General features: G+C 35.8%; 3 protein-coding genes across 3 annotated transcripts in view; 2 read left to right on the forward strand and 1 right to left on the reverse strand.

Annotated features, from left to right (window-relative positions):
- Window positions 1-66, forward strand: part of LOC140144159 (alpha-N-acetylgalactosamine-specific lectin-like) — a 6472-nt gene extending 6406 nt beyond the window's left edge. Inside the window, exon 2 of the mRNA XM_072165985.1 lies at window positions 1-66. This exon is cut by the window's left edge and continues 3037 nt beyond it. The gene's annotated coding sequence lies outside the window, so the exon portion shown is untranslated.
- Window positions 67-9597: 9531 nt separating this feature from the next.
- On the reverse strand, window positions 9598-33338 carry LOC140144160 (UDP-glucuronosyltransferase 2C1-like). The gene is given in 4 exon segments (XM_072165986.1): window positions 9598-9898; window positions 30016-30238; window positions 30447-30669; window positions 32466-33338. Coding segments are annotated over 4 exon segments (1620 nt in total).
- Window positions 33339-61895: 28557 nt separating this feature from the next.
- On the forward strand, window positions 61896-66263 carry LOC140144158 (echinoidin-like). Its single transcript, XM_072165984.1, has 2 exons — window positions 61896-62310; window positions 63273-66263. Exons 1-2 carry the CDS (start codon window positions 61993-61995, stop codon window positions 63483-63485), a joined length of 531 nt encoding a protein of 176 aa, XP_072022085.1. The 5' UTR covers window positions 61896-61992; the 3' UTR covers window positions 63486-66263.
- The last annotated feature ends 5826 nt before the right edge of the window (window positions 66264-72089 follow it).

Below are 72089 nucleotides of genomic sequence, written 5' to 3' on the forward strand. Positions count from 1 at the left end.
AATTGTTGGCTTTGAATACCGTGTACCTGTATGATGAGAAATAAACCTTAAGGTTTTGAGCACTAACTATCATGTTATGTTTATCATAATTACGGTGTACACTTAGATCTCATGTTCTAATATCCACCTTGCATCCTTAAATTATATTGGTCGTCGTGTCCATTTCTTTTTCTTTCTTTTTTTTCAATACAAAATTGGCATTGCAACCGGACATTGCTAGTAGTAGTAGTTGTAATCTTTTTTTCGACGCATTCTTGGACGGTATGCTTCGACTATATCTATAAATACGTACATGATGCACTTATGGTCCACGGCAAGCCCGATTTGACCTTTTTGGCATTAAACCCAGTTAACAGGAAATTAATCCAGTAAATCGATTCAGTAAAGCAAATAGAGGCCTTGCATGTGACGGACTACTCAAATGCATTCAACAAAAGCATGATTGCAATCTACCGTGACAGTTCGTCCCACACACATAACCCTGCACTACAATCAAATAGGTTGATGACAACATTTGATTGAATGGACTGCACTCCGCCATAACTACGGTGAAGGACACCGGTACAAATCCTTTGTTTGGAGCCAATCGATAATTTCATGCAGGGCCTCTATAAGCTCATGCATTCGATCACTAACGGCAATCGATTACCCCAGCTGCAGCGTGTGAAAACTCTAATTTGCATAGAGGCTCTACGTGAAATTATTGACTGGCTCCAAACAAAGGATTTGAACCGGTGCACCGTAATCATGGCGCAGTGCAGTCCATTCAATCAAATGTTGTCATCAACCTATTTGATCGCAGTGCATTGTTATGTGTGTGAGACGAACTGTCGCGGTTGATTTGCAATCAAACAAACGATGTCATATGTATTACTTTGTTCCGTGATGAAAATCGTGATGTTTTATTTAATCACTCTCGAAAAATGTATTTCTTTTGTAGGCCTATTACTTTGTTTTGTGATGAAAATCGTGATGTTTTATTTCATCACGCTCTAAAACAAACGATTTCTTATGTATTACTTTGTTTCGTGATGAAAATCGTGATGTTTTATTTCATCACTCACGAAAAATTGATTTCTTATGTATTACTTTGTTTCGTGATGAAAACCGTGATGTTTTATTTCATCATCACGCTCTAAAACAAACGATTTCTTATGCATTATATTTGTTTTGTGATGAAAATCGTGATGTTTTATTTCATCACGCTCTAAACAATAATTATAGTTACATGCATTTTAAGAAAAAAATCTTATTAAAACAGTATGTTGTTTAGAAAAAAATGTAGAAAGTGATGATGATGATGATGATGATGATGATGATGATGATGATGATGATGATGATGATGATGATGATGATGATGATGAAGATGATGATGATGATGATGATGATGATGTCTCCAAAAGTGTCCCGGTTTTTTTTCTTGCCCTAAATCGTGCGTAGCTATTAATAAGGCACTTCAATAATCAATAATCAGTCCCGCGACGGCCTCCAGGAACTAGCTACTAACTTGGGTTATGGGCGCTGTTTTTCATGTTCACTGTCACTTACTCATCAGCGAAATACGACCCTTTGTTAATCACCTACAGTACCCAATTCCGGCATACTATATAAGAAACTCATCATGATGATCGAACAGAGAGTACTTTAAATGTAGCTTGTACCGTTTTCGTGTGGCATTCTTCAGAAGTGAGCGGTCCGTTTACCAAAATTTTCGGTCAAATCTCCATTCAATTAACACGGGAGTTGGCTAGCTATGCCTTGCCCTCACTCACTATTTTACCAAAGTACCAAATTTCTGAACATCTAACCTAGCTGTAATTTTAGGTCATGTTAGAGAAATATATTTGCTAGAAGTTTTTGAGAGTACTTTAATATTGGCCGGTTATTTTTCACACATTGACGTTAACTAGGCAAATGCCTATACTTCTAACATGGCACGATTTGTACAGGTTACAGCTCAATGGTGAGAGCACTGTGTATTGTATTTAGGAAAACGGACAGTAACTGCAGTATGATTTATAAATACGCACGTGCATGGCCCATGTGTACGACATACCAAGACCAGCAAGCGTGATCAAATCCTCATGCATTGGCCACTATACAGAAAAGGATGGAACTCTGTAGATAAATATCATCAAATTTAAGTATTATTTGATTAGCAAAATTTTTACACATGGGAGGGGGGATTCCGAATTTGTAACATGTTATAAAAAACAACATTTTGAAAGTATTTGACGACGGAAAAAATTTAATGACGGAAACGTTTACAATAAATTATAATCACAAAGTTGAACAAAGTAGACAATTTTCCTGCACAGTAGTCATGTTGTTCCGCCTTTGCATTCATATGTATAGGAAGACCACCCGCTATGTAGAAGGTCACTTCTAGACTTACTGTCTACACGCTGTTATGGCAGCGCGGAGGTGGTCACTTGCGTATTTATAAAAACGTATTTATAAATATAATGGAAGCATACTGTTGGAAGACGACGAGGGACTTGGTGGTGATTGAGAGAGAAACCTACAAAGCATCTTTCGTATGAGCTTTAAAAAAATAATAATAATAAAAACATTTGAAAATTTAAGAACACATGGATCAACTCCAAAAACAAATATTCGGGTGGGGACGAGAACCAAAATTATAATTTTATACGGCCTTATATCATGGAACCAAATAAGGTCAGTTTATAGTCCCAAGATTTGCATTCATTTTTCTTTTGCGACAAGCAAGGTGTCTTCCACCCCCTGCTAATTTTTCTTCGATGCGATTTCCCGCTCAACGTATAGGCAGAGAGTTGATATTCTTGAGAGGGCACTCTATTCACGTGGTTTCTTTTCCAACGCTAAAAGATCACGAATTTTGGTGGTTTGCAAATGAAAAGTGTCCGCACTATCGATTGATTACGTAACTGTTATGAATAATTTATTAGGTTTTTCAATGCAATCGCCTCGACCCATTAATACATATTATCTGTATTATCAAAGTACTTGGAATAGCAATCCGGTGAGTTCACTGAACTACGCCCTAATACTGATGGAGTTTTAATGGCGTTTAATGGCGTTAATCCTCTCCATACACAGATGAAGAAATACAATAGATGAAGGTCAACACGTATGACCTCCTATGTGACATGTTATATGTGACCCCTCAGCACAACTGAGCCCGGATGTCGCCAGTGCCACTATTGAGATATGCTCCATCGAACTTAACAATAAACAATAGGAAACAAAGGATTTATTGACTGTTTTATTGATTTTTCACTACTGTCAAGTACTATAGACATGATATACATCATTTTAAAGCTAATTTCAAGCAAAATATTTTGGTTGAATATCTCAAAAATGATGATTGGCGACTTCCGGGCTCAGTTGTGCCGAGGGGTCACATATGTGATGTACAAAAACCTGAATATCATAAAGATCAGTATTCGATTGTGCATATGAACTGCACATTTACGTTGCTAAATATTACTCATCATATATAATTACAAATATTGGTAAATTATGACAATACGGTATATACATTGTATATAAAAACGACTATTAGATCCTACTATCATGGCGCCAGGTCAATGTTCATCATATCCCGTATGTTTCTTAAAATTCATTCATATATTTGAGACAAATTGCTGTGCCCATTTTATAGGTGCACAGGTAGATCCGTGTTTTTTTAATTTTCATTTCCTTTTAATGAAAGAATTAAGGTTTTCCACTGCACGGGGCCACAAGGGTGATACTAATTTTAATGCTATATTTTCAAAACGAATACGTGTTCCCGATTGGCTCTATAGCGATTTCACAAAAAAGGTATTTCTAGTACAATGCAGCGTCGGACTCTAGCTGAGAGCGTAGCCTAAGCCATTATAGACTCCAAAAAGGGCTCTCCATACACAAATGAACAAACACCAAGGAGGGTAGTCTCCTCCGTGACCAGCTTGATTTCGATGGAGCGGAACCAAATTGGCTGCAGAGGAGACAGGTCATTTTGCTATGCAAATTATTCAGTGTCGATGGCCTGGTATAGGCCTATTGCCTTTATTCCCACCTTTGTCCTTCTCCCTGTATTTTGTCGCAGCTTCATAGGCGAGAAAGCGCTAAATCAACATTGCCACAACATACGTTATTATACGTTTCAGCTACGGTGACACGGTTACGTCACGCTGGAAAAGTTCCATTCACTGTCAGGCGAGGTTTGTGTATGTGAATGCAATGAAGCAAATGAATCTACAATCAATGCAGAATTGATTCGCTAAGAATTGAACAGGGTACCTGTTTCATCAAAGCATTCTAACACCTATTTGAAAGTGACAGCTAAGCAAGCAGAACAATGTTCTTGAAACGTACATTCAAAACGTTTTATTAGCATATAAATGTCGCGTATATATAAAGATCACGAATACGTTTTTAAAACGTTATTTGAAAATATTTCCATTTCTAAAATGGTTTATGACTGTTATTAAAACGTGTTTATACCCTTTATATAACCCGACATTTAAACCTTTTCAATAAAACGCTGTGTGTTTACTGGACAAGGTTTCATCGAAGCTGGAACAGGTAATAGTCATGTTAGTAGACATCATTACGTATATTACACATTTCACTCTGGACAAACTTACGTGGCGGGTATTCGTCTGATACCGTTTGTTGAAATTGATCACTTCTCATCTACAGCTGCCACAACCCCGATAATTTATTAAAATCAGGGTTTCAAAATAAGAGTTTTGCACGATAGGATATCTCATATTGAATCCCTTGTGTATCGATGAGTTTTGACCGGTAACGTCATCACCTTCACTACTTCTGATCTAGTCCGGTATCTACCCGGTTTTAATGTGCACCCCCAGGACTCTACCAAACCAACTTTTGTAGTTTCCTTTTATGGTCCTATAACACATTCAAGATGTTAACCAAAAATATTTCCGGCACTCGGTCATATTCAAGGTTAAAGGTCAACACAGTGGTCAAATTTCAAAGCATCTGGTTTACAAGCACACCAAATTATTCCTCTCATTGCAAGGATTGAGAAAAAGTATAGTTTGATCTACCTGCGACATACCGTTTTTGAGTTATAAGCAAAAAGGTCAAATTTTGGGCGGTGGTCAGTTTTTTGGGCCACACAGGGGCCAAAAATTTAAAATGCTCAGATTTGAACGAAATTGGTCTCAAATTGCTTGTTATGTAAAAATAAGTCAAATTAGGATTAGGAATACTCGTAACCATGTAGGATGTTTTGTTACCCAGGAAACATATAATAGGGATTGACCTGTAATGGCCAATTTTGTCAATAACGAAGCATTTTAGACAGTGCAAACGATTCCTTTTTTGACTTGCTTTTGCATGACGAGCAGTTTGAGGCCATCTGCGTTGAAATCGGAGCATTTTTAATTTAATTTAAAACTGACCACCGCCCAAAAGTTGACCTTTTTGCTTATAACCCAAGAACGATATGTCGCAGGTAGGTTAAACTATACTTTTTCTCAATCCTTGCAATGAGAGGAATAATTTGGTGTGCTTGTAAACCAGATGCTTTGAAATTTGACCACTGTGTTGACCTTTAACCTTGAATATGACCGGAGTGCCGGGAAATATTTTTTGGTTAACATCTTGAATGTGTTATAGGACCATAAAAGGAAACTACAAAAGTTGGTTTGGTAGAGTCCTGGGGGTGCACATTAAAACCGGGTAGATACCGGACTAGATCAGAAGTAGTGAAGGTGATGACGTTACCGGTCAAAACTCATCGATACACAAGGGATTCAATATGAGAATTTGACTGTGTTGACCTTAACCTTGAATATGGTCGGAGTGCCGGGAAATATTTTTTGTTAACATCTTGAAAGTGTTGTAGGACCATAAAAGGAAACTAAAACAGTTGGTTTGGTAGAGTCCTGGGGGATGCACATTAAAACCTGGTAGATACCGGACTAATCACCGCATCCTGACACAGTCTTACTTAAAGGAGGATTTCGTGATCCTAGCATCCTCTTTTTATGACGTTTTTCAGTAGATATCCATGAAAAAAGCTTATTCCCAAAATTTCAGTTGATTCCGATTTTTCGTTCGCGTTCGCATGACTATGTGTATTACACTGCTCCATAGGCCACTGTTATAATATATACCAGAACGAAATTCAAATTTGACGATAATTTTGCTAAACGAATTAATCTGCATGAAATTTGTTGGTACATAAACACTATGTAGCCAGAAGTTTCCATTGATATTTAAATCTCAACATTTAAAAAAAAAGAAAAGTGGGGGGATGAGGCTGTGGATCACGAAATGCCCTTTTAATTTATCATACCCATACGAACGCCATCAAATCTTGGCTCCAAATGAAACCTTGTGGGCCAACTCCTGCTATCATTTTCAGTCCAGATGGCTTGAATATGAAACGCATCTCGGACATTATATATTGAAATCCATACCCTCTTATACGGCAGACCAGTCACCTTCGCTGATGATCGTGTGCATAATGCACTTTAGTCCAAGTTAGAACGCGAATCGAAGTGGACAAAAAATATGGCCCGCAATGGTATCCGGACTAGCAATTCAATTGTTGGTGAGGCTATTGAGATGCAACCTTCTAAAAGACCATTCAAAGCATTCTCAAAAACAATCGCACGGACTATTGGAGAGACTATGTTCGTCCCTAATGCTTGAGGTTATATGTGCTGAACAATCTGATCTTAACTGGCGTTCTATAATTTATGATCTTCCCAAAGGGGTCTTGTCATTTGCTGTCCGCTCCTCCATCGACTTCTTGCCTACCCTTTCCAACCTAAAAACTTGGGGCAAGCGGAGTAATGCTCGGTGTCCGCTCTTGGATTCGATCCTGAACTACATTGTTCGTGTTTGATCTCGAATGCCTCAAATTGAACATTGTTTAATCATGTTTGTTGGCTCTTTTAAATGATTTTTATGCATTTCTTGTATGTAATTGTTTGTTTTTGCTTCGTTTCCCTGCATTGGTCGATGCTGTTGTTTTGCACTGGCATGTTGGCCATGTCCTGGGTTTTGTGTGTGCTTTTTAACCTTGTTTGTTTAATAAAGTAATATGATGAATTCGATTCAATGGATACCCCAACATGCTATATGCTATATGCATATAAATAGATGTGTACAGATCACTTGAATATCTATTCTTTTTGAAATTTCAAGAGCAAATATTTCGATGGACTATACTTTTTTCACAGGCAAATAAGCTTAGGCTTATTGGATTTTATAAACCACCCTTTTATATGTACATGTTCGATTTCTCTGTTCGTGAATATTGCACTGCGAAATTTCATCATTTGCTTTGTGTACTAACCAAGCCATTTAATAAAAAAGAAATAAAATTGTGTCTTTTACTGTAAAATTTTGGATTTTTACAGACCTGAACGTCGCCTCGTGAGCTTTTTGTTTTGGGTTTTTAGCGTTTCAAACTAATATAGTTCGCTGAAGAAACAATTCCCCAACTCTATAAGGCACATCGGTGGGTCTATATATTATAGATTTATCAGAATATCCGTTTTGATTTCACCATTTTTTAGACTGCAAAAATGTCCAACTTATGTTCTGTATACTTTCCTGATGGCCACTAAGCTAACCCAAGATATCACCTTTACATATAGTTGGATGTTTTTTCTAGTGTTATTGGTTAAATGTAAGTACATTTATTGAACTGTTGCAAATAGCAACTTTTGCATTCTACTGCACATACGATAGAGTGAGTAAACATGGTAAAGTAAAAATAACTACAGGGTGTCCCAAAAAAAAAGAGAACCCTCATTGCGCCCTCTTTTTCTCCCATTTCTGAAAAGTTGATCAAATATATTTTGGTATGTAAAAAACCGTCAATCGTTAGCTTTAATAAACCAAAACAATTAAATCAATCGGCTCACAGCTTTTTTAAGATATGCCCTTTTAAAGGAAATTACCCGTTTTTCCCACGGATAGCAAACAGAGTTGTTGAGATGGGTCGTGCTATGGAGTGGCCTGCAAGATCACCAGACCTCACACCACTTGATTTCTTCGTTTGAGATAAAATCAAACGTCTATGAGCGAGGATCACCAGCTAGCCTCCAAAATCTCCGCAAACGTATTACTGCTGCATTCGTGTATCCGGCGCACAAGGTTGGTACGCAACGCAATTGATTCAATGAGGACCAGGGTTGAAACCCTTATTTGTCAAGGAGGCAACCAGGTAGAGGGCAGAGCAGCACAGTAAACTCACTTCAGACGAAACAAAAACAAACCAAAAACAAACCAAACAGCCCTTCTCAGGGCTACCTTTTATCCCAAGAAGAGTATGATATGAATAAAAAGAAAGCAAGAAACAACAAAGTATGAAAGTAAGAAACATAATAAAACAAAAAGGCATAAATAACCAAGAAAAAAAAGTAATTACAAGTATACAAAAAGAAGTCCCATCCCACATCCATTTTACCCACACATTATTGACACTTGACAAAATCCATAGCCCATAATCCCACCGGTAAAGGTCATTCCCTAGATAAAGTTATTTTATAAAGTTACCATTAAGGAATGTTTGATATTATGGTATATACGTGTACTCTTTGTTAATCTTGAAGTAGTCAATCTTCAAAAATTGTGAGCCGATTGCATTTTTTTTCGATTTATTAAAGCTATGGATTTAAGGTTTCTTTACATACCAATTATATATTTGATCAACTTTTCTGAAATAGGAGAAAAAGAGGGCGCCACGAGGATTCTCATTTTTGGTACACCCTGTATACTATTGGTCTTAAAATGCCTTAACTCAGGAACCGCAAGACCTATGGAAATATAAACGTAATTATTGGTTTCCTTGACTCATTTCCTATGAAATAAATTCATAAAGGCTTGAAAATAATGCTATGTCTCAAAGCCGCCACGCGCGTTCGTTTTCTTACCGCGTCCATGTCAGCTAAAACGGCAAATTCATTTTCTTATTTTATTTTTTTCCCTGTAAAATCATGCAATTCTGAGACATATATTGAATAAATTTACTTTATTCGATACTCACATTGTTTAGGTATAAAAACAATTAATATTTGTACTTCAAATGTGTAAATCAACCACAATTTTATGCTGTGTACATTTGAACACTCAAAAATGACATCTTAATTCTAAATTAAGTTTAAAAAAAAACTTTAAAAAAAATTAAAAATCTTAAAAAAAAACGCATTCCGCATTCGTTTTTGAAACTGCAATGGGCTTTGAGACATAGCATTAGTTTTTAGCCTTAGTAAGATACCGGCAGTTGTGAAGTAGGTACTAAGAAGTAACTTACTAAACTAGTATAAGTTACGCGGATTTGGTACAGCCAGCGGTGCGCGTTTAAAAAAAGGAATTTTCAAATATTATTAAAAGATTATTTTTGCTCTATCAAATCTTTCACGGTTGATTTCCATCAAAAATATTGTTGTTAATTGTTAGCTTTATGAAGCATTAGTTTTCAATAAAAATGCATATTCATTCAAGAGAATCATTGCAACCCAAATATTTGTGCCCTTCTTCAACAGTTCAATCTTATAACTTGAAAATGAAGAAAATCCCGCGGTAAAAATTAATGCACCATTTCATCCTGGTACCTTCAGTTTACTTTTCTGATATTCAGTCATTTTTAGAATGCTGAGATAGAGTATTTCTTTTGAAGCTTCTCTTACCATGCTTACATACACTACAACAAAGTCCACACATATATCGCATTGTATATATTAACATAGCTGCTAATAGTATCAAAAACACCCATACATCAATCAGGTAATACTGTATGAGATTCAGTTCAAACACGTAGGCACGTAGATGTTCGTCTCCAAATTTCATCACATGTTCAATCCAGAAGATAGCTCGCTCTTTTGCTGGTGGTAGGTCACGAAGAATCGCAGAGTAGTGGGATACTTTCTCCTGGTACCTAAAATGAGGGGGAAATACCAGCCGTGTACAGGAGGACTGTGGTCACTGGTCAGCCGTGGGATTTGAATGATTTTAAAAACATCCCACCTATCTAGATACCTTATGTAGGTCCCAAAAGAGCAAAAAAGTCTTGGTGGACACTTTTGAGGTGTGGCAGAGGGCAGCCATCTTGATTTTCAAAATGGCCGCAGTTTTGATATTTATTTTTTACTATAATCTGAGTTGCGAATATCCTATGAGGATAATTGTGGTGGCAATACCCACCTTTCCAATACCAACGAGTCCAAAAAGGCATGGTGCCAGATTGCTAGGAACAATAAGACTGACAGCCTTCTTGATTTTGAAAATGGCGACCATTTATGGTCTATTTAATGACTGACTCTGAATGTCGTATATAGGTTAAAAACCACTAATAGGCCTGGGCGATACATTGAAATACGACGAGGAACTATTTGTTTTCATGGCATTCGAAAAGACTGCATTAAAATCGCTGAAATTGCTCAAGTTATATAGCCAAACAAGCACTTTTTAGAGTTTGATGCTTCAAAATGGTACATTTTCTCTCATTATATGACATTTTTGATGTAATAGTACCAAAATTCATACGCACGGCTTCGGTTTTTAGTAAATAGTCGCCCTATCATATTGTAACTTTAAGCTTCGAGGGCGCACTGTAATTTTAAGGTGTTTACGGTTCAGTGCGTTAAAACAAGAAAAGTCTCAGGTCAAGTTATGTTGAATTTTTGATCATTTGGCATCTAAATCATATAGTTTCACCTGATATTGGTGACATTGAACTGTGAGAGTTCTGAATATGAGAAAATTCCACCCGAAATTAGGCATTTTCCCATTGAAACACGTGTAATACATAATTAGTGGTATTTAACCTAAAGCGCTTCAACTTTCATGAGAAATGCTCACTTGTAAATCACATTAAACTTTCAGTCATTTGACAAAGTTACTCGCACTTGTACACTCGCTAATACCGAACTTGCTTTATAAGACATCAAGGAGTACGTCTGTCAAAAAGGTAACTAGCTCCATTCATATATATACACATTATAGTTCATTATCACTATCATCCTCATCATCTGATAGGGACACATTTTTCAGTATTCTCATATTCATCTGACTCAATAGAACAGCCATAACGTTCAGCACACTGCAATTCATTCCTACGGCATTTGCAGCAGCGATTGTTATCATATGGTGACTCGACACATCCATCATGTCCATGCTTCACCAAATGGATCACTGCAGCTGGAGCGGGAGGCAAAGTTGTCATTACTGCTAGAGCGGGAGGCAAATTAGGCCTGACATTAGGCCTACTAGTAGAAATTTTCCATCGAGCATCCCAGCCATAATGATGTAGTCGTCGAAACTCTGGATTTAGAATAACATTTTTGTTCCAGATCATCCCCTGATAGTGCGATCTCATGATAGCTGGTACAAGTGAAGCTTTAGTTGGCGACAAACCTCTAATTGTGCCTATCTCTTCTTCGAGAGCCACCGCCTAACACCTGCTACATTTGTAAAATCTGTATGTAGCAAATATAACTAAATGCTTATCAGATGGCCTTTCTGCTACACTAAGCTGTGAAGGTACTCATCATCTGAATCAAGCTCTTTCAGCGCCTGCCACAAAATCAGCTTTGCCTTGCCAGCAAATCCGGTGACGTCTGCCCACGATAGTGAGTGAAATCCAGAAAGAGACGGGGCCTTCTCAGCGCCCAAGGAATTGTAGATGGGTGCAAGCTTACGTGATTACCTTACGTTTCTCTGCAATTTCTATCACAAAAGACGTATCTTTACAGAGGTTTGGGTAACATCTACTGGCTAGGACGAGGACATCTGTATCTGGGAATAAATCTTGCCAGACATGGCACCAATATTGCTATGACATTAACACAATAAAGAATTATCTTTGTGTCTGCTTTATCTTGGGAGCTTAAGGGATCTAAAATGACCGTTTATTGCGTTTCGACAGTATATTTTGTGGGACATAAGAGCACCTCAGACCTATCGAATTGCATTCTGAATACGAAGCATGTCTTTCTGATATCAAATAATTTTCATTTTTTGAAAATCACAATATAATACAAATTTTATGACAAATTATAAAAATTTGATATTTTTCAAATTTTTGATATATAACAGTCCTCGAAGTAAATTATATAAATCTATTGATATATTCTTAAAGTGTGTGTAGCAGGGAGGAAAAGCCGACGGTCAATTGAAAATTTTGACCTTTCATATTGAAGATATGGATTTTTTTTTCCAAAAAAGACCTAATTTTTGTTGGTGTTTGGGGGAAAAAAATCCATATCTTCAATACGAAAGGTCAAAATTTTCAATTGATCGTCGGTTTTTCATCCCACCTACATACACTTTAAGTATAAATCATCAGATTTATAAAGTTTACTTCAAGTACTGTTAAATATCAAAAATATCAATTTTAATGATTTGCCATAAAATGTGTATTAAATTGCGAATTTCAAAAAATCTAAATTATCTGATATCAGAATGACATTCTTCGTATTCAGAATGCAATTCGATGTGTTCTAATGTCCCAGAATAAATACTGTCCAAACGTTCATACCCCAGCCCTTAATTGGGTTCGTTAAAATTCAACAACTACAGAAGTCAAGCCTTGTTAATCGGTGATGAATCCACAGTACACTAGCGTATAAGTTAATTTAGGGGTGGGCACTGACCCAAAATTTTTTCAGGAAGCAGTTTTTCTATGGCCAAATTTCATCAGGAAAAAGAATCTGTCAAAAAAAAAATTCACCAGATGAAGTCTTAGTTCGGGTTTTGACGAAAATTCAAAATGGCCGCCAAAATAGGTGTTTTTTAGGGATTTTACCACTATTAGTATAGTTTTAGGCCAAAAGCACCAAGTAATATGTCTTTCTATATGTTTTTGAGGCTGCTGATTAAATATTTGCCATTAATATAATGGCCATATGAATATCTAGATGTCTAAAATTCAAAATGGCCGCCAAAATAGGTGTTTTTCAAGATTTTGCCACTTTTTGTATAGGTTTAGGCCAGAAGCACCAAGTAATATGTCTTCCTATATGTTTTTGAGGCTGCTAATTCTAAATCTACCATTTCTATAATGGCTTAATGAATATTAAGGTTAGATAATGGTAAAAATTCAAAATGGCCACCAAAATCACCTTTAAAAAAAAAGACTTTCTGCGGACAGTGAGCCATTTATATTGATATATTGATTCATAACAGCTCACCATATAACAGCGGAAAAGCAAATATGAATCCATACTATCGCTAAAGTGTTGCTGGATCACCGGGTAGCTAGTTCAGCTCTACAGCGAGGAATGCATGGTTAAGTCTTTCGCTAATCTAAGAAATGGATCCTTTGGGATCGGTAGAATGATATTTCAGTGTCCAAGGACTAAGGGGAACAATATAAGCAAATGGTGCCAGCCAAATTGAGGCATGTGAAATGACAGAGGACTGGATCAAGAAGAGTGTCTGATGACAGCATAATCTCTGGGCAAAAGAATCCTCGCTGACTATGACCAATTCAAATCTCTACTAAAAAATGTGAAGATTGGTTCGATAAAGTCAGGCAATTCAATTGGGATATGAACGAAAATACTTAGGACATACACTGACATATACGTGCAAAAAAAAAGATACCTACTAAAAGAAACAGAAGCAGAATTTGATGTCAAAAATGACTATAGAGGACGAAATCTACATGGACAATTGCATCGGGGAATACGTTTTACAAAGCTACTTTCAATGCTACTGTTTCCAACTCATGGATCCGAAAGAATAAACAAGGAGCATCCAAAACCGAATCGGCTGAAAGGGCTAGAGAAAATGCGAGAATCCGAAGAGAGAGAGAGAGAGAGAGAGAGAGAGAGAGATAGAGAGAGAGAGAGAGAGAGAGGATAGAGAGAGAGAGAGAGAGAGAGACAGAGAGAGAGAGAGAGAGAGAGAGAGAGAGAGAGAGAGAGAGAGAGAGAGAGAGAGAGAGAGAGAGAGAGAGAGAGAGAGAGAGAGAGAGAGAGAGAGAGAGAGAGAGAGAGATGTGTTGCTAAGAGACTGCAGATGTAAGCCTTGAATTTTCGACATAGCCATTAGCCAATGGTCATTGTATTTCTTGCTACGCTAGGTCTAGACCCATCGACTATGTGGTCACTTACCTATCATGTCATTGAGCTTGTGACCAGCAGCTTTTGTGTATCGTTAAGTTCTGCGGTGACAACATTGTCTTCTCTATCGAGCGAGTGTTGGAGATTGAGATAATGTCATCCAAGTAGCGGTTCATGGCTCAGCGACTTGAAAATACATATGTGTTAGGTCTCCATTTGACCTCCATTGTTTGGAAGTGGAAGCAATATCAGCTCTGTTTGGCTCAGGCTCTGCATCATCACTGTCAATAAAGTGTCACTTGGAAAATCAACATTTTCTTGTTCCTCCTGACCAAAGACAATGTGTGAAATATGATGCTAGTGCTAGATCACCCAGACTGACTTCATACTCTGGTAGGCATGACCATCTATCTGGATTTGATTTACCAAAGCTTAACAGAGCTCGGAGTACTTAATGGCATGTTTCTTGTAGTCTAATTGCTAGTGTATAGGCATTCAAAGTGCTCAACTCTGACAAAATATTGAAGTCAGGGTATACCAACTTGTTTATTGGATTCAAGGCATGCATCCTGCATCTGCCGGCTCTTAGCAACACTTTCTTCTTGAATCAGTCCTCTGTTAGTTCACTTGTCACAATTTGGCTGACATTGATTATTTGCGAATATTGGCTACTGTCTCTTTGACATGAAATATCATTCTACCGATCACAATTCAAGCATCCATTTCTTAAATTAGCGATAGACTTGAACTTGCATTCCTCATTGTAGGGCTGATCTACCCGCTAACCCAGCGAGACTTAAATAGCGATATTGTGTCTTCATGTTTGCCTTTGAGCTGCTATGGTGAACCTGAAAGTACACAATTGACATACAGTTGTGCGTACTAAAAACCTTGGTGCAGTACATTTGTCATAATGGTGCCTCTTGTACCATTATGAATATATTATCAGATATTGCCACAATGATTAATCAAATTTGATTATTATCGAGTAGAGATTCATAGTCTGCGACATGAAAACACCTAAAAAGACAAATTTTTATTACTCAATATAAATGGGTCCCTGTCAGCAAATTCTTTAAAAAAGTTGATCTTGGCGGCCATTTTAAATTTTTGCCATATTTTGATCTACAACCATGGCCAAAATGTGTTGGGACACTTATGGAAAACGTACACTATATTATGACCTTATTTCCGTTATTATTAACCTGATAAAGTGGAGGTTTCTTTGGTGTCAAGCCTAATCCCTTTCCTAACACCCCAACCCTCCCCCTTCCCCACCAATCAATGTTGGGTGCCACAAGGCTTGTGTGACCAAAAAAGTCGGATTCAACATTGATCGGGGGAATGGGGGCTTATTTACATTACCCTATCAAACCGTCCCAACACTTATGGCCAGCATTGTCTCTAAGGTACAAAAATCAAATTTTAAAATGTGTGTTTTGGCCCATATCTCCTCAACCATGGCTTGGATTTTCATCAAATTTTACATGAAAACGGAGAAACTATTTATCTTTTCACTTATATAAAAAATATTGCATTTTCCTTACGTGATTTAGGGATACGGTCACATTTTATACGCAATATCATGTATTTTACAGTGCGTTCTGAACATTATTAGCCTATGCGAACTACGTATTTTGCTTAAAATGATGTTTTATTTTGAAAGAGTAGTGATTTAATCGCCAGAAATACATGATATTTGTTGACAGGAATTGATTGAAGTCTTTTAAAAGAGTGATTTTGGGAAAAAAAATACTTAAAATTAAAAAAAAAGCTAATTTTTAGAGAAAAAACAAACAAACTTTCATCATTTTCATCGTTTGCATCAAAAACGTATGTGGTATTTGCAACGAGTAAATCGTGTAAATATAATCATAGTCGGCAGGAGTGGGCCTAAATTACATTTTATGACTGAAATTTATTAAAGCGCTTTCAAAGAAACTTGCGTATAAAAAATAACATAGCACATAAAAAAGTAATTATCATAATATTACACATAATTTCTAAATCAGAATTTCATCATCTTCAGAAGATAGCAAACATCATTGACTATTCACCTTCATATCCTATTAGACTATAGTCGACTTTCTGCTGAGTAATAGAAGTCTTAGGTGCGTTTTTTAAAGTTAAAACGGTCTCTATGTTTTTAAAGTCAATTGGGGTAGCTGAATCAACAAACGTGGATACCATAAACAATTATAATGTTTTGACATTATAATTTGAATAAAACAAAATAACCGCCAAAATCATCAAATTAGTATTTAAAACTCTGATAACTTTGGTAGTCAATTTGTTTGATGCAAATTAGCAGGTCAAAGCATATAAATTATTTTTGGTATCCGTGATTCATGAACTTAGCATACCCAAACTGACTTAAAAGTCATAGATACCACTTTAAACAAAAAATGCGCCTTGATGGCTTATGCCCCTTTCCAAGAAATTTGACTAGTCTATTACAGGCATATATAGGCACACCTTTTGGATCCAATGATGATGATGATGATGATGATGATGATGATGATGATGATGATGATGATGATGATGATGATGATGATGATGATGACCATCATCATCATCATCATCATCATCATCATCATCATCATCATCATCATCATCATCATCATCAGCTTCAGTATCATCAAGACCTATAATTATATTTCCTTATTAAACATATTTATAACTCGCGTATACCATTATGCGCAAAGCTGAAACCCTAATGCACGGCATAGGTCATTTAGATAATACAATGCCTCAGTGAACCGTTCAATAATTCGATTCATCATTGACATTTGTACACGGAAGGTGATTTCGGGTCACGGTATGCAGGCTATAATAAAAGAGAATCACTACCAACTCTTTATTTAGATTACGAGTGCATACCGTGGGTTTCAGACTTTCTTACACTTTAAGAATATATTTTCTTCAAAAAGGCCTTGAATACCGTTCTTCTATAGCCAATAAGACAATTTTCATGTCCTAAAAGTAGCGGGTTAGTTTAAACACTTTTATTAACTTCGCAATAGCTTTTATGCCCCAAAATACTTCGTAATGTTACTTGAAACTATTAGCTCAGTTGATAAGGCGTCTGCCTTATGCTCAAAAAAGTCTGAGTTCGATTCCTAACGATTAAATTTTTTTTTTTTTTTTGCTTTCTTATTAAAATTACCAATTTCTCACTTTTCTGTTAAAATGAAAATATGTAGGATTCTTATTTTCATAAATAATATTATCAGAGTATCAACTGAGCTAACACACAGTACTTTTTCCATCCATTATTGTATGTAATCGAAATTAATGCTAACACGTTGATTTACTCCGTTGCTTCATTTGTGGTAGACTGCGGTAAATTGGGAAAACAGGTGTGCATGGGTTCGATTCCTCTATTTGTTTTTTGATCACGAGATGTTGTGATAACTTTTATTTTCTTCTTTAGCTGTAATGTAACATTTTAATTGGTGGAAACAATAATTTTCCATTTTAAAACATAAGTTTTTGACAGTTAAAGTGACGAATAGTGAACTTAGACCGGGCCAAAATATCACTTTAAGACATTTTAAGTGACCAGTCCCTAAATATAAAATGTAGCCATCCAAAAATTTTTTGGTAAAGCCAAATGATAAGATCTCTAACTGCTCCAAATTTGGTGTCAATATCATATTTACTTTTTGAGTTATAAGCAAAAAACTGAAATTAGATGATTTTTTTTCAACTTTTCAAATACAACCATGGCCAAAATGTGTTGGGACACTTATGGAAAACGTACACTATATTATGACCTTATTTCCGTTATTATTAACCTGATAAGGGTGGAGGTTTCTTTGGTGTCAAGCCTAAACCCTTTCCTAACACCCCAACCCCCCCCCCCCCCCTTCCCCACCAATCAATGTTGGGTGCCACAAGGCTTGTGTGACCAAAAAAGTCGGATTCAACATTGATCGGGGGGAATGGGGGGCTTATTTACATTACCCTATCAAACCGTCCCAACACTTATGGCCAGCATTGTCTCTAAGGTACAAAAAATCAAATTTTAAAATGTGTGTTTTGGCCCATATCTCCTCAACCATGGCTTGGATTTTCATCAAATTTTACATGAAAACGGAGAAACTATTTATCTTTTCACTTATATAAAAAATATTGCATTTTCCTTACGTGATTTAGGGATACGGTCACATTTTATACGCAATATCATGTATTTTACAGTGCGTTCTGAACATTATTAGCCTATGCGAACTACGTATTTTGCTTAAAATGATGTTTTATTTTGAAAGAGTAGTGATTTAATCGCCAGAAATACATGATATTTGTTGACAGGAATTGATTGAAGTCTTTTAAAAGAGTGATTTTGGGAAAAAAATACTTAAAATTAAAAAAAAGCTAATTTTTAGAGAAAAAACAAACAAGCTTTCATCATTTTCATCGTTTGCATCAAAAACGTATGTGGTATTTGCAACGAGTAAATCGTGTAAATATAATCATAGTCGGCAGGAGTGGGCCTAAATTACATTTTATGACTGAAATTTATTAAAGCGCTTTCAAAGAAACTTGCGTATAAAAAATAACATAGCACATAAAAAAGTAATTATCATAATATTACACATAATTTCTAAATCAGAATTTCATCATCTTCAGAAGATAGCAAACATCATTGACTATTCACCTTCATATCCTATTAGACTATAGTCGACTTTCTGCTGAGTAATAGAAGTCTTAGGTGCGTTTTTTAAAGTTAAAACGGTCTCTATGTTTTTAAAGTCAATTGGGGTAGCTGAATCCAACAAACGTGGATACCATAAACAATTATAATGTTTTGACATTATAATTTGAATAAAACAAAATAACCGCCAAAATCATCAAATTAGTATTTAAAACTCTGATAACTTTGGTAGTCAATTTGTTTGATGCAAATTAGCAGGTCAAAGCATATAAATTATTTTTGGTATCCGTGATTCATGAACTTAGCATACCCAAACTGACTTAAAAGTCATAGATACCACTTTAAACAAAAAATGCGCCTTGATGGCTTATGCCCCTTTCCAAGAAATTTGACTAGTCTATTACAGGCATATATAGGCACACCTTTTGGATCCAATGATGATGATGATGATGATGATGATGATGATGATGATGATGATGATGATGATGATGATGATGATGATGATGATCATCATCATCATCATCATCATCATCATCATCATCATCATCATCATCATCATCATCTTCAGTATCATCAAGACCTATAATTATATTTCCTTATTAAACATATTTATAACTCGCGTATACCATTATGCGCAAAGCTGAAACCCTAATGCACGGCATAGGTCATTTAGATAATACAATGCCTCAGTGAACCGTTCAATAATTCGATTCATCATTGACATTTGTACACGGAAGGTGATTTCGGGTCACGGTATGCAGGCTATAATAAAAGAGAATCACTACCAACTCTTTATTTAGATTACGAGAGTGCATACCGTGGGTTTCAGACTTTCTTACACTTTAAGAATATATTTTCTTCAAAAAGGCCTTGAATACCGTTCTTCTATAGCCAATAAGACAATTTTCATGTCCTAAAAGTAGCGGGTTAGTTTAAACACTTTTATTAACTTCGCAATAGCTTTTATGCCCCAAAATACTTCGTAATGTTACTTGAAACTATTAGCTCAGTTGATAAGGCGTCTGCCTTATGATCAATAATTCTGAGTTCGATTCCTAACGATTAAATTTTTTTTTTTTTGCTTTCTTATTAAAATTACCAATTTCTCACTTTTCTGTTAAAATGAAAATATGTAGGATTCTTATTTTCATAAATAATATTATCAGAGTATCAACTGAGCTAACACACAGTACTTTTTCCATCCATTATTGTATGTAATCGAAATTAATGCTAACACGTTGATTTACTCCGTTGCTTCATTTGTGGTAGACTGCGGTAAATTGGGAAAACAGGTGTGCATGGGTTCGATTCCTCTATTTGTTTTTTGATCACGAGATGTTGTGATAACTTTTATTTTCTTCTTTAGCTGTAATGTAACATTTTAATTGGTGGAAACAATAATTTTCCATTTTAAAACATAAGTTTTTGACAGTTAAAGTGACGAATAGTGAACTTAGACCGGGCCAAAATATCACTTTAAGACATTTTAAGTGACCAGTCCCTAAATATAAAATGTAGCCATCCAAAAATTTTTTGGTAAAGCCAAATGATAAGATCTCTAACTGCTCCAAATTTGGTGTCAATATCATATTTACTTTTTGAGTTATAAGCAAAAACTGAAATTAGATGATTTTTTTCAACTTTTCAAATACAACCATGGCCAAAATGTGTTGGGACACTTATGGAAAACGTACACTATATTATGACCTTATTTCCGTTATTATTAACCTGATAAGGGTGGAGGTTTCTTTGGTGTCAAGCCTAAACCCTTTCCTAACACCCCAACCCCCCCCCCCCCTTCCCCACCAATCAATGTTGGGTGCCACAAGGCTTGTGTGACCAAAAAGTCGGATTCAACATTGATCGGGGGGAATGGGGGGCTTATTTACATTACCCTATCAAACCGTCCCAACACTTATGGCCAGCATTGTAGATATTCATATCACCATTATATAAATTATATGGAATCAGCGGCGTCAAAAACACATAGAAAGACATATTACTTGGTGCTTTTGGCCTAAAACTATACAAAAAGTGGCATAATCTTGAAAAAACACCTATTTTGGCGGCCATTTTTAATTTTAGCCATCTAGATATTCATATGGCCATTATATATATTAATGGCAGATTTGGAATCAGCGGCCTCAAAAGCATATAGAAAGACATATTACTTGGTGCATTTGGCCTAAAACTATACAGAAAGTGGCATAATCTTGCAAAAAAAAACCTATTTTGGCGGCCATTTTGAATTTTAGCCATCTAGATATTCATATGGCCATTATAATAATGGCAGATTTGGAATCAGCGGCCTCAAAAACATATATAAAGACATATTACTTGGTGCATTTGGCCTAAAACTATACAGAAAGTGGCAAAATCTTGAAAAAACACCTATTTTGGCGGCCATTTTGAACTTTCGCCAAAACCCGAACTAAGACTTCATCTGGTGAAATTTTTTTTGACAGATTCTTTTTCCTGATGCAATTTGGCCATAGAAAAACTGGTTCCTGTGTAAGTTTGCAGAAAAAGTCCTTGTGTGCCCACCCCTAGAAGTGAACGCAAGGTTATGCGTACGTGTTAAACGCGTAATAGGTCTGTCACACTACGACGGACTGGATCAACGTACATCACCGAATACAAAAATATTTTATTCGGTGGAAAAATCACCAGTCCGGCAGAAGATTCGGTTGGATTTTGGGTCCGATTCCCGTTCGTTTCTCTATGCGTTGTGACCGCTAATAATCCTGCAGGCGTCTTATATTCGATCATTCAACGTCCGACAAATGACCGGATTTGGGGGGGTCAACGTCCGACAAATGACCGGATTTGGGGGTCCGATTCCCGTTCGTCTCTCTATGCGTTGTGGCCGCTAATAATCCTGCAGGCGTTTTATGTTCAACCCGAATTGAATTTGCCAAATTTAAAATGTTACACTGATCCACTGAAGACTTCAGACTCGTAATTTCAGGTAAAGCATGCATGGATTGATATGTTAAAGTCAGTAATAGACCTAAGTCCGTCTTAAATACTGACTTTGGTGACAAAATGTCACGGGCCCTACATATCGACGGGTCGGCAGTAATTTTCACAGGCTTTTGGGCCAAGAAACCACATTCATTTTAAGCACTGCCTATAATAATCACAGGCCTATACTTAGGCTTATTACTATCCTGGGCCTACTCAATAACGTACAATTTAACCTTGTCCATGTCTTCTCTTCTTTTTTCTTTCTTGTCAATAACTAAAACTGGTAGGAATTTGATATTGCGTCCTCTACCCTTCAGAAAGTGCCCCTCCCTCAATACTACTTATATGCATAGGCCTACTAAATTACGTGCAATTTAACTTTTTCTCTTCTCTTCTCTCTTCAATTGTTCTCACTTTCTTTTCTTTTTTTCTCTCCTTTCCCCCTTTTTCTACTTGTCAGTCACTAAAGTACTGGGTGAAATATGATATTGCGTCACGCACCCTTCAGAAAGTCCCCCCCATGATCGATGCACATGTTCGCCATAGGCCTACATCCGGCACAAGCGCCTGCGAAACCTTGCAAACACCTGCGGTATATAAACGAAAGAATAACGAACAAACCCAGGGTATATATACAGAGCAGTACGAACACACATCGGACAACTTCCGAACATGTGTATTCAGCACACTCCTTGTTTCAAGTTTTGTGCATGCACAAAACTTGAAACGTATTGTCGACGGACTAAACAAACATCACCTAACACGAAACGCATTTGGCAGATAATAGCAGGACAAAGAACATAAAACGAACATTGACGAACACTAACGGATTTGCTAAAATATCATCCCTTTTTTATACGGAAGACCGATCCGGTGTAGTGTGACACTAAGACGGTCTGGGTCAACGTACAATACCGAATGCAAAAATTTGCTATCCGGTGGTGAAGGCCTCACAGGAACGTATTTGCAACGAACAAGGGCCGAGTGCAACGAACAAAGAACGAACATGAACGAAAGGAGAGCGAACAAACTCCGGCAATATGCAGCACCATACGAACACACATCGGATAAATACCGAACATGTGTATTCGGTACACTACGTTTCAAGTTTTATGCATGCACAAAACTTGCCGACGGACTTAACGAACATCACCTAACACGAAACGCATTTGGCGGATGATAGCAGGACATAAAAAGAACATAAAACGATCATTGACGAACAACAACGGATTTGCTAAAATACCACCCGTTTCTTGTACGGAAGGCCTATTCGGTGTAGTGTGACAGGCGCATACAATTTGTCATGCCAGAAATGCGTAAACACTGTCTTATGTTGGAAGTAGCAGCAAATAATCGTTACCGCTTTATTATTAGCTGTGAGCCGATTTATTAGCAGAGAAATCACCGATCTTCTTGTAACGTTGAGTGGCAATGATAAACGAATATTCCGAATGAAAGAATCATGTGACTATCTTTAGCTTGTGTTTGTTGTCATGGTTGTTGAAAGGGATTCAATCATGCTTCACCGCTTTTCGTCCGGCGCAGACGACGTGTACGCATCGTTGTTAATCGGTGATTAACAACAGTGACACATGATTGAATCCCTAATAATTCCGTTTTAACAGTCTTACACCTTAATGTACAGGCTGTATCAAAATAATTGGTACCCATCAATTTGGATGTTTATTGAAAAGCATGCCTCTCCCAAATGCAACATTGGTAACTCTTAAAATGTCCAGAATATAATATAGTTTATGACTTTTTATGGTAATTAATCTACAACTTGAATTATTTGGATCTCAAGTTGAATTTCGATGTGTCAGACTCATCCATAAACTGATAGGTACCAATCCCAGAATACCAAAATTGTATTATAAAGCAAGTCAAGTATTCGCAGGGCCGCTCCTAGGGATTTTGCCGCCCTAGGCAAAGTCTCTCCCTGCCGCCCCACCAAAGCATACCAAAAAGTGTTAAGGGGGGGGGGGTGGTACCCCTTGAAAACTCCTCAGTTTTGACCTATTTGTTAACAGTGCCGCCGAGAGCCATTATGGGCCCGGGGGCAATGTGAACGGACAGGCCCCTTTGATGACTTCATGAGGGGGGGGGGGTCAGCAGTGGCGTAAATTTCTTTGTGACATGGGGGAGGGAGGTTGGTGTAAAATCATGTTGAAGCGCTAGCGGAGCTTATAAGTAGCATGTTTAGCTGCCAATAATCCAATAAGAACATTGAAGGAGACAAATGTGCGCGAACTTAAGTGCGCACAAATTTGCAATTTGAAAGTGGCATTTTGCTCTTAGATCACGTGCAGATTAAGTTTCTCTTAACAACTCCCACGCGAAGTGCAAAACATGTGTCAATTTTAAGCCAATTTGAAGCTATATAAAATGATCCAAGTATGAACTGATGAATTGGGTAAATGCGCGCGAAGCGCGCGAAAATTTGCAATTCGAATTAGCGACTTTTGCTCCCAGATTGAACCTATTGAAACAAACTCCCTGCGATGAGCGGAAAAAATGTCAATTTTAAGGTAAATTATCAAATATTCTTAGTCAGTGGGAGTGGTCTAGTTCGTAGACACATTTTTGATTGGACAATCGCAAGATTTCGGGTGCCGTTTATCAGGCCGTAGACGACCCCACGTCATCATGCGTCTTGATAATGCCTTACACGCTTGTAGAGGTGCGCGTATGTTTTGCGCTGTAATGCGTAGACTAGTGCGGAATACGCGACGCGCTAGCAGTATGCGCAACAGAATACGTGAAGTTGTAAACAAGTTTCGTTCATTTTATAATGAGAGGAGTTTTTATGACGGTAACTTAGTTTTTGCTTTAAAAAAATTGTTTACAGTTATTAAAATAATATTTAACTGACTAAGAATGAGAATAAACGATAGGAATTTTTATTTTGCCTATCCTCTACCTATGATAGACGACAGGCAGGTCCAATATTTTTATCGTAGTGGATACCGGCTGCGCCGGCATCCACTACTCAAAATATTGGACCTGCCTGTCGTCTATCACACGGTAGAGGATAGGCAAAATAAAATTCTATCGTTTATTCTCTAAATAAACTAAAGGGCACAATTTGACCCTGTGCTGGGGTCCCCCTGTAGAGGATTGATTTAGTTGTTAGTTATTACTCATGACCCATAGATAACACCTATATTATAGGCCAACTTTTTATAACTCAATATGTCACTTGCTACCACAATATGGGATTTGGCTCCCCAAGCAAATGTGGGTATTACCACTAAAATTAGACTCATAGGATATTTACAACTCAAGTTATAGTAAAAAAAACCGTTTAAATGGCAGCCATTTGGATAATCGAGATGGCTGCCAGTCTTATTGTTCCCCAAACAATCTGGCACCATGTTTTGTGGACTTGTTGGTATTGGAAATGTGGGTATTGCCACCAAAATTAGCCTCATAGAATATCCGCAACTCAGGTTATAGTAAAAATAAATATCAAAACGGCGGTCATTTTGAAAATCCGTCCTCTACCATTCCTCAGATTTGTCCAACAAAACTTTTCTTGCTCTTTAGGACCTATATAAGATATCTAAATAGGTGGAATGTTTTAATCATTATTAAACCATTGCTGTGACGTCAGTCTATTCAATAAACTGTAGATTATTTTCTACGAATCAACACTTTTCTGTACGAATCTACAGTTAAGTGTGGATTCGTACAGAGAAGTGTGGATTCGTACAAAACATGTAATCTACTGTTTATTGAATAGAATTACGGCTGTTTCTAAATTAAGTGATAGGAAAAGGAACATTATCATAATAATAATCATGAACAAATAAAATAAACTGAACGACATTAAAAAATTATGAAACCATTTTACACTAAAAATACAATGAATACAATACTTTATTTGTACATGCGCCTATAATAGGCCAACCGAGCTTCTATAATTGCATAGGCCTACAAAATTGTATCTGTAAGTAAAATAATAACGCAAATTGTGCATTTTGAGTGTAATTCGGCCATTACACTTTCATTTGTGTCATAACTATATTATTCCGCCAAGATTTGCATAGACCTATGTTTTTCTTTTTCAACTTATTTTTAATTAAAAATATTTTATCTTTAGTGTTGTTTTTTTTCTTTTCTGTTCTCTTTTCTTTTTCTTTATTTCTTTTATTTTCTTTTATTTCAGTCGCTTACGTAGGCCTATTTTTTATTTAGGAACTTTGCTACATAATACACATTAATGATATTAGCCACCGTAGATCTATTTTCTGTTTAATTTTTATTTGTCTTTCGTGTAAAACTACATTTTGTTTCATCTGGTGGTATTTTGGCATGCTAGAATATTTACCTATATCGATCAGTAGCCAGTAGGCCTATCCGATAATTAAATATTATAATGATTAAATATTATAAATATTTATTATAATTACATATTTTAATAATATGATGAGTATCATTTTATTATGAAATGTAAAGCTTAGGATACTCTGAGACAGGTTCTTCTGTCTGATATTAAGGTGGTACTAGACCCTGGCCAATTTTGTGCCTATTTTTGCATTTTTATACTGCTTTTGACTATACCTAGTTGTGTGGTAATTGTCAATAAAGACCGCATAATTATTATAATGTTAGGGACACTCCATTTGACTTCCACGGGGGCTGGAAGTTGAGGTCGAGGCTTTTTTCCGCGTCGAAGTTTGGTTGTGGTTTCTTTTTTATTTGTTTGTTTGTTTTTTGCCCCTAAAGTTCAGGGACATGTAGGTATTATGGTTCAGACCAACCAAATAAAACGAATTCTTCCTCTGTTTACAAATTTAAAATGGGACACATGCTTACCTTTGTTCGACTAATATAGAATCATGTTTTTGGTCCTTTTCCCTTTTCGAAAGACATCTTCAAAACAAATCCCGTGAATCAACAATATATCCTTTGAATGATTCCATCGAATAATTGCAACTATCCAAATTTATGATTACGGGATGCATTTGAACGAAGATAACAAATAATTTCCATAATTGCATGGTTGTTCCTAAACCGAACACTCGATACACGGAGAAGAGTTTCATTGCTTAGTATCCTTACTTCTGAGTATTTCAGTATATGGCAAATAAAACAAATCATCATGAAGATCTCCAATAAAATTGTGTGTAGTAATATACAGAATGCAACACAGGTCTAGCTACCTTCAGGTGCAACGCTGCAATGATTTGTTATTGACCATTTGATATGAACCCGTGACTATTATGGCAATTGTCCTTGTTATGCAAAATAGATACCTATTAAACGCATCAGAAGTGCATGGCTATTGATTGTCTAATCACTTGAAGGACATTATAATTATGTACGAATCTACAGATATAGAAATTACAGGTGTGTCAAGTCTTGCGTGCGTGAGATACCGTGTAAATGTAAATATATCAATAATACGAATCAACAGATAAAGAAATTACAAATGTGGAACAATGTAATGTTTGCTTTCTCCATTTATTATTACTAGTAACTTACGAATTCACAGCTTTAGAGAATATTATTGTTAGTATAAAGCAACGGTTTAAGTCAGAGAATACACTCGAAACTGTTGATTCTTGAAAATAATCAACTCGCTCCGCTCGTTGATTATTTTTCAAGAATCAACAGTTCCTCGTGTATTCTCCTTAACAAAATGCACGGGACAATATTATCATACCAAACAGACCCCCTGACTAATAGTATGAAGTTGAACACAATTCCAAAGCTCACATACTTATATATACTTGACTAGAAAAATGTGGAGAAAATGCAAATCTTAAAAACGGGATCAGGTAAATAAACTAAAGAATACCACCGATTTGGTCAAAATCTGTCCTCAAATTTGATGCAGGTAATACTTCTAGGTGCATCTAAAAAGGTTAAGGTCCCAGGATTCTTATTTTAGCAATCGTTTTATTCTGCGCAACGGGAGTCCTTTGTTGTCAGTGTTTGCATTTTTTACCATATTCAAGTACCACGTTGTTTTTAAATTCACTTCCTTTTGGAAAGCTTACTCCTCGGGAACTTTCTATCAACGGATTTTGTTTAAATTCTGGAGACGGCGCTACTGATATATTAAAGAAATAATGTTTGGTACGCAAAATGAGAATAAGTGGTTCCTGATTTCTTTTATGACTTTATGAACTTGGTGATCCTCAGAGAGAAAGTCCAGGATGATACATAACAATATCAAGTGTTGATTATTTTTACTCATACGGTGAGGCAATAATCAAAAGTATGGGCTCCATTCAGCAGTAAAAAAATTAAATCAACATTAACTTTTGACCTGTCACACTAACAAAGGATGTTAAAGTATTATTTCAGGTTCACACGATTAACTGCATAATTACCATACCGTGCATTCAACAAGTATTCACAAGTTGTCTGGCATTATATGAAGCATGACCTGCTAGCTAGCAAACATAGCTGATATGCCATACAACAATTCATATTATATTCACAAGAACAAGATCAGGGTTTTGACAACAGTGTTTATTCATTATATATATTTATCTATATTATTCTTTAAGTTTATAAAGATTGTTTTTCAAGATCTATTGAATCTCCACCAGGGAGGTAAATAAGGATAATTTACTGGGTGGGCAATTTAATATAATTTTGCCCTCAAATCAGGGAAATAGTTTACTGGGTGAGCAGTTGTAGTTAATGGCATCCAGGCCTTTAAACTTTCCGAAATTTAATTTTTTTCTGATGTGCTCTCATGTCCAACAAAAAATACTGTGCAAACGTTGCTATCCGATTCCTTAAAGCACTCATCTCATAGTTATACCCAGAACATGTTCTCATACCCCGAACATGGTGTATGAATACACAAACTTTCAAGAAAAACATATTTCACTTTGACCATTTACTAATAACTCACCAATTACTTTAAGGAAGGAAAAAGAAAAGATTCTATTCTTGATGATGACTCAGAACATGTCTCGGAAAATACTAGGAAATGCAAATATAAGTGCATTCAAAACAATTTCACATCACTGAAAGATTAGAGAAATATAAATTTAATTGGCTGAGTGGCATTTTCTAAAATGTTTTGAAATTGTTTGATTATGAAAATCTGTTTTGTGTAGTTAAAAAACACATGAACCAAACCGTATTTCTAAATTATAATAAAAGTGTTACCAAACCAATATATTTGACAAGGTATTTACTAGTAAAGTATTTCCTGTAAAATTCTTTCCATAAAGGAATCGGATAGCGTCGTTTGCACAGTATTTTTGTGGGACCTGAAAGCACATCAGACACACCAAATTGCATTTTGTATACGAAGAATGTCCTTCTGATATCAAATAATTTTGATTTTTGAAATTCGCGATATAATTCAAATTTTACAACAACTTATTAAAAATTGATATTTTTGACATTTAATAGTCTACGAAGTAATCAAAAGATGTGTACTTTTAAAATGTGTATGTAGCTGGGGGGAAAAGCCGACAATTATTTGAAAATGTTGACCTTTCATATTGCCGATATACATTTTGTTCACAAAAGACCTAAACATTTTAAGTGTCTAAAACTGAAGAGATTGATGCTTCTAAGCAAAATTTAATCAATAATCATAAAAAGTAAAAAACGAAATTTATATAAGGATCAAGCTAGGCAAAAAGTGCTATTGAAAGTGGGTGTACTTTTTTTTTCAAACACCCTGTTCATGTATTGCTCAATACAACTATGCAAATCCCCTGTGCTTATGTCTAGGAACCGGGGTCTGGGGGCTTTGCTCCTCAAAAGTTTGGATGAGGGGTCGGGTCCGAATACCTTTCGCCTTAAATAATACTTGAAGAAAGAAAAATAAAAGGAACACATTTGCTTCGACACCGACAATGTGTTCCATCTTCCGCATCTCGTTTTTGTCATAATTTGAAGTATCGTGAATCAAAAAAAAAACTTTTTCTGATATTTTGATTGAATAAATAAATTTCCTGAATGAATTAAGCGTCAGCATAGCTACCGGTTCGAAAGATTTAAAGCCATAATGTACGATCTTATAATATGAAATAATATTGTTTGTTTTTTTAACCTGATTTTTTGAAATATGCCTATTTGTAATGTTTACACATGTCCCAACTTGGACCTAAATGGAATCAGCCAAATTTGTTGTGTTTGTAGGTCACCATAGTGAAGTTCGACATAAAGTCATAATTCAAGACTTTATGTCCTTCTATAGAACTGCATGTCAAACGGCCAAAATAACCAGTAGGGTTTCTTTCACTTTACCGTGTTATTTCAGCTCAAAATGGACAGAAGCCCTTTACAAATTACTTGTATTATTTCAGCATTTTCAGTATAGAATAACAAATTTAAAATTTTAAGGAAATCGTACATTTAGGTGCTTTTTTGGACGTATTTTCTTACCTTTTGTTACTTAATATTTCAGATATCGCTTCATACAATTTTTCCTCTGTAACCATTTTAGAATCCAGCTGTAATCCCATTCCTTTGGACACAACTCGTGCTGCAGTATCCCATGGATCATGTCCTATTAATGGTATTGAAATCATGGGAACCGCATGGTATAGAGCTTCGTAAACACCGTTCAGACCTCCGTGTCATATAAACAGGCGAGTCTTAGAATGACCTAAAGAGAACGCCAAATGTGGGAAGAAGAGGAGGAATTTTGGCGATTAGCGTAGCAAATGAGTTTCACTTTTGAAAATATTCAATCACTCTAAAGATATAACGTGTATTGAAATGGTAAAAAGTCAGTTAATGATTCTTCTTTTCTGAAAGAAAGAAAAATCGGGAATGTATGAAGTTTTATATCAACATCACATTTCACAGCTTACCTAATAAGTCATTCTGTGGAATCCATTTCATAATTTTGGTATTGTTTCCCAGGTTGATTGGCTGATCACCATTATGTCGCCAAATGACTCGCTGTGGTAATCTGCTGAATGTTGTGGCGAAGTTTTCCGTCATTTGTGAATTGCCAAGAGTACCAATTTTACTCCCAAGTGAAAAAACAATGACTCCGTGGTCATTCGAACCTTGCACGAATTCTTCCAGCTCCTGTTGAATTTAGTGATGATAATGATGATAATCGAATAATAATGATAATAATTAAATTAATAATAATAATATCATTATTAATAATAGCACTAACACTAATGATAACACTAATAATAATAATAATAATAATAATAATAATAATAATAATAATAATAATAATAATAATAATAATAATATTAATAATTATAATAATAATTATCATAACAATAATAATAATAATAATAATGGTAATGATGATGAGATAATAATAATAATAATAATAATAATAATAATAATAATAATAATAATAATAATAATAATAATAATACGCCGTTTAAGGGTGGTTTTGAAGGACATCTGAGGTCAAAAGTCAGGAAAGGTTCAAATGTTAAATTTTGTCCGTTTGGGCTCAATCGGGGTCATTCGAGGTGAAAGTTCATCTTATGAGGGGAGCATAAACGCAATTAAATCGAGGTCATATGAGGTCAAAGGTCATCTAGGGCTTAAAATTGGAGGAAGTTTTCTCCATATCAGGGGAGCAAAAAAAATCAAACCGAGGTCACTCGAGGTAAAAAGTCATATGTGTCAATCGTTAAAGTATGCTCAATTGGGCTAAAAACGTGGTAAAAAGAATCCTCAATATGACGGGAACAAAACATCAAAAGCATCAGCAGGGGTCAAACAGTATCGCTATCATGCTTCTGGTGTTCTCACAGCTACAGGAGGCCTAGTATTAATAATAACTAGAGCTTCCGCGGCCCAAGAGACGCGTCAGCAGCGCGTTCGCGCGTTTGGGATTATTGGAATTAATAGCCTAAAGCAGGATGAAACAGTAATTTTGTAATATTGGAAGGAGTGGAATTGTAGGAGGTGTAGGAATGAAGTGGGTTTGTGGGGATGAGTGGAGTAAGGAGTGGTGGTAGAAATATTTAGAGGGGTAGGATTTATGTGTGAGGGGTGAATAATGTTGTGTGGAATTAGATTACTGGACTTGTAGATGAACTTTGACTCTTAACAGTATATAATCTGTAACAGTGCAGAATGTTGGTTGAGATGAGGTCCTTTTCAAAGGCAATTCTTGTTCAGCTATTCTTGTTTAGCAATTCTATGGGTCACAGAAATATGTCACTGTGAACTTTTTCAATTCAAACATCCAGGTCAATACATTGATATACATTTCCTGTCAAATAAATAATTTTTTGGTGTTTTTGGTGTAAAAAATAGCATAAAAATGGGCATATTTTGTAAAAAAAAAAGAAGAAACCATGCAAAAGGCATGTTTTAACCCAAATTTTGCCTCAAAATGGTGTGATGGAATATTTGTGTTCACAGATTAAAAATATATGCCCTCTATTATTCTGAGCAAAAATTAAGGTTGCAGTCAATTGTCTTTTGAAGTTATATCTACTATACATTTTTCAACCAAAATATCTCAGTCCCCGTCACTTTTCAGAATTGCTAGCCGGGTTAAAAAGATAGAGGAGACTCTAGTCGTGTTCACACAGTCGGACTTTAAAAGTCATTTAATACCGGTAATAAGTCACTATTACCGGTTATAAGTCGCTTATTACCGGTAATAACTCACTTATGTCCGACCGTGTGAACACGACTTTTAAGTCGTGTTCAAATTCTAACCCGGCCGGCTGGCACCTTTGTCCAAAATTGATGCACGGGACTGTGACCCGTTACAAGGAAATGCACCTTATATTGGCTGCTACATGTGTTTCTTTTCCGTATTGTACATCACCAGCAATGCCCTAAAGGATGTTCGGGAGAAAGACGAAAGACGCCACGAACGACAAAATGGTCTTACTTACTGTATCAAGTGATTTAGCATCTCTTAAGGTCAACCCACCGACAGGAACATAATTCGGCATAGTTGGTTGTGGATAATCTAAAGACAAGTCCGAAAGGCCTAACCACAGCACTGCTTTTCCCATCATACACGGTAAATAAGTATCGGGGTTTATATCAAAGTCTTTCTGTATCTGAATGAAATCTGCCAAGAGAATTGGCGGTAGGACGTGAGAAAACAGGAAATGTTGGAATACATTGTGAACTCGTTGCATAAAAGTCATTTTGTCAGTTGCTCCAAAGAAGGTTTCGGGAACGTAGGACAACTCTGCTGGATAACCGTAGAAACTCTTTCTAAAGAAGGGGCTGTCGCGTGATGCTGTAAAGCAGATAAACGGTATGTTAAGATAATGAGCTAAAAGCACATTGCATGGGAAAATTATCTCAGTTATCATCAAATTATATGCTTCATTTTTTAATCGTGCAAGAATGGCTGTGTCTGTGAGCAACGATCTACAATCTTCACTGGCCAGTTTCATAAACTGCTGCAAAATCGAGCCAAACCCGCCGATTCCAGACTTGTCTGCTCGAGACAATACGTTGCTTTCTTCTTTGAACATATCTTTTTCTGTAAACGGCGATTTATAATAGATAACATCCGATGCATTGAAACTAGAAATCAATTTCTCATCTCGGGGCAGAGTATTCGCAAGTAAATGCAAAACATGTCCTTTTTCAGCCAATCCTGATCCTATGGTCGAGAACTGTTGATCATGGCTAACCATGGGAAACGTAAACATCGGCATAAGGATTTTTCCGGACAGTTCCCCCAGTTGAGGTAACTCCTTAATTGCACCATTACTAGTTTGATCTGCAGATTCGGCGACAGGCGCCATTACCGGAAAAACTAAGAGTAAAACGACAATCACCATGTTGAATATATATCCACGTATTATGGAAAAAGGGCCCTTCGCTATCTGTGGTTGAATCAAGTATTGTCGTTAGACATGTTAGAGGCCTATTCAACTGTAGAAAATATCCGTTACGGAACACTGGTTGCATGAAGGTAGTCTCGCGCCAGACCAGAGATAATAAAGGATGGCCAGACTGCAAACATAGAAACGACGAGCGTAGGACCGACACAAACTGGCTATGTAGGAGACTAGCATGAAACTAACTTTTCTGTTGAAAAGTAAACATGACCTATCATGTGTGAGATATATGAGTACATGTGAGTACACAATGTTATTTGTTTACGAACTTATATCTGGTAAGGTTTTTTTTTTTTTTGGGGGAGTCATGAAAGAGAATCAGAAACAATAGCTGTTGGACATTTGTTATACATATACATATTAGTTTTAGTTGGAAAGAGGTCCTAGCGAGCACTCTCGGAAATATACTTCTAATCAACGTTTCTAGATCAGACAACATGCGTAGAAAAGGATAAGTTATGTTTAAAATATTCAAAAAGTGTCCATACGGGTCAACAGGGGTCAAATTTTATACAACAAGTTGATATTTCAACGATTTCATAATGATACAGAAAAGGTATAGTTTAACCTATCTGCGACTTACCGTTCTTGAGTTTAAACAGAAAGGTCAAAATTGGAGGATGGTCTGTTTTTTTTAAATATTTACCCCTTAATGACCCTCATTATTTAGGCTCCGCCCTCTATCGGGGCTATTTCCCCTTGAATTTCCCTCAATAAACTAAATATTTACCCTTTAATATCCCTCATTCTTCAGGTCCTGCGTTCTTCTAATTTATAGTCTAAGCGTGATGGATATTCAAAACCACAATAATGTGGGTTTTTTCTCATTCTATTGTGTACTGTGATCTATCTCTTTTGGCCCACTTTGCATACGGTCATAGTTGGTGTATACCATTACTTTTCCACAGGGGCTAATGAAATTTAATGAAATGAAATGAAATGAAATGAAAATGAAATTAATTTCATTTCATTCATTTCATATCGTTTAAGGACAATGAAGCCAATGTGACAATAGATGTCAAAGGTTACACGGCTACCAACAACGTTAACATTTTTGATGTGTTTCGAACGATGTCTAGGGCCTACTGTATAAATTTTATATTATAAGTTTTATTTTACTATGCAAGCTTATGCAGATACAGTATACATGATATAGATAAATAGTCATGGTGATTAATAATAATAATAATAATAATAATTGTCGTTTTATTTTACTCTTAGTTTTTCAACTTTATTGCTTGAATGCCTATATCAGTGAATCATATGCAGATAGCGATGGTGCAATTAGGAAAGTAAACTGAATGTAATCTGTTCAAATTGGGGTCCAAGTTGCTTTATAACTACTCATTTGTGTTTTGATGGGAAAAATATAAATAATCAAAATATAATAAAATAATCAATTTGAAAATACTTTTTGTTTCAAAGCATAGTTGTGAAATATTGCTTCTTTATTTTTATTGAATTATACTTAAATTTATATGCACATTATTGGACATTCTTAAACACAATAAATAAATAAAAAATAAATAAAAAATAAATAAATAAATAAAAAAATAAATAAATAAATAAATAAAAAAATAAATAAATAAATAAATACATATAAATAAATAAATAATTAATTAAATAATGCCACAATCATAAAATGATCAAGTTATAGGCCTACTCCAAACTCTTCCATGCATGCTTACGGTTTTCTGTCATGCAACTACCGCCAGGCCATGTAATACAGCGCGCCATTGCCAACGCGTGAAGCACACTTAGCACGCGACGCAAGGTAGCGAGTAATTGCCGTCTCTACCGCATACGCGATCAGCACAGTGTACAATACAACGCGAGTATGCAGGCCCGTTAATTAACGGTACTGATTAAGAGCTGAATAATACGGCTATATAATGTACGGTAATTTATGAACGCTGAACAATACGAAATTATATTATTTGGCTATTAAACAATGAAATGTCGTTATTCACGTCTACTGAATGATAAGACACGATATCACACGGGTCAGCGCGTGTGCATCGACGCGATACGCGTACTCGCTTTTTGAACCAATGGGAGGCGCACTGCAACAACGGGACTGATCGATTTTAAGCCCGAGATAATTCCTTGTAAAATGTAGATTAAAATTTGTAATACTTATGATATTTTTATTATTTTGAATTGAAGTCTTTAAGAATGAGATCCGCCTCGTTGTTTTACTTAAAATAATGATGTCGCCCGTGTTATATGAGACGATAGATGCACTCCAGCGGCTAAAAACAATACCTTTATTCTCTAATTTTGAAAAAACAAAATACCACGCTGTTCGCTATACTCGCTATGCCATACTATTATAACGGTATCTTTGCTTGGTGGTCTGAAGGAATCAGCGGACTGCAGCATCTATTCATCAATTGTGTCCGATCTGAGCGCTGACATATTGGAAAATGTTGCCAATCAATATTCATGAGAGTGTACATTCCAGTTTTTGAAATTGGGTGACTTGTGTTTGGCAGGTGTGAAATACATTTAACTGGACGTTTTAATTACTTAACGCATTGAGGCTTTGACATCATCGAATACCTGCCTAGTGTTGTAACGTGCTAGTGTAGTATTACTGCCGGTTGTACTAGTGCTAGCGTTGGTGATTATGACATAGTACTATAATCCCTAATTGAGGGAGATATTTGATAAATAACTCAATTTGTTATTTATATTGTTCACTATTTATAATATGTTCATGTTTATAGATTTAGTTTTAATTATAAATACATAATATAAAAGGATTCAAAGAGACAGTTAAAATGTTCACCCTTAAGCAGAGTTTAAATTCTGGTGTGAGAAAGTGAAACTTCTCACATATTAAAAAGAGGAGATAAATTCCTAGATGACCATAGTTTGCCACAACAGATGGTATGTTCTAAAGAAATGGTCAATTGAATCCCATTTTCCAACTATCTGACTAAATAATCATAAATGTGGTGTCAAAATATTATTAATTAGTTTTCTTATATTGGCCAAACCATCCCCTTTCCAAGATTCGGATAAGCTACACCCCTCGATAAATTTGTGTCTATTTTTGCTTTTTTTATATCTAATAACACAGTGGTAACAAAAGTTATGTATATTATAGGGGCAAGGAATCCAATTACTACACTGGAAGTTCAGTGACCCAAGACAAGCGGTTCGTTATTTATGATAAGAAATAAGGTACCGCTAGGATGTACCTCATTTCCTATCATATATACAGGGTGGGCCATTAAAAAGTTCACACTTTTTTGATGGCTTATTTCTCAAAAGTGCAAACACATATTGAAATAAATTGAACATATTTGTAAACCTCTAAGTCTGGACTGTCATTGCTGAAAAGGGCATTAACATCCATGGTCTAATTACAAAATGGCGGCCATTTGAAGCAAGGGGGTCAAAAACCACTTTGCACAAACATGTAAGTGAAACTTTTGTTTAATATTATAGATGTGTCGGCGACTAGGAAGTCAGGTATTCAGAAACTGGTTCGGCCATGCATTCAGCGCACCTTTCTGGTTCTTGAAATTTCCTCCTCGATGAAAATTCATCCTCCTTTGTAAACTGCCGCATTTTGAACAGCAAGAATCACCTCAAAGTACTTACACAGGTATCTCTAACATGAATGACAAGAACGCACGCAAGGCATTTTAAATTTGAAGTTCCCTCCAAAACTACTGTATTTGTTATGTAAATGAGCATGTCCAATCAGCCTTTTGTGTCAATTTCACAGGTGAATGATTTTCAAACAGTAAACAACTCATACACGCATGAGTCCGATGACCCCGGCAATGACACTCAAGTAAATGCATATAGAGTCATCAAACTTTTTAAAACTTGCTTAAGCCTAAAAACTTAATATGCATGATCATTGTCTATAGTCTTACGTGTGTGCAAAGTGGTTTTGACTTCTCTGCTTTAAATGGTCGCCATTTTGTAATTAGACCATGGATGTTAATGCCCTTTTCAGCAATGACAGTCCAGACATAGAGGTTTACAAATATGTTCAACTTATTTCAATATGTGTTTTCATTTCTGAGAAATAAGCCATCGAAAAAGTGTGAACTTTTTAATGGCCCACCCTGTACTGAACCGCTTGTCTTAAGTCACTGAAATTTCAGTGTAGTAATTGGATTCCTTGCCCCTATAATATACATAACTTTTGTTACCACTGTGTTATTAGTTTTATTTTATTGTAGCCTAAGATGTAGTGTAAGTTGTACTTTTAAGATCAATGTAAAGCGCTTTGTTCATACTTATGCTAAGGCGTTATATAAATTCCGTTTATTGTATTATTGTATTATTGTATTGTATTTTGTATTGCCAATTTTGTTTCTTGCCCCTGGCGCTACCAACCCTAGATACGCCACTGGTCCAGTAGCTATAATGGGTGAGGTATCCATATTTGTTGAAGCACTTTAGGCCTCGCATTAGAATTTAATTTAGAAATATAGTTTTCAAGTCAAGCATTATGTCAGATGCTAATTTAAATTTTGGTTATATTGATGATTCCCATGCACCTTCCTATAAAGAGGATTTATGTAATGATGACCTATCTTAACCAACAGGTAATAAAATATAATTTGAAGGAAATGTCAAAGTGTGCCTGATAAACTAAACTGAAATAATTTAATCCACCTGGAAGATTTTTTTAAAGTCAGTTTACTTCAAATTTTCAAATACCTTTAAGGGATGGGGTATGAACGTTTGGACAGTATTTATTGTGGGACATTAGAGAACATCAGACATATCGAATTGCATTCTGAATACAAAGAATGTCTTCTGATATCAACTAATTTTGATTTGTTGAAATTCGCAATGTAATACACATTTTATGGCAAATGATTAAAAATTGATATTTTTGATATTTAACAGTACTCGAAGTAAACTTTATAAATCTGATGATTTATACTTAAAGTGTATGTAGGTGGAATGAAAAGCCGACGATCAATTGAAAAACCCAGACTACTATCTTATTTCATCCCATGCCAAAAAAGCCGTGTCTTTAAATTTCCACTGCTGACTTTTACACTTGTGGGCCCATTTTTGCCATTTACAGCTTATTGTATAGGTTGACCTCAAAATGACCTTAGACATCAATAATTATGCAACCTTGAACATCATCATTACATTCAGCTTCTCACGGTCAAGGTATGACCCAAATTTAGTTGCAATTGCAATATATTCTGTTGATATTAGATACTAGCCATACTAGCCAAACGTAAAATTTGCAGGTTTTGCAGGCTAGATGCTGCATTGTGTTTATTGATGAGTTAACCAATATGGCAACATTACTTGATATCTATTAAAGGAAGTCAAAGTACCTAAGTATTTTATAGTTAACTGGTAGAGTGTTAAATTTGTTTGTTGGGGTGTTTGTCTGTTTGTATGTCTGCTTGTTTAAATGGTCGCTCCTTGTAGAGACACACTTGAGTCCTGCTTGGACCAGGCTCAAGCAATATGCTCAAGCCCGGTTGAAAAGCCTATTGCTCATGTTGCCTGGAAAGAAACATTAAATAAAAATAAAATAAATGTAGATATTTATATAGCGCTTTATGCCGTAAACAGCCTCAAAGCGCTTTACATTTATTCCGCCGTTATTAGAATATGTCGGAACCACGTTTGCTGCCTACAAATGGCGCAGGGTTCATCAGTACAACGACTGTGACTACCCCTAACAGCTTCCCATTGCACCTGGGTGGGGTGAAGCAAGCGAGACAAAGCGCCTTGCCCAAGGGCGCAACACGGTGGCGTGACGGGGACTCGAACCCACGCACGTAAAGCAAGCTCTCAGATTATGAGTCCAAGGTCGTCTAAATTATGAATATCTTACACAAGGGATGCACCAAACTTTTCAATCTGTATCTTTTTAGACACATTAGACATGTCGGACTAATGATACAAATTACTGAATTATGTATCAACATGTCCCCAACACAATGCCTCTTTCTTGCGATTTCAGTTTGAACATTTGATGCAAAGATTTTGAGTATTATCTTCCAAAAAGGGGTTGTTATGTTACGTACCGTGTAAAGTTGTGCATCAATCTGTGCACGTGATATGGCAAGGAATGCAATATTATGGTTCATTTCACGACTCAATTATGAAAGTTTAAGTAATGACCACTTTACATACAATTTTTACAATATATAATTTGTCTAACTTTAAATCTTGAGTCGACGTATGTAAAATTGTATATACTACTTTTGGTACAAACACCATACATTTTAATGATATAGAATGTAATGCTTTCTGCATAAATTAAATGCAAATGATCCCTTCAATCCAGATGTCGTCCATATATTATCTGCATCAGGCTTCATATCTATACTAACCTATCAAGCGTATCTAAACAAAGAACATTTGTAATTTTTTTTATATTAAATCTTATTTTTGAAACAATGTCATTATTGTTATATAGTTATAATAGATATTGCACAACGTTGGCTCAGTATGACGCATGCGATTTGAAACTAACACAATGTAGTAAGCAATATGGTGTAGAGAGTTTTTCATTCTTCCTTAAATTTTTGAGTTCTTTTTTGTTGATAATTGAGAAATCTGTATTGGGGGATTTAACCTTAAAGTGAAATAACATTTACAAATTTATACAGAGTATTTACAATATAACATGATATTTACAAATTTATACAAAAACATCAATAATAAGTGGGAAAGAAAATGTATACACATCAAGTACATAAATCTAAAAATACATACGTACAATAATAATAATAAATCATTATAATTCAGAAGCAATGATGCTTGTCTTGTCAAATCTCCTCAATGATACCTATCTGGGGTTATTGAAGGCCTAAAATATAACCCTATAACTACGAAGGAGGTGGGTCGTATCAACCTTCCTAAAGCGTCTTTACGCTCAAACGACTGAATCTAATCGTAGATCATCCTTTTCGCTCCTTTACGGACAACATCCCGGGGGGGGGGTCTTCGAAAAAAATTACGGGGATGTGCCACGCAGACTTTCGGACGCTGACTTTCTCTATACCTACTTTTTGTTTTTTTTGTTTTTGCCACCCATCAGTATACCAATATATCACAAAAACACCCAAAAAGCACCCAAATTTGCCATAATTAGGCGCTTTTAGGGGTACTTTCGCCCACATTCGCCCAATTGGGCGCATTGGTCTCCACTGAAAACCAACCCATCGATATACCTAAATTGCTGAAAGGGTACCCCAAAACCGTGGCACATCACCGTATACCTTCAACCAGGGAGAACCCCCTCCGGGGACAACAGTGTACCCCAGCACCTTACCCGTGGGTATTACCGACCATCAAAGATGACCATAGAGAGGGGGTTGGGGAGGCCCACCATAGGTTTATGCAGTAAAATCGATGATTTTCATTTCCTTATCAAATTATTTAAAGAGATATTGGCTTCTTGCTGGTTTTTTATTTTGAGTTTGAAATAGTCATTTCTTTTTATATTGATGAGAAAATTAGGTAGAAATTTTAGCCAAAAATTAAATGTTTGTACTTATTTTCGTATCACTGGATAGAGGAGACCCATAGCTATACATTAGTACCAAATATATATAACGGTTGATGTTTATAATTGAAAAATAGCCCTCCCCTCCCCCCTTCGTAGTCGATGTTACAAAATATTGCTCATTAAATCTAGGGTTTAATTTCATGACATGAGTTAAAAAAATACATATTTGGTGCATGGCAGTTATATACCGACAAAGGTGGTCTTAAAACCAAATGCACAGGGCCTACGGCTTACATTAGATATCACGGACGTTCCCAGCCGGCCATGTCAACATAATACTTGATATCACATTATCAAATATGCAGAGCATGTTACGCGAACTTTGTTTGATTTTGCAAAAATCGACACTATAAATTTATAAAAAAAAACATAAAAGTAAAGTTGGGTCGGCAAAAAACAAATGTGATACGTTAGTAAAAAAAAACATTTACAAAACTGAATTTGGCAGAAACCGCATTAAAATTAGCGAGTTCCGACTGATTTTGCTTGATCGCATCACAAATGTGAAGAAGTTTAATAACACATAACATTAAAAATTGATAGAATTGCGTGCCTGTTCGCCATGTGTTTTAACAAAACATTAATATTGCTTTGATTAACACACTTAATTGCAAGTGTACACAATTGTGTCTTTGTACCGTTTTCTCTGTCATTATTTGCTACTTTTATTATCATAGGAAAACGAAACAATTGGATGCTAAAAGCTTAATTGTATTCCATATCTGCATGTAGTACCAACCATTGTGAAATTTATAGACATAATTTACATAATACGATGTGGCTTAAGGCTATGTTGCACCTGACTACTGCATTCAGTTCAATCGTTCAATTCAATGGCGTTGTTTTACGACAGAAATCACAGATATTTGAAAAGTTCCCACTTGCCAGTTATACCCACATATCTAATGAGCAATGTATGTCTGTTTTACCTATTCCTGTTGGTCGGCAAAGAGAATGAAGAAAGATTGGAGACCGTTAATACGTTCTGCCGATGTATTGTGGATGTTTGTACTTCGAGTACCATTTGAGAACTTAAAAGTATTGTAAATTGACACATTCAGATATTTGAAAGAGAATGTTTGGAATAGTTAAGGAGTGCCGTGTTATGTTGATATAAAGGGCGTGTTTGACACAGTTCATCATTATTTCTAATTTTAGAACGTTGACGTAGCATTAGTTCAGTGCTCAAAATACACGGACATAAGAAGTGTACTCTATAGTGTTAGATCCATTTAAGCAAATCCTCAAAACCGTATAAATAATCACTGTTATTTGTGTTTTCATTTGGTTATCGTTATAACCACGTTATCATAAAAACATTCGAAACATTAAAGTTTAGCAAAACGAGACACATGATGCAGTAAACATATCCAGAATTTATTATGTGCTTCAGGTTAAATACCACTAATAGGCCTGGGCGATACATTGAAATACGACGAGTAACTATTTGTTTTCATGGCATCTGAAAAGACTGCATTAAAATCGCTGACATTATTCAAGTTATATAGCCAAAAAAGTACTTTTTAGGGTTTGATGCTTCAAAATGATACATTTTCTCTCATTATATGACATTTTTTGTTGTAATAGTACCAAAATTCATACGCACGGCTTCAGTTTTTAGTAAATATTCGCCCTACCATAATTATTGTAACTTTCAGCTTCGAGGGCGCACTGTCATTTTAAGGTGTTTACGGTTAAGTGCTTTGAAACAAGAAAAGTCTCAGGTCAACCTATGTTGAATTTTTGATCATTTGGCATCTAAATCATACAGTTTCACCTGATATTAGTGGGATTTAACTGTGAGAGTTCTGAATATGAGAAAATTCCACCCGAAATTAGCCATTTCCCCATTAAAACCCGTGTAATACATAATTAGTGGTATTTAACCTGCAGGGACTACGAGAGCTACGATATATCATTGCTTGAATGTGGCAATACTTGAATCAATCTTTCTAGTTCAATGGTTTTTTTCAAATAAATAATTGTACGGTATACTTTCACATACGAATACATATAAAATGGCAAGGGGCGGAGTAGTTGTAATAAGGGCATAAGTCCACTAGATCAAAGTCCACTAGATGATAGTCGCATAATACATTGTGACGTCATCTGTATCATGCATCAACTGCGCCTCTTTAATAAATGAAACATGTAAAATGTATTGAATTCCGAAGGATCTGCTTTAAACACCAAACGGAAAGTAAGATAACAGTAATGTTGGCTTTGAATACTATGTACATATATGATGAGAAATAAACCTTAGGGTTTTGAGCACTAAATCGTCATGTTATGTTTATCATAATTACGTTGTACACTTGTATCTCATGTTGTAATTCCATCATCTCTCATCAAATTAGAACACTGGTTCTACGGTGTCCATGATTTTTAGGAATTATTAACGATTTTTTTTTCTTTTGTTTTTAGCAATACAAAATTGGTATTGCTATCGGACATAACTAGCAGTTGTATTTTTTTCGACGCATTCTTGGACAGTGTGCTTCGAATATATCAATAAATACGTAAATACTTATACATACCAAGGCCAGCAAGCGTGACCAAATCCTCATGCATTGACCACTGTACAGAAAGGGATAGTAACTCTGTAGATAAATATCATCAAATTTGTAATATTTTATCAAAAACAATATTTTAAAACTGGTCAACAACACTCACCTTTTGAACCAAATATCACAAAAAAAGAAACGCTGGAGAATCATCAGTCAGTCTACCAACAGCATTACACCGCTGATGACGGAGAATGGTTTCTCTGAAATATTCGGTTCAAAAAGTGAGTGTTGTTGACCAGTTTTAAAATATACCCTTGATGTCTAAAATATTTAAAAGGTTTACAATAATCACAAAGTTGAACAAAAGAGCCAATTTTGCTGCACAGTAGTCTCATGTTGTTCCGCCTTTGCTTCAAATGTATAGGAAGATCACTTCCAGACTTACTGTCTATACAAGCTGTTATGGCAACGCGGAGGTGGTCACGTGCGTTGAGGTATACTGTTGGAATACAACGTCGGACCTATTATTTGGTGGTCCTTGAGAAAGAAAACTACAAAGCGTCTTTCGTCTGACTTACGTTACTAATACATATATAGCCCGACATTTAAACCTTTTCTATAAAACGTTGTGCGTACTGGGAGAGGTGTCATCGAAGCTCGAACAGATATTAACATTTCACTTTGAACAGACTTAAGTAGAGGGTATTCGTCTGATACCGTTTGTTGAAATCGATTACTTGCCATTAAGTTTAGAGGACAGAAACTAGATTTTGTCCCACCGTATATTAACATCTATAGCTGCCAAAACCCCGATAGTCTATTAAAATCAGGTTTTCAAAATAAAAGTTTTGCACGATAGGCCATCCCGTTTTGAATCCCTGTACCAATGAGTTGTGATCGGTAACGTCATCATCATGACACTGCACCATCACTGCACCTTCGCTGCTTCTGATCACCGTATCCTGACACAATTTTCTTACATAATGTGCCCGCAACATTAAATTATATATTCCAATATATTCGACATCTTTCGTGCTACGTTCAACTTATTTATTTTTGGGCGGTTTTGAGTAGCGACAAACACTATGATAAATAATACCCCCAGCATAAACCCCCTGTAAATCCATGAACTCTTTGCCACTCCTCCACTCCACTAACGACTAGTATAAATCAGCTCTGGTTTGATAAACTAGTTGGCAAATTTTAGTGTAATGCACAATTGGCACCGAGGTGTGCCGTTATTTTGTATAATTTTTGTCTTTGTCTTAGCAAATGGGGGAATGACCAGTATAAAAAAATTAAGATGGCTTCAGTATAGAATTACTCATAACATTTTGCCAACTAATGAATGGCTGTACAAAGTAGGGTTGGTTGACAATGATAAATGTGTTTTTTGTAAAATAGAGAAGGAAACCATGGTACATCTATTTGCTAGTTGTAATATTGTGAATTCGTTCTGGCAAAGTATTCAGACTCATTTTGACTTCATACCTGAGTTTGATGAATTTAGTAAAGTATTTGGTTTACTGGATACAAATGTTAATTACTTAGCAGGTATTAATCAAATTATGCTCATTGCTAGAAGATATATTTACAAGTGTAGATGCGAGCAGGTTAAGCTCTCTTTTAATGGTTTCAAAAATATGGTTGTTGATACCTTGAAGCTTGAACATTTTTGTGCACAAATAAATTTGAAGTTGGATATACATTTTAAAAAGTGGGATCCCTTTCTCAGTTTGTTGTGATGCATTATATCTTGGATATCTTAGCAGCCTTTATTGCATTTTATGTATACTGTTAAGGTGGTGCTGCACCCCTGGCCAATTGTGTGCCTATTTCTGCATTTTTCTCCAAATTTGTTGAGAGGAATGCGGGGATGGTCACGGTTTTGTCGGGGGTGTGGTGCCGCCTCAAATCCATAATAGCGTACTGGAATTATTAATCTCATGACACTATTTATATATTTATATGCTTGTCTAGGCCTCGGTGGTGAATTTTGAATATTGTATTGTATTATATTACCACTGGAATTGGTCTGTATTGTATATTCGTATTGCATTTTTTTTTTCTTTGTACTTGTATCATTATTGTACTGTTTTTATTTGCAACGCATAAAATGTTAAAATAAAAGCCCGATTTCGGGCATGAAATACAAAAAAAAAGTATAAAAAAATAATTCCCTTGAGCCTACCCTAAACAAAATATCCTGAAATTCGGACCCTAAACGCGGGTCCGCACAGACCGTTCACTTTTTTAAAGCAGTAATAATAACAAAAATAGTAATAAAATGGGTAGTCCGACGAGTAGGAACTTTTTTCTTAATTACCATACTATACTCAGCTCAGATTATAATCACTATCTCACATGGCGCAAGAAAGACAAATCATGAATGTCCAGTGAGTATAGTTGGTTAAAAAGAAGACAGGTCCAAACAGATCCAATTTGTCGGACAAAAATTGGTGCATCAACTGCTGGTTTCAATTGGGCCTTCATTGGTCCAAGAGATAGCAGGAATTTCTTTAACAAAAATGACCAGGTGTCTTGTTATGATAGATGGATAGAACATCCCATGGGACATCTGAAAAGTGAAGTCTTGAGTGTCGTGTGCGGTGGAGCGTGACATCAGAGGTCAATGACCTCAAATTTGACACGTTTTCCTGTATAATTCGTTTTATGCAAGCAATTTATTAACAACAGCCTCGATTTTCACATTTTGGTGTCTAATGAAAGATATTAACATTATCTATCAAACAATATCAATATCAATGAGATTTAACAATGTTTCGACCCTAATTTTGAGCCAAAAATGTCAAAATTTAGCATTTTTACCCAAATTTTGCAAATTGACATGACATAAAACTTATAATTTCCTAAAAAGTGTGGGACTATTACTTAAACATTCTTACTCAAAAACTGACCCATTATGTTCACAAAAAGATGACCAAAAACAATGTGTGTGGGTAAAGTCGTTTTTGGGCAAGGACATTTAAAGTGCAATGACCTCTTAAATTTCCCATGTAAGAGGTTTTCTGCACAATCATATAGGATGATTTTTGGAATCAGGTATTTTTGGGACCCTAATGCATTAAGGATTTGAAATCCGCTTGCCTGCACATTGACCAGTGGTGAGTGAGGCGGTGAGGGCTCTTTTTTTTAAAATGGCCGGCAAAATCACAAAATATAAAAACAGGGAAAATCTGTTCCAACTAACCAGCAGGGGAACCAAAGGATGGATCCAAAAGGATACAACAGTGTCACACTAGCAATGGATAAAATTAAAAACAGGGAAAATATGACACAACATCCAATGGGGAGTAACACAAAATAAAGTTAAAAACCCGACATTTCGAAAAGACAAAACTTTTCTTTCTCAAGGGATAAAATAAGAGACCTGCTCTCAGTATAGTGGAGACCAGCTGCGCCATTGTGCTTGGTTTATAAATACTATCCTAGTAACTGTAGAAATGTGGTAAATAAATGATCGTTGCAGCTTGAAAACACGACACTTCCTGTCTTCTCCACTATACTGAGAGCAGGTCTCTTATTTTTTCCCTTGAGAAAGAAAAGTTTTGTCTTTTCGAAACGTCGGGTTTTTAACTTTATTTTGTGTTACTCCCCCATTGGATGTTGTGTCATATTTTCCCTGTTTTTAATTAAAATCACAAAAATCAACATAACTAGGCCAGTGAAGCTCCTAGCTCCTAGATGTCTACACCCATGTTTTCAGGGTCAAGGAATCCAATAGTATCACCTACAACAACATGGGACCTAAATTTCCAAGGTGGCTACCAAAATTTCAAAATGGCCGACATTGAAAATGAAAATTATCTATATCTCAGTCCTTGTAACTCCTGCAAGCATAATTTCGATGTCTATACCCATGTTTACAGGGTTAAGGAGTCCAATAAAATCACCAAGAACAGCTTAGGACACAAAGTTCCAAGATGACTGCCACTGAATTTTAAAACGGTTGCCATTTAAATCAATTTGGCCTATATCTCAGTCGTTGAAGCTCTAAGGAGCATGTCTCTGATGTATATGCCGTGTTGTCGGGATCAATGATTCCAGCAAATACATTGAGGTTTTGAAATCAGTTTGCCTTCACATTGGCCAATGGTGGGTTAGGCGGTGAGGGCGCTTTTTCAAAATGGCATCAATAATGACACCATAAATAATCAACGACATGTCTATTGCCTAAACACAGGAAGTATGAAAGCCTAAGTAGTACTACTACTCCTGATAAACATGTCGACTGCTAAGTGCAAGAAGTGGGTAAGTGCAATAGCTGTCCTGTGAACATTTGGCAATATATTGTATATTGTACTCGCATACGCAATGGCAGCTACACATGGCAGCTATTGCCCGTACCCACTTGGGCACTGAACATTCGATGTCCCAACTCCAAGATCAACAAGTAATCTAATCATATTCAGTAACTATATTTGTAAAAGGATTATTTCTAGGAGTTTCTTCAGACGAAAAAAATAAACGCTAGCTAAGAGTAGATTGATGACGTAGCTCCCAGTTGCTGATTGGTGCTGGGTTTACTGTACTGGTGATACTGGTGTTGATAAAGTAGCACCCAATTGCTGGTTGTTGTTAAGGTATTCATATATTGGTGTTGATAAAATAGCTACCAACTGCTGATTGGTACTGGTATTGCTGATGATAAAGTAGCTACCAATTGCTGATTGTTGCTGGGTTTAGCTATATACTGTTGATATTGGCGTTGATGAAGTAACTTCCAATTGCTGATTGGTGTTGATGAAGCAGCTTTCAATTTGAATAAGTGTTCATTGGCGCTAAGGTAGCCATCTACTGCTAATATTAGTGTTGAATAGGTAGCTACCAATTGCTACTTGTTGCTGTGTTAGCCATCTACTGCTGATATTGGTGTTGATGAAGTAGCTTCCTTTGCTGATTGGGTTGATGAAGTAACTTTCAATTGTTCATTGGCGCTAAAGGCCCGGTCACACTGTGACGAATAGGGGTGAACGGCAAGCGACGTTAAGCTGCGAATTGCAATTTTGAATTTACCGCCACTCATCGTGGGTTGCCGTTAGTTGTCGCTGACAAATCCGTCAGCGACCGCAGACGGCCGAAATTATTCGTCGGGAAATTTTCAACATGTTGAAAATTTTGTGACGACAAAAAAGTAGTTGTGATTCCGTTCAAATTTCGTTGGAGACCGCAACCCTCATTTCTTTGACGTTTCCATACCGTGCGAAGCCGTCTCTAGTCGTTTTGAGGTCGTCACAATTTCGTTGGTAGTCGTTGTCAACGACCATTGACGAATAAACAACGGCAAGCGACGTCACATCTCGAACCCTGACGACACGTTGCGGCAAGCAACGAAATTGTAACGATCTTGGTGCGACAGTGACTTTTTGTCCGGAGAGTGACGGATATTGTTTGCGAGTATCGTTTGCGAGTACCTGCGGCATTGAAACGGTGGTCTGCGATGGGTTACGATTTTTAAACGATGGTCAACGATTTTAAACTTTTGTGCGATTCATGAAATAGATATATGCATTTGTAGGATTGTAGAAATTAATCAAGTCTTTTTTATGGTCGTTGACAACGACTACCAACGAAATTGTGACGACCTCAAAACGACTAGAGACGGCTTCGCACGGTATGGAAACGTCAAAGAAATGAGGGTTGCGGTCTCCAACGAAATTTGAACGGAATCACAACTACTTTTTGTCGTCACAAAATTTTCAACATGTTGAAAATTTCCCGACGAATAATTTCGGCCGTCTGCGGTCGCTAACGGATTCTCAGCGACAACTAACGGCAACTCACGATGAGTGACTGTAAATTCTAATCAAGTCTTTTTGTGCGATGTTTGACGTTTTATTGACGTCAGTTCGATTTTAATAGACTACCCGGCACGATGCAATTTTAAAGTTCATATAAAAAGAAAATAATATCAATAATATTGATATTGATATTGATGTTAATATTTGTTATTATTATTGATACTGATATTAACATTTTTATTATTATTGATATTGATGATAATATTTTGATAATTATTGATATATTGATATTGATATAATAGTTTGGATTATTGTTAATATTGATTTTAATATTTTGATTCCTATTGATATTTATATTAATTTTTTGATTATTTTTGATATGTGTAGTATTTGTTATTATTATTGATATTGATATTAATATCTTTGATTATAATAATTGATATTTATGTTAATATTTTATTATTGATATATTATTGATTTAGATATTAATAGTTTGGATTATTATTGATATTAATTTTTACTATTTTTGATTATTATTGATATGTGTAATATTTTTGATTATTATTGATATTGATGTTAATAATCCTGATTATTATTGATATAGATGTTAATAGTTTGGATTATTATTGATATCGATTTGTCCATTTTTGATTATTGTTGATATTGATGTTAATATTTTTGATTATTATTGATATTGATATTTTTGAGTGGATGATCAGAACGTTGTGAAGAGTGGGAACGCCAAAGGGGACTATACGACCCGCACACACACAGGCTTTGATGTCGGCTGCTGAGTCACGTCATCATCACCGCAATCCACCGTCAGCTGCCGTTCCTTGCCGCAAGCAAATCCGCTGCCAGCCGTCTGACCTCGTTGCTTGTTGTCGGGCTCCGTCAAGACTTCGTCACTCACCGCCCAGACAACGTTCGGTTTTGGTCGCTAGTCTCCGTTTCCTGCCGCAGCCTTTCGTCCCTTGCCGTCGTGTTGTCGCTAAAGGTCGTTCCCACTCGTCAGCGAATCTTGTTTTTCCTCTTTTTGTCGTCGCTTTGCCGTCAACATTTTGTGATTTTCACGTTCGTCACCTTTCGTTGCTTATCGTCCGTCATAGTGTGACCGGGCCTTAAGGTAGCTACCTACTGCTGATATTGGTGTTGATGAATAAGCTTTCAATTGTTCATTGGCTCTAATGTAGCCAGCTACTGCTGATATTGGTCTTGAAGAAGTAGCTTCATACTGCTGATTGCTGCTGGGTTAGCTATCTACTGCTGATATTGGTATATGAAGTAGCTACCAATTGCTGATTGTTGTTGATGAAGTAGCTTTCAATTGTTCATTGGCGCTAAGGTAGCTATCTACATCAATCAGCAGTATGAAGCTACTTCTTCAAGACCAATATCAGCAGTAGATGGCTACATTAGAGCCAATGAACAATTGAAAACTTATTCATCAACACCAATATCAGCAGTAGGTAGCTACCTTATAATATAGCGCCAATGAACAATATTGAAAGCTACTTCTTCAACACAATCAGCAAAAGGAAGCTACTTCATCAACACCAAGTGTGTTAATCAATGCAATATTAATGTTTTGTTAAAACACATGTCGAACAGACACGCAATTCTATCATTTTTATTGCAACGTGTTATTAAACTTCTTCCATTTATCTTTTGCCAACACAACTTCAAATTTTAACTTCTTTAAATCTTATAGTGTCGATAACTTTCTTTGCTCTTGTTTGAGTGCCCCATGAGAATTTTAAAAAGTAAGGAAAATGAAGGCCCGATTGAAAGCATTTGGTGCACCACTTTTGCACTATTATTGTTATTATTGTTTTACACAAAACTTTTACGTTTTTTAAATGAAGTCCCAAATGAATCCAGCATTCCTTGCAATATCACGTGCACAGATTGATGCCCAATGTGAAGGCAAACGGATTTCATGTAGAGCTGGATTGGTTTGATTGGGGGTAATTTTGAATGGACAGACTAGATGGAAGCACTGTTGACTACACTAACTGGATCAATGGCGAGCCCTACGGGGCGGAAGGTTGCCAAGAATGTTGCACGGTATTTTACGGTCACACAGCTGACTACTGGACCGATAAGACTTACTGCCATACGATCAGAGCTTTTGTTTGCAAGATAAACTAAAGAAGGTGAAACTTACATTTAAATTTGATTATATCTGATTGTTAAAAGGACGTGGTCCTATATATTTTTATTTTGCTTTTATCTTGCATTGAGGCCTACTATTCAAACCATATGTTTCAATCACCCGGGGGGAGTTGGAACATTGACTGTTCAGTGCCCATGTGTGTAGGTGCAATAGCTGCCATGTGTAGTTGTCATGTGTATGTGAGAACAATATATATATATATACAATATATTGCCAAATGTTCACAGGACAGCTATTGCACTAACCCACTTCTTGCACTTAGCAGTCGACATGTTTATCAGGAGTAGTAGTACTACTTAGGCTTTGATACTTCTTGTGTTTAGGCAATAGACATGTCGTTGATTATTTATGGTGTCATTGTTGATGCCATTTTGAAACTTGAGCGCCCTCACCGCCTCACCCACTGTTGGCCTATGTGAAGGCAAACAGATTTCAAAACCTCAATGTATTTGCTCGAATCCTGGATCCCAACAACACGGCATATACATCAGAGACATGCTCCTTAGAGCTTCAACCACTGAAATATAGGCCAAATTGATTTAAATGGCAACCATTCTGAAATTCAGTGGCAGCCATCTTGGAACTTTGTATCCTGAGCTGTTCTTAGTGATTTTATTGGATTCCTTGACCCTGTAAACATGCGTATAGACATCGAGATTATGTTTCAATGTCGGCCATTTTGAAATTTCGTCAGCCATCTTGGAAATTTAGGTCCCATGTTGTTGTAGATTATATTATTGGATTCCTTGACCCTGAAAACATGGGCGTAGACGTTATAATCATGCTGTTAGGAGCTTCACTGGCCTAGTTATGTTGATTTTGTGATTTTGCCGGCCATTTTGAAAAAAAAAAACGCCCTCACCGCCTCACTCACCGCTGGCCAATGTGCAGGCAAGCGGATTTCAAAACCTCAATTCATTAGGGTCCCAAAAATACCTGATTCCAAAAATCATCCTAGGGGCGGGTGGTTAGCATAGCCCACAGTCTATAAGTTCAGAAAACCTCTTACATGGGAAATTTAAAAGGTCATTGCACTTTAAATGTCCTTGCCCAAAAACGACTGTACCCACACACATTGTTTTTGGTCATCTTTTTGTGAACATAATGGGTCAGTTTTTGAGTAAGAATGTTTAAGTAATAGTCCCACACTTTTCAGGAAATTATAAGTTTTATGTCATGTCAATTTGCAAAATTTGGGTAAAAATGCTAAATTGTGACATTTTGGCTCAAAATTAGGGTCGAAACTTAAATCTCATTGATATTGGTTTTGTTTGATAGATAATTTTAATATCTTTCATTAGACACCAAAAATTTGAAAATCAAGGCTGTTGTTAATAAATGGCATGCATAAAACGAATTATACAGGAAAACGTGTCAAATTTGAGGTCATTGACATCTGATGTCACGCTCCACCGCTCACGACACTCAAGACTTCACTTTTCAGATGTCGTCCCATGGGATGTTCTATCCAACTATCATAACAAGACACCTGGTCATTTTTGTCAAAGAAATTCCTGCTATCTCTTGGACCACGTTTAAAAACATAAAACGTTTTGTGTAAAACAATAATAACAATACGAGTGTAAAAGTGGTGCACCAAATGCTTTCAATCGGGCGTTCATTTTCCCAAATTTACAGGGGCACATTTCCACTCAAAAAGACTCTATAAGATTTAAAAACGTTAAAAGTTGAAGTTGTGTTGGCAAAAGACAAATGGAAGAAGTTTAATAACACGTTGCAATAAAAATGATAGAATTGCGTGTCTGCCCGACATGTGTTTTAACAAAACATTAATATTGCATTGATTAACACACTTAATTGTAATTGTACACAATGGTGTCTTTGTCTCGTTCTCACTGTCATTATTTGAAACTTTTATTATCACAGTATAATGGAACAATTGACTGTTAAAAGATTAATCGTATACCATTTACTGCATGTAGTACCAACCATTGTAAAATCTGTTAACAGAATTTGCAAATACGATGTAGCCTAAAGGATATGCTGCACCCGACTGCTGCATTCAGTTCAATTCAGTGGCGCTGTTTTACGACAGAAATCGCAGATATTTGAATATCATAATAACTCATGAATATCTTACACCAAGGATGTACCCAACATTTCCATCTACATCTTTTTAGACACATTTGACATGTCGGTCTATTGATACAAATTAGGTATCAAAATGTGCCGAACACAATGCCTCCATTTTGCGATTTCAGTTTGAACATTTTGCGATTTCAGTTTGAACATTTTGAGTATGGGTAGTTATGCTCCGTGAAAAGTTGGGCATCAATCTGTGCACGTGATATTGCAAGGAATACAATCTTATGGTTCATTTGCCCGACCCAATTATGAAGTAGAAAGTTTAAGTAATAGTACGGTGTACCATCTCCGCCAATTTCCCTTTTAATTCCCCTTTTTTTTTTTAATTTCCTTTTTTTAATTCTTTTTTTTTAATTTCCCTTTTTTAATTTCCTCTTTTTTTTTTAATTTCCCCTTTTTTAATTTCCTTTTTTTAATTTCCTTTTTTAATTTCCTTTTTTTTAATTTCCACTTTTTTTTTTAATTTCCACTTTTTTTTTTAATTTCCCCTTTTTTTTTTTTTTTCCACTTTTTTTTTATTTTTCCTCTTTTTTTTTTTTTTTTCCTCTTTTTTTTTTTTTCCCCCTTTTATTTTCTCACAAAGCAGAATCTTGGCCAGACACATACTCAATAGTTGTCCAAGAATTTGCTCGCACTGTAGTCTTTACGTGTGACAGACCATGGATATAGTATATGGACAGACCCACTGTGTAGAAGTCAGTGGTCAGACCATGTGTGTGTATTATTTACACCACTGATATAGCCTGTGCCGGAGCCTGTGTGCTAGGGCCGCAGACTTATTTCAAGTCACGGGAAAACCATAAGAATACTAGTATATAAATCGCAGTGGTTTTATCCCGGCCCGTTATGGGGGGGGGGTGTAATTTTCCCAAGGCGTGCCAAAAAATTGCTTGCTTCCCTTCTCGGCCTGCCAAAAAAATCTTCGCCCCCCTCCTTTGCACATGCCAAATGTTTTAAAATTGCCATTAAAATTGCCATGTAAAGGGACGGCATATTCGTACTATTTAATAGAGCTATTTTATGACTATTAGGCCTATGTGACTATTTTTGCATTTTTCTCACAAACTAATAAGACACTGGTAAGGAACTGCATTGGCTTCCTGTGTTCCAATGAATTGTTGTTTAACTTATGTTGATTGTATATAAATGTAATAATGATAGGCCTATTGCTCCGTCATATTTATCTGAACTTCTTTCAAATTATGTTCCCACTCGTAGGCCTACTCTTCGATCTGGAAACATGCAACTTCTTCAAGAAACAAAATAAGAGCACATGAGTCATTTGAAATTGCAGCTCCACGTCATGGAATGAATTGCCTATATATTTTAGAACTGCTAAAAATGTAACTATGTTTAAAAAGATGTTAAAAACTCATCTTATGTCGGGGTTTGCTAAGGGAAATTTGAAAATGCCACCAAATAGTGAAAAACTGTATAAAATGTCTAACTTTTGTGTTGATTTGTAAAATAAAAAAAAAAGAAAAGTGATTATTTAGCAGTAATCAACCATTAAACAATCAATTCTAGCATTAATTTTAGGCCTACGATCCAAGATTCTGGCCATAGGCCTAGTGCTTTACAGTGGACACGGAAAATCACGGAATCGTCCAATTTGCAAGACGGATTTTAGATTTTGTAACACCATGAACACGGAGAAATCGTGGCTTTAGCTATAGGCCGAATAAAGACTTATACAGTGGAAGGGTCTAAATATTTAATATATTATTAACAATTATTATTCTAATCTAATTCAAATTAGGCCTTCTTTAATATAAGCCTCGTGATCACTCTATTGGATTCGGATTGTTTTACTAGGTTTGGATTTAATTTTTGTCTTCACTATAGGCCAAGATATAAAAAAATAGAAAGCTATGCTAGCGCTATCCATGTTGGACAGCTGTGTTCAAATATAAAGTACGGACGAAGCCTTGACTAAGGCTAATGCTCCCCGCGGTATACTAACATGAATCCACTAGCTGCAACATTATACGCACATCAAAAAAAATATCGGGGAAATTTAAAAAAAAGGGGGAAATTAAAAAAAAAAGGGGAAATTAAAAAGGGAAAAAAAAAAATGCAGGGCCTATTCATCAAAAAATTAAACTTTGTCCGATCGGGCCCAAATTTGGTGGGTGGCGTCCTTGATACAAGGGGAATATAATGCGCGAAATAAAATCGAGGTCAACCAAGGTCAAAGGTCATTACGGAGGGGTCAAATTTCAAACTTTGTCCGATCGGGCTCAAATTTGGTGGGTGGAATCCTTGATACGAGGGGAATATATTCCCGAAATAAAATTGAGGTCAAGCGAGGTCAAAGGTCATTATGGAGGGGTCAAATTTCAAACTTTGTCCGATCGGGCTCAAACTTGGTGGGTGGAATCCTTGATATGAGGGGAACACGTAAAACTTAAAATCGAGGTCATCCGAGGTCAAAGGTCATCCAGGAGCTACATTTTAAACTTAATCCCTAAGCTTCCTGGGTGGGCGCTTTATATTGGGGCATGGGCGCTTATTGGAATGAATACGGTTGTTATCAATTAATTTATTAAATGAAAACGATTAAATAAAGAAATAAATATAAATAAAATAAATCATTAATTGATCAATAAATTAATAAATAAAAGAATTCATTGATTGATAAATAAACACATAAATAAGCAAATAATTAATTACCGGTAATTGTTAAATAAATACATAAACAAACAAATAAATCAAGGCAGAGAATTTTATTTCAATTTTATAATTATATACGCCAAAATATTTTCTGAATTTAGTCAAAATTAACACTCTATTGATGGTAAAAATTTTATGTAAATTTTACGTAGGTCCTAGACTATGCCAATTAACATGTTATTAATCATGATGAAAGCATTCAGTTGAACTCGAAATTATACTGATATTTATTACATCAAAATACTAGTATAAAATGGTTATGAAAAAGTTTATATAATTATAATAGTGACAGTAAAGGTAAAGTAAAGTATACGTAGGCTTATATTATTGAATGCAACATCATGTCATTATATAAGCACTTCAATAACTGGAAGAAACTTTGGGGGACCTACATGTAATTATCCTATAAATTGCGAAAATCCAGACCGTGTATGCACGAAAAATGCCCGGGGAAAAATGGCAGGTTCTATAATGTGAACCACATGTATATACCCGGTATCCCGGGCCCGGTATATAGGAGTATTATAGCACGTGCAGCCGGTGCGGCCATACGGCCTAGCGAGTTCAAATCGATAATGCATGTATAATAATTGCCCATTTATCATGTTTATTATTGTCGGATTTCTCAACAATTGAGCGCTATTAATACACATTAATGTTTTTAACAAATAAAATTCCAAAATATGGTACATTTTCTCCCGCATTTTCTGCCTTTGCTTGTCACGTGGTAGGCCTATGTTGAAGTTGCGACCATATGTTCAAATAATTTTCAAAGGCATAACAATATGACAAGTGGCCGACTGGTCTAAGGCGCTAGGCCCACAGAGTATCCAAAGCCCTGCGCCGTGAGTTCGAACCCCGCCTCTGCCAAACTTTATTTTACTTGGGGAAATTAAAAAAAAAAAGGGGAAATTCAAAAAAAAAAAGGGGAAATTAAAAAAAAAAAAAGGAAAGTCCAAAAAAAAAGGAAATTCAAAAAAAAAGGAGGAAATTCAAAAAAAAAGGGGGAAATTAAAAAAAAGGGGAAATTCAAAAAAAGGAAATTCAAAAAAAAGGAAATTCAAAAAAAAAAAAGAAATTCAAAAAAAAAAGGAAATTCAAAAAAAAAAAAATTCAAAAAAAAAAAAAAGGAAATTCAAAAAAAAGGAGGAAATTCAAAAAAAAGGGGAATTAAAAAAAAGGAGGAAATTAAAAAAAAGGAAATTCAAAAAAAAGGAAATTCAAAAAAAAAGGAAATTCAAAAAAGGAGGAAATTCAAAAAAAGGAAATTCAAAAAAAGGAAATTCAAAAAAAGAAAAAAGGAAATTCAAAAAAGGAAATTAAAAAAAAGGAAATTCAAAAAAAATTCAAAAAAAAATTAAAAAAAGGAAATTCAAAAAAAAGGAAATTAAAAAAAAGGAAATTCAAAAAAAATTCAAAAAAAAGGAAATTAAAAAAAGGAAATTAAAAAAAAGGAAATTAAAAAAAAAGGTAATTCAAAAAAAAGGAAATTAAAAAAAGGAAATTCAAAAAAGGAAATTCAAAAAAGGGGAAATTCAAAAAAAAGGAAATTAAAAAAGGAAATTAAAAAAAAGTGAAATTAAAAAAAAGGAAATTAAAAAAGGAAATTAAAAAAAGGGGAAATTAAAAATGGGAAATTGGCGGAGATGGTACACCGTATAATAGCCACGTTACATACAATTTTTACAATGTATAATTTATTCAACTTTAAATGTTGAGTCGACGTATGTAAAATTGCATTGCTACTTTTGGTACAAGCATCATTTGTATGATATAAAATGTCATGCTTTCTGCAAATTAAAAGATCCTTCAATCCAGATGTCGTCCATCTATTATATGCATCAAACTACATCTATATTGACCTTTTGTGCAAGCGTATCTAAACAAAGAACATTTGTAGCTTTTTTTTTATATTAATCCTTATTTTTGAAACAATATCATTATTATTATATAGTTATAATTGACATTGATAGTCCGACGAGTAGGAATTTTTTTCTTAATTACTATTCTCAGCTCAGACTATGATCACTATCGCCCATGGCGCAAGAAAGACGAATCGCGAAAGTACAATCAGTATAGTTGGTATTAAAAGAAAAACAGGTCATACTCGTCGGACTAAAAATTGGTGCCCCAACTGCTGGATTCATTTGGGACTTCATTTAAAAAACGCAAAAGTTTTGTGTAAAACAATAATAACAATAATAGTGCAAAAGTGGTGCACCAAATGCTTTCAATCGGGCCTTCATTTTCCTAACTTTTTAAAATTCTCATGGGGCACTCAAACAAAGAGTAAAGAAAGTTATCGACACTATAAGATTTAAAAAAGTTAAAATTTGAAGTTGTGTTGGCAAAAGATAAATGGAAGAAGTTTAATAACACGTTGCAATAAAAATGATAAAATTGCGTGTCTGTTCGACATGTGTTTTAACAAAACATTAATATTGCATTGATTAACACACTTAATTGTAATTGTACACAATTGTGTCTTTGTCTCGTTCTCACTGTCATTATTTGAAACTTTTATTATCACAGTATAATGAAACAATTGGATGTTAAAAGATCAATTGAATTCCATATCTGCATGTAGTACCAACCATTGTGAAATTTGTAGACATAATTTGCATATTCGATGTAGCCTAAAGGCTATGCTGCACCTGACTGCTGCATTCAGTTGAATTCAGTGGCGCTGTTTTACGACCGATAGCACAGATATTTAAAAAAAGTTTTATTTGCCACTCGTACCCACATATTTAAATAGCAATTGAGAGTGTTTGTCTGTTTGTATGTTTGTTTGTTGAAATGGCTCCTCTTTGTAGAGACACACTTTAGTCGTGCTTGTTCCAGGCTTAAGCAAAATGCTCAAGCCTAGTTAAAAAGCCTATTGCTGCTGACCTGGAAAGAAATATTTGAGATCGTCTAACTCATGAATATCGTACACCAAGGATGCACCCAACTTTTCATTCCGCATCTTTTTAGTCACATTCACATGTCGTTATGGCAATATTTAACGGACTCTTGATACAAATCACGTATCAACATGTGCCGAACATAATACCTCCATTTTGCGATTAAAATGATCTTATAAGTATTATCTTTCAAAAAAAGGGGTAGTAGTAGTAGTAGTAATGTTATGCTCCGTGGAAAGTTGTGCATCAATCTGTGCACGTGATATCGCACGGAATCATAGATACTAAAATTTTTAGTATCTATGAAGGAATGCACTCTTATGGTTCATTTTTCCCGATTCAATAAGGTAATAAGTTTAAGTTACACCAACTTTACAATATTTACAATATATAATTTGTCCAACATTAAATGTTGAGTCGACGTGTGTATAATTATATTATTTCTTTTGAAAAGCAGCATACATAATGTTGAGTCGACGTGTGTATGATTATATTACTTCTTTTGAAAAGCAGCATATATATTTTTCTCAATGACATAGCGTGTTATGGTTTCTGCATAAATTAAAATTAAAAGCAAATTGATGATACCCTTAATCCAGATGTCGTCCATGTATTATCTGCTTCAGAATACATCACAAATATAAAGCCATTCTGTGATCAGGGTCCTATTGTACAAGCGTGTTTAAACAAAGTACTTTTGTAGTTGTTTTTATTAAATCTTATTTTTGAAACAATGTCATTATTATTATATAGCTATAATAGAAAATGCACACGTTGCCTCATTTTGACACCTGTTCTAGAAAATACTGAAGCGATTTGAAACTAATACATGTATTAAGCAATGGTGTAGAAACCCATGTGTATTTCTGTGGCATCAATTGAAACAGACATCTGGAATATCAATATATTTCTGAGCCTATATTTAGTTATTATTTGATATTTTTTCGTGATCATTTTTCAGAATCATTTCCGCATGTTTCCATTAAATGCTCAGTCAAGAACTTAGGGATGGAACACATTTAAGACAAATTATTTGCACAATGTTTGACAGCTTTATGGTGAACTAAAGGGTCTTAGGGTGACATGGTTAAAAATATGGTGCGCATGAAAGCGATATTTATATCCATCCAGTACACAGTGCTTACGGGTATAAGATAATACGGACGTTCGCCTGCGGTACTGTCAACATTGTGATTTTAATACTTGGTATCACATTCTTAAATGTGGAGAATACGTTACACCTATATATAACATTCAAGTAATAATAGCAGAAAAGAAAAAGAACTATAAATATTTATAAAAAAACTTAAACAACTGTGATATAAAATTGGATTGATTGAGCCCACATTTATTGATCCGAGACGTAGTTGAGTCCAATATTTAAAAATTCATAGCGAGACCAATTGGGCGAAAAGCATCCGATTTTATCATTATGTGTTGGATCCAATATTTTCACACACTTGGATTCATCAAAACATATAATGAGTAAAGCTGGGTTGGCAAAGGACATGTTTAATAACTCCTTATATTAAAACATAATAGAATTGCGTCCCTGTTCGACATGTGTTTAAACAAACAAAACATTTAAATAAAATATAATAAAATATTTCATCGATTATCGCACTTCATCTGTAATTGTAGCTCACTGTCATTATTGGCTAATTTTAGTTTCGTGGTATAACGAAACGATTGGTATGTTCAATTTTCTGCATATAGTACCCAGTGGCGGCGCCAGGAATGTTTTTCGGGGGAGGGGCATTGAGGGGGCAAAGTGAATTTCAGCGGGGGGGGTGCAAAATCAACCAATTTAGCGCAAAATTGCTGCAAAATGTGGACATTTTCGTAATTTTGAGTATTTACTGGAGGCAAGGGGGACAAGAGTTCGGTCTGGGGGGGGCATTTGCCCCTCATGCCCCCCCCGTGGCGCAGCCACTGGTAGTACCAACCATTGTGACATTTTGTTAACAGATTTTGCACATACGATGTTGCCTAAAGGCTATGCTACGCCTGACTTCTGCATTCAGTTCAATTCAGTGGCGCTGTTTTACGCTAGTAATCACAGATATTTGAAAAATTACCATTTGCCAGTTATGCCCACATAATAATCAGCAATTGAGTTAATTTGTACATGTTTGTTTGTATGTTTGTTTGTATGTCTGTTTATTTAAACGACCGCTCTTTGTCTCACTTAATTCCTGCTTGGACCAAGTTCAAGCAAAATGCTCAAGGCCTTTTACCTATTCCTTCTGGCCTGGAAAGAAAACGAAGATAGATGGGAGGCCGTAAATATCTTTTGACATAAACCGATTCATAGCACCAGGTTGGGACAAATTAAAGACAAACTTATTGGCTGACAGGTGAATAATTAAGGGGTCTTTGGATGACCTATTGTAAAAAAAAAAATATGGGGTGACAGTGATATGCTATGCTGACAAACGTAGTTTGTGTTCAAATATTAATCCAATACCTGCAAAGTTTTCATTTTAAAAGTTAGCCAACTAACTGCAACTGAGATTGTAATTTTGTAAGTGTGACCGGTCCTGGCTGATTCTGACTAAAATCTAACTTCATAATGTGAGAAAGTGCCATGCCATAGATTGTTAAAACACCACTTTTTGATATTGTCAAAACACTGCAACTACATTTGAATCTAATCCGAGTTTGCGCAATTAGTACTGGCATGCTGTATTGAGGCATCTGTGTAAAACCACACAACAAATTTATGGGCGTTGATTTTTCTTTGTTATAATGTATAATTAAATTATTGTAGTCTGTTATCGTAAAAATTACTGCAAATGCCTGAAATGTCTACGATATATAGATGTTTATTCCTGCCACTTAGATCAATCGCTAAAGATATCCATTGTAAGCTTACTGTTCACCATCTCTAGCAAAGGATAACAAACATGTTTGTCGGTCAAGTGTTGGTACTTACTTTAATCATTGTAGCCACTAGTGCGGATGAGCCATGTTGTTTGTCCTGGACTTGCACAAAGACTTGCACTTGCGCTTCCCTACCTCCATCTCCAACTCCGACTCCGACTCCAACTCCTTCAGGCTGCCCAGATGGATGGTCAGATTTTAACGGCGGATGCTACAAGTATTTCTCTGAGCGAAAGACATGGGCCGATGCATCCACTCACTGTAAACAATTAAATGCAGACCTTGTTAGCATTCATTCCACTGAGGAGAATGATTACGTCGGCTCGCTAGTAACGGACGGGGTGAGTAGTAGGCCTACATCTTATCTTTCATTCGAACATCCACAATGTACGATCTTTTTAAATTGTTACGAGTCAGAAAGACTCAAGGCCAAAATCACCCGCTACTGAGTTCACAACACCAAACACGCAAACACACTGTTTAATATTTCGAACAACTTATGATTATTTATTAATTAGTGCAGTATTGCTGTCAATCAAGTCAAATTACAAAATCATACAAGAATTTAACTAAAAAAGACTACAAAGGTTTCCTTTTGCTATGGTTACTATCTAAGCCTCGATATCTTGATTGGCTGACGCTCTGTTGATGGTCTTAGTTCTTGATTTAAGATCCGGCAATGTCCAAGATCCTGTCTACCCAAGTGAAACCTCTGATGTCCACTTGACAGTCAGATAATACACAATGATATTCCAGCAAGATACCACAGTTCGTTGATGGAGATATTTTAGTCTGTCACTTCTTTGTTGAGTCGACAAGACAATCAAGCACAAAGCCATTATTGGCTTTCACTTATACCGCCTTCGGCGTATTTTCTTCTCTCCAACACATAAGAATCGCGAACCGAAGTTTGAAGACTTTACACAATTATGGTCACTTTTGTATCACTACTGGCTAACGTAATTTCACATAATATTAAGAGTTCCTTGATTTAACTCTAATATGCAGTGAGAACTAATGTCTGATGACATAACTTTTAACCAATATTATTTTATATATATTTTGGGGCTTATAATAAAATTACAATTAATTGAAACGGTCAAGTTTGTTGATTTTGTACATGTTGTAGGAATATCTTAATAAGACAATAAATTTCCCATAGGGCTCCAAAGTTAAGCGGTTTAAAAAGAGAGTGAGTTTTCTTTACCTCATTGCTAATTGCGCCTATAAATGACCAGATAACATTGGGTGGGGAGGTAACAGTATATTAGAATTATGTTTTTGTTCTCATATTTTCTTGTAGAGCTGGATCGCAATTGGTTTCAACGACTTGTCATCCGAGGGTAATTTTGAATGGACAGATGGTAGCTCTGCTGACTTCGCTGCCTGGGGTCCTAACGAGCCCAACCAGTCTGGTGAGGAGGACTGCACAGAACTGTATCCTGAACGGGATCCTACTGCCAACTGGAACGATTGTAACTGTTTGTCTGACAAGGCTTTTGTTTGCAAGATATAGACAGGGAAACTAAGTCAATAGTCACTATCGTGAATTTATATAAATAATTTTATTAAATTAAATCCTTGTTAATCAAAGGACTTTGAACTTCACTTTAACGTTTAGGTGATAATCACATTGTCAAAAGGTTCAAAACAATTCCTCAAATCACATTTACTTCATGTTTCATAATAATTATTTTTAGTTTTTGTAGCGTATATATATTGTAGCGTAAGTCTATTGTAATGCGCTTTGGTATAATAAGGCGTAGGTGGGTGTGTATGTATGTAGCAAATGCAATGCACGAGATGAATATTATTCAAGTGATGAAAACGTTAAAACAATAAGACCAATGTATTATATAACCTTACGTTTAACGTGCCTTTTCTGGTCTCAGCCGCAATGTTGTTTCCATGCTGCGATTTTGGTGCTGCGCTGCGATTATCCACAGAGAAGATTAGCTCTTTTGGCCGCTGTGGGGAAAAAACAGAACGTTAAACTGTGACCTTCCAGATTTGCCTTTTTTTTTAAACGGCTATAAAATAGGTCACAACTCTCAAATTGCACCGTATAATTTCCGACACTCTCAGAGGCGTATATTGTGGCACTGGATCATTACAAAAACAATTTTTCATTTCACGATGTGATCATTTTTTATTTTATTTTATCAATATAGTCAGAACGGTAATAATCAGATTATCTAAGGTGATTTTAACTAGGGTTGCACGACGTCAAGAGCTATTTTAGCAGTCGACTTTTTGGCACAAAATAGTCGCGACTACTACTGCTGGTACCAAATAATCCCGATTAGGACGACTATCGGTACCAACTAGTCGCGACCAGGACGACTATCGGCAGCAAATAGTCGCAATTAAGTACTACGACTAATTGATGGCTCAAATCTGAATAATGCTCAAGGTATTTGATGGTGCAAAAAATTACATTACCACAAATGACACTAAACATATTCTGCTCAGAAATAAAACTTATTGAATAATGTATCATGAATTAAAAACAAATTTTCTATTTACACACATATAAACAATTATTTGTACTGCACTCATTTCAAGCTTTTAAGCTATAATCGTATGCTGTTTGATGACATTAATAATAGTTGACTATCACCAGGTCATAGTCAAAGGTTGCAACTACCGCCAATTGCCGCGACTACAGCTATAAATGGTTAACTTAGTCGTGCAGCTCTTAGTTTAACGTATGGCATTTTAAGCTTCTTCACTTATATAATCAGTGCTTTATGGTTTATATTTCTAATTTGAACAACGAAGAGTGTCGTACGTGTACCTAGCAGATCCGGCATCGTTTTTTTTTCTTGTTGTAACGTTTATGTAGTATTATATGATATGTTAGAAGTTCAATAGTTTAAATCCATATGAAATCAGATCCGCCAAACTGTGACTCAAATACAGCTATAATGTTATCCTTATAACCACGCCATCATAATGGTGGGCAATTAAGTTAGAGCAAAACAAAGCACAAGATGCAGTAAATGTATCCAGAATTGATTCTGTGCTGCAGGTGATACGAGAGCTATGGTTTGTTGTTTGTTAAAGCAATAATGTGCGATTTGCATCAACGTGTAATTTGATTTCCCCAAATATTGTTGGTTTTCAGGCATAGTCTTTCACAGTGTATTTAGGTACATAACTGGGTATTACAATCATCCAAAAAGTAATAATTCAAGAAAAACTAAGGGCATTGCTGTGAGCAAATCGCACATTATGGCTAAAGTTGATTATACTTGAATCAATCTTTCTAGTTCAATGGATGTTTTCAAATAATAATAATTGTACGGTAATTTCACTTACAACATATAAATGGCAGAGGCGGAGTACAGGATGTCCCTGAAAGAACTGTATCGTCGGAAACGTAATTGTTTTGGCATTTAAACGCCACAACTAAACATCACTAAATACTTGGTATGGTTGAGGAATGAATCAGCTATCACTTACTTTTTGAATTTTGACAATTGACCATACCGTTCTCGAAGAATTTTACGAAACTCCCTCATTTTCAAGCCTTTTCACGGATTCAAATATCAATCGATGGTCTATATATATAGCATAGTTAAAGTGCTAAGGCTATCTTGATTTAATAGTTTGTCTCAAAGCCCCACGCGCATTAATAAAATCGTCTGTTTTTCGCGTTATTCCTGCTGGATTGAGTATATTTCAGGTTTTTTTCCGCTGTTTAATTTTTTTCCCAATCCACCACACAAAAAACTCACGTCTGACATCGTCAGACTTTAACGTAGACCCAGGCGTAAATCTCAATAAAAAAAATCTTCATTTTGACAACAGTGCAACCTCCCTGAGAAATGAAAAGGTGGTCTATGCTTGCCACAGATACACAAAATTAAAGTAAAAAATAAATAAATTAATTAATTAATTAAACCACAATCCGTATTAGGTTTTTAACTTGGGAAGGGCTTTGAGACGAACTATTAAAATGAAAAATTAAGGTGGCCTAATCACTGCACATCATCAGCGCATGAGGCGTCTGTTATTATTTAAGAAATAAAGGGTAATGCATTATCCTTTACACCAAAATAATGTGTCCGAGGCAGTAAAACGTAAATAATGGGTGAGGCGCAGCCGAACCCATTATTTAAACGTTTTACTGCCCCTTTAACTGAAACTTGTAAATACATTGAATTCCGAAGCATCTGCATTAAACACCAAACAGAAACTTGTAAGATAACAGCAATGCAATCAATTGTTGGCTTTGAATATCATGTACATGTATGATGAAAAATAAACCTTTGATTTTGAGCACTATAAATCGTCATGTTATGTTTATCATAATTACGTTGTACACTTAGTCTCATCTTATAATATCCGTCATGCCCAAAGAGCTTTTAATTATCTTTTGTTCGTTTGATGCCGATTAGAAGTTGCGACAGGCTATTCATAAAAGTGGTACCATTGTTTCGAATAAAGGGGTTCCGCCATTAAATTGGTCACTGATCCGGCATCATATTAACGCTCCACACCACTCCACGCCATACATAAATTCTCCCATTCACATTTCCCCAATATGAAATTTAAAAAAAGTTAAATTTTAATTTTACTTCTTTTAAAGTTTGGCAGAGGCGGGGTTCGAACTCACGGCGCAGCACGCCGCTTTGGATATGCTCTATGAGCCTAGCGCCTTAGACCACTCGGCAACTTGTATTTATGGAATCCATTTGAAACTTATTTGAAGATATAATCGCAACTTCAAAATAGGCCTACCACGTGACAAGCAAAAGCAGAAAACGTACCATATTTTGGAATTTTATTTGCCTAAAAACATTAATCTGTATTAATAGCGCTTAATTGTTGTTAATCCGACAATAAACATGATAAATGCGCGTCTATATGGACAATACATTATATCGATTTTGACATGTGCTCGCACGGTGCCAGTACATTTCCATGGTCAGTAAAATACTATAGAGGAACCTACCATTTTTCTTGTACACACGTTCGATGTTTTTATCAATTACATAAAAAATCCATTTTAGACCCCAAATGTTTTTTCAGGAAATAAAAGATTAGATTACCATAAAAACGAAAACAGTAATCTTTTGCCGGGTCTAATGTTATTTATACATAGAATTTTCAACTTTTTTTCTATCCTTATTCTTGCTCAATTAAAAAAATATTTTGGCGTATATAAAATTGAAATAAAATTCTCTGTCTCATAAACGACATCAAACGTGTCACAATTGGGTATCACGAATCGTTATATATGATGTGCAGTTACTATTCATATTTTCTTTTATACAGAGGATCCCATAGCAAAAAGAAAAGTTTCCCGGTGACCACCCGATGACCATTCGGTGGTCATCAGAAACCTTTCGGGTACCTTTTCCAGAGTTATCCGAAAGTGCCCGTTAGCGGATACCTTTCGGATACCTAATTGTTATCCAAAAGTTTTCGGTAGACATCCGGAAGTCTCCCAAAAACTCCCAATATTTCCAATGAGTTACCCAGAATGTTCCCAGAAACATAGATTCTTTGCAGGAGTTACCCGGTGGTTATCCGCTTTTAATTTGACCTTGAAAATAGCATAAAGCATCTTAAGAATGCATTGTGGGTGGGTATATGGTCAAAGGTCACTGAACGAATTCAAAATGGAGCAGCTAGCTGTTGGCAGTTGGAATATATTTGTGCAGAATATTCAAGATATTTGTGGTACAAAATGTATGGATTTACATGTAGGACATTACAAGATGTTTACTAATTAATCTGGAACATGCTGTAGGAATTATATAAAGCATTGAATGATTGATTTCATATGATAATGCAGGTAGGAAAATTTGTATGAAATGATTTGTATATTGATGCAGTCTTTATACATGTACCTAATATATAACACATTTGAATGTTTTAGTATATCTTTTCTAGTAAATCATACATGATTTTGACAGTAAATTAAAGTCAATTAAATTACTAATCATCAGCTATTGTGTCAATTAACTGATATAAGCTTTATGTTTTAAAGCTATATTTGTTGTAAATAAATTTTTGTACAATAACTACAATTTACATTGTTATGTACACTTTCAAGTTTCTTATTGCAAGATAGCACTTTATACGCTCAACTGCCATGCCTACAGAGTTGTATTTCTCCAAAACTACAATTCAAATAATAAGCTTACTGTCTAATAAATTTGTGCATACTCATGAATTTGTATTTCTGCATTCCCCAAAGGTCAACAGGAAGTCTCCAAAGAGGTCACCAGGTATATTGTCACCAAAAGTTATCCGCTAGGTCCCCGAAAAATTATCGGGTAGTTATCCGCTAGTTCCCAAAAAAAGTCACCGGGTAGTTACCCGCTAGTTTCCCAAAAAAGTCATCGGGTAGTCATCCGGTACCTATTACCCGAAAGGTATCCACTATGGTTTCCCAAAAAATTTATCGGGTAGTCACCCGCTACCTATCTAATTTGCATGTGAAATTTGCCGGTGTCTACCCGGTGACTATCGGGAAGTTATCCGGAAAGGTCTCATTTTTTGATATGGGATGCTTCAGTTTTGACAGGAAAAATATTTTCTTGAAAACCCTCTCACTCGGTTATTTCAAAACGGTAACCACGCTTCCCTAGAATGTGCAATAATTTAGCATTAAAATTTTTCTTATTCTAACAGCAAGCGTTTCTAGAATGAATTATGGCGAAATGTGGTGTATTAACGCTCTACACAACAGGCGAGTATCAATAAGTGACCACACTACAGTCATGTGTAAGGGCAGTCATGTGTAAAGTGGTACCATTGTACTCACGTATCCCAAATGTGTGCTTGTGTGGGTCTGGAGTATATAAGGAGGCTTTAGCTGACGATGCAATCATCTTTAATGTACCACCCACCCGAAGCTAGGCGTTTCAAGCTGTGTTCACACATGCACTTATTACCGGTAATATTTTATCTAGGCTTATGTCCGATCGAATTAAATATTTCCGCTAATCCCTTAGCGCGTCCACATTTGTCGGCAATAGCGCTATACACTGTCGAAGTTACGTAATAATCGGATTAACTACCATAGCAATAGGTGAATCATGATGATTACTTGCACCTGTAAGATTAGTATCTTTGAAAAGACCAGTATTGTATTCAATCTATATGTTCAAAATTGTTTTCACCTATTGCTATGGTAATTAATCCGATAAATTGCGTAACTTCGCCAACGTATATCCGACGTGTTATGTCCGATAAGCCTATTACCGGTCATAAATCCCTCCTTTCTACATGAGCATCATCAGAAAATTTAATGCCCCACCCCCACTGAGCCCTCTGGAGGGTTTACATTTTCCACCCCCCATCCCCTAGAAACTCGTGTAGGTCATGCGCCTGAACCTTTTACCCGATCATGGAGGGTGCGATCGAGAGTTTTCAGTGCCTTTATCTTAGCAGGTATCTGCTCCCCCAACCGTATGGGGAATCCCCCCTTGTCATGTAATAGCGTGGCTATCTCCTCCCAAAGCTTTTTTTTTATCCCAGAAATACTTTCCGTGCCTCTCCAAATTTTGAGGATAGCCAATGTTCCCTTCATGTCATTCCAATTGACCCCTCTATTGCGTTTATTTATATTAACATTTGCAGCTGCAGCCATGATGACATCACGCTAATCACGATAATCAAAAATATTAACTTCAATATGAACAATAATCAAAAATATTAAAATCAATATAAATAATAATCCAAACTATTAATATCTATATCAATAATAATCAAAAATATTAACATCAATATCAATAATAATCAAAGATATTACGCATATGTGACCGTTCACGGCGAATGAGCCGTAAATTCTTCCCCGGTCAATTTTGTTTTATTTCGTGTTTAAAAATAAACATCATGAACTTAAAAATGGTATATATCATTTGACTTCAAACGATATCCAGAAGCGGGGTTATAGTTTGTTAAACTTTGCTCCTTCAACAACATTTTAGCTTTATACGTTTTTACGTGTGTCTCTTTTTCCACATTGTTGGCAATAAATATCAAACAGTCATAATTGGCGGTCATTTCAAATCATCCCCAAGTCAACGAGGTTTAAGAAAGTTATCTCATTGTTAATTGTTGGTTATGCATACCTGTACAAAATACAATGCCTGGTAACCCACCACTTGAACAGGATTTAGCAAAAGCAAACAAAGACCAGAGCTATTAAAAGTTCTATAGCCATCTAAGGTAGAAGCTTATTATCGACTTCAACAATAGGATTTTTGATTAGTTTTTGACTATCAAAATGAGATAGATGTCGGGCCACCGTAACTCAGAATACAATTTAGGGAATTTACGGCTCATTTGTGCGGCCGGGTCACATATCAATAATAATAAAAAAATAGTAAAATTAATATCAATTACAATTAGTGTAGCTCTGTACCTCAGGACAAAATACCTGAGAATGAGACATGTAGACTGCCCCTTGTCAACAGAGAACAAGGCGATCTCGCCTATATGCTAATATACATGTTTTTATGGCTCTGAAAAGAGCCGTTCACCGAAGACTGAAGACTGCCCCCTTGTCAACAGAGAACAAGGAGATCTCGCCTATATGCTAATATACAGGTTTTGGTGGCTCTGAAAAGAGCCGTTCAATGAAGACTGCCCCTTGTCAAGGGCAGTCTTCAGTGAACGGTTCTTTTCAGAGCCACCAAAACCTGTATATTAGCAGGTAGGCGAGATCTCCTTGTTCTTTGTTGACAAGGGGCAGTCTTCAGTGAACGGCTCTTTTCAGAGTCATCAGTAGGCAAGGGCGGTCTACATGTCTCATTCTTAGGTATTTTGTCCTGAAGAAGTCAGAGCTACTCCTGACGAAAGCTTGACAGTTCTAAACTTGTCCGACGGCAACCCGCTATAAACCCACCAATTGTTATGAATTCCCGTCGTAAAAGCCTATCCCACAATCAATATCAATAATAATCAAAAATGTTACACGTGTCAATAATAATAAAAAAAATAATATCAATATCAATAATAATCAAAAATAGTGAAATCAATGTCAATAATAATCTAAACTATTAATATCTATATCAATTATAATCAAAAATATTAACATCAATATCAATTATTATAATCAAAGATATTAATATCAACATCAATAATAATAAAAAATATTACACATATCAATAATAATCAAAAAAAATATCAATATCAATAATAATCAAAATATTAAAATCAATATCAATAATAATCCAAACTACAATATCAATATCAATAATAATCAAAAATATTAATATCAATATATCAATAATGATCAAAAATATTATCATCAATATCAATAATAATCAAAAATGTTAATATCAGTATCAATAATAATCAAAGATATTAATATCAATATCAATAATAATAAAATATCAATATCAATAATAATCAAAATATTAACATCAATATCAATAATAATCAGAAATATTAATATTTTTGATTATTATCGATATTTCTTTTTATATGAACTTCAAAATTGCATGGTGTCGGACAGTCTATTGAAATCGAACAGACGTAAAAAAATGTCAAAAATCGCACAAAAAGGTTAAAATCGTGGACCATCGTTTAAAAATCGTAACCCATCGCAGACCACCGTTTCAATGCCGCAGGTACTCGCAAACGACCCGCCATCAACAGTCAATATCCGTCACTCTCCGGACAAAATTCGCAAGTCACTGTCGCACAAAGATCGTTACAATTTCGTTACTTGCCGCAACGTGTCGTCAGGGTTCGAGATTTGACGTCACTTGCCGTTGTTTTTTCGTCAATGGTCGTTGACAACGACTACCAACGAAATTATGACGACCTCAAAACGACTAGAGACGGCTTCGCACGGTATGGAAACGGCAAAGAAATGAGGGTTGCGGTCTCCAACGAAAGTTGAACGGAATCACAACTACTTTTTTGTCGTCACAAATGTTTTTAACATGTTGAAAATTTGCCGACGAACGCGACGAATAATTTCGGCCGTCTGCGGTCGCTAACGGATTCGTCAGCGACAACTAACGGCAACCCACGATGAGTGACGGTAAATTCAAAATTGCAATTCGCAGCTTATCGTCGCTTGCCGTTCACCCCTATTCGTCATAGTGTGACCGGGCCTTTAAGTTTGCATAAATTTGTTTAAGGTTTA

Source organism: Amphiura filiformis, unplaced genomic scaffold (genome assembly GCF_039555335.1).
Source record: "Amphiura filiformis unplaced genomic scaffold, Afil_fr2py scaffold_43, whole genome shotgun sequence".
Lineage (NCBI taxonomy): Eukaryota > Metazoa > Echinodermata > Ophiuroidea > Amphilepidida > Amphiuridae > Amphiura > Amphiura filiformis.

Coding starts and splice junctions, on each gene's coding strand:
- LOC140144158 (XM_072165984.1), top strand. CDS start 61,993: ATGTTTGTCGGTCAAGTGTTGGTACTTACTTTAATCATTGTAGCCACT. Junction 62,311..63,272: donor GCTCGCTAGTAACGGACGGG/GTGAGTAGTAGG, acceptor ATTTTCTTGTAG/AGCTGGATCGCAATTGGTTT.